The sequence below is a fragment of the Nicotiana sylvestris genome, chromosome 10, assembly GCF_000393655.2.
Source record: "Nicotiana sylvestris chromosome 10, ASM39365v2, whole genome shotgun sequence".
In the NCBI taxonomy this organism is placed as follows: Eukaryota; Viridiplantae; Streptophyta; class Magnoliopsida; order Solanales; family Solanaceae; genus Nicotiana; species Nicotiana sylvestris.
The window spans coordinates 138617715-138688662 of record NC_091066.1 but is presented as its reverse complement, the minus strand read 5'-3'; the positions used below and the strand labels follow the sequence as shown (position 1 = coordinate 138688662).

Genomic DNA, 70948 nt, shown 5'->3' with positions numbered 1-70948 from the left:
GAAGTTTTCAGAGTGAATGGGCATAGGGTCAAGCACTACTTGGGAAAAATTGATGACAGCCACGTGGTGACTCTTCTTCATCTCAAATGATTTGATGGTAACCTGCGTCGTGCTGCGATATTAAATCAGGAGCTTTTTGGGAGACAACCCATGTGTTTTTCTTTGATTTTCATTGTAGTGTAGCATTTATTTTTGGACTGACTGGTTGTGAGATGCTGTAGGATTGTGTTGATGCAGTGCAGGAAAAAGTTGGAAAATGACCACTCTCTGAAGTTGTCAACACGGACCGCACTCATTTTGTGCGACCGCAAAGACCCTTGTGCGAGGCAAGAAATCAATGCAGACCGCACTGATGATTTGACAAAAGTGGGGGTTCTCTGAAGTTTACCACCGCGGCCACATTGCATTTTGTGCGATCCGCGGTGGTCCACTGCGGCCACATCACATTTTGTGCGGTCCGCAAGGGTCAATTTGTCAGTGACTTGTGGTTTCGAGCACCGCGGACCGCGGTGCCATTTTGTGTGGTCCGCGGTGGGTAGGTAAGCTGGGCCCCAGGACCTTTTTCTATAAATAGGACCTGAGGCCCTCCTTTTGAACTTTTCGATCCCTTTACTCTCAAAGCCTAAATAAATCATTGTTAATCTCTCTATTGCACGTAATCAACCACTAAGGCTTATTCATCATCTCAGCATCTTACTTTTGGTACTTTAATCCCTTTTCAATTGTTTAATTTTATTATTTTCAGTAAATTTTTGTTTCCCTTGTTTCTTCTTCTTTCCCTACTCGTTTTTATTTCAATATTGTAGCTTATGTTAGTTAATTTTTGTTTAAAAGTAGGTTTAGGTAGTTAAAACACTGAACCAACACTTAGGGAGTCATCAATAGGTGTAAAATTGGACTAAAATTGAACAAATCATGAACCCTAGGTTGGTGTTACTATTGGGCATTCAGTGCGGACCGCAGTGGATTTTATGCAGTCAACGGTGCCCTATGCGGTCCGCAATGGCATTTTGTGCGGACTACAATGGTGAAAGTCCTAAAAGCTGACATTTGAGGACCGTGGCCGCATTGCATTTTGTGCGGTCTACGGTGCCTCAATGTGGACAGCATTGGCATTTTGTGCGGTCCACAGTGTATAGTTTCAGAGAATGGGTAGTCTGAACCCCACCTCTGTGCGGACCGCAATGGATTTTGTGCGGTACGCAATAGCCTCTTTATGGCCACACTGCATTTTGTGCGGTCCGCACTCTACAATTTTCATACTATCTGCAACAGTTTTTCTGTAACTGTGAACTTCATTGTTTTGCTGGATACTAACAATGTCTGAATGAATGTTGTTTGCAGACAATGGTGAGATTAAGAGGAAAAGGTGGTAAACAAACAGGAAGAGGAGAGTCCTCCCGGGGTGGGAAACAAAAGATGATAAAGTTGACCCCACAAGTCAGATAAAACATTAAGAACACAAGGAAAATCATTAAAGTTGCAGATAGGGCCATTGACCAGTCGGAGAGTGAGTATGAGCCTTCCCGGGATATATCATCAGACTCCGTGCCAGAGTACATTCCTAACTGGCCGGAGAGAAACAGGTTTAGAGATACACCCCCACCTTCCCCCACTACCCAAGCTTCAGTGCACGTATCTTCTAAGTCGTCTGAGGGCTCAGCTGCCGGTAGTGGAAATGAGTACTCCACCTCTCCTACAGCTTCATTATTCGGAGAGGATGCAGTAGCAGAAGAAGGGGAAGAAGCAGAAGGGGGTGAGCCCCAAGTTGGTAGGATAGAGCGGACAAGGAATCCGAAGGCATGGGAGGACCGGTTCGTCAGGGAGATCGCCTACCACAAATTCAGAGAGTTATGGCCATAAAAGAGGTTAATACTTGAGAGAAAAATTATCACCCGTGATCTTTTGCCTCACAATCCCAATGTGCTGAGGCAATTCAGAGAAATAGCTGGATGAGACTACTTCATAGGGCTGGTGGATGATGCCAATGAGCACTTGGTAAAAGAATTTTACACAAACGTGGCCCACATCAAAAAGGGTACCACGGTCACCAAAGTGCAAAATCTGAAAGTAAAGTTTGATGGTAAGACCATCAATGACTATTTGGGCTTCACGGAGGAGGATGAGTCCCTGTACTTGGACAAAATGAAGTTGGGAGAAGAAGCTCGTCCGTGGTTGGAAGAGTACTTGGCAATCCCAGGTACCACCCCCGAGTGGTTGACTGCGGGGGTGAAGATATTAAGGAGGACATTGAACTTCGAGGCGAAGGGGTGGGAGACATTTGTGTGTAGCAGGCTAGATCCTACCACCCATGACTCACTCCCAATTCACCGGGAGATCTTATTAGCATCCATCATAGCGGGGTACCCGATCAATGTTTGGAATGTGATGTCCCGCGTAATTACACGGGTAGTGAATGAGGGTGACAGGTCTTACCCATTCCCCAACTTCCTAACCATGTACCTGAAGGACTAAAATGTGGAGAAGCGCAAATTTGACGTGAAAGTGAAGGCAAAGGCATCTTTCTCGTGGTATAGCATACATGGTGATGACAACCTTAAGGGAAAGCACTTCAAGGGAAAATCTACTACTTCAACTGGCCAGTCTGAAGAGCCAGTAGTGGTTGTGACTACTCCACAGCCTCCCTCCACTTTAGCAGATATGGCCCCAGGTCCATCCACTTCAACAGATCCAAAGATACCCTCCACCACTACCTATCCATTGATTGCTCACCGTTTGAGCCAGGCCCTCACCAGCATCAACAACTAGATGCAGATAGCTACTTCTAAGCTGTCTGTATTATCTACTACTGTGGCAGCTCAGCCAGCACCTCCTCCTCCACAGGTCCCACAATCCATTGAGGACACTCTCAAGGATCTTCTGGACAACCAGAAGAAGATCCTTGAGAACCAGAAATTTTTCACAGACGCTATTGATTCACACAGAAAGGCTCCCAAGGAGCTTGCTAGGGAGGCTAAAAAGATGAGGAAGACTCGGGCTTCCTAAGAGTCCGTGAAGGAGTTACGGGTCAAGGTAGAGAGATTGAAGGTAGATTACCTGCCTTTGGATTTGCTACTACATGACCCTATGCCACCAGCCCATCCCCATCCAGAGCATTCTGAGATGCCTCCTAAGAGGAAGAGGGTGATCCCCCAGTCCGATGATGTAGTTATCCAGTTAGCAGACCCACCAGAGACTTCCTCCAGTCAACCACAGGATGCAGCCCAGGAGCCTGTCCATGTCCAGGCCCAAATCCCAGCAGCAGAGCCACAGGTCATAGGGAGCCAGTCTCAGATTCCCGAGCATACAGAGGACCCAGGGACCACTCAGGATCCCATCCTGACGGACGACCTATAAGGAGTTTTTGTATCCTCTTTCCTCTATTTTTGGTGCTTATTTTGCTTAGTTGGCATTGAGGACAATGCCAGCTTTCATTTGAGAGGGTAGATCCTACTTGGATTTGGATGATTGTATATATGAATGATTTCTTTCTTTCTTTTTTATCTTTGGTATGTATATAATTTCAGCATTTCATTACATATTTTGCACTTTTTACCCTGGGCATGTATATAAAAGTTATGTTCCATTATATATATATTCATCTCCCCTATTGTATATTCGATTAAATCCCCTCTTATACATATTCATTTTACTTTCCGCATTTTCCCTTTTCTTAGCTTCTTATTTTATGTTTGTAGCTTCTTGTTTTGAGTTTTTGCAATAAGCATTTGGTTTTCTTAATGTCACGGTTCTTTCCAAAGGTGGAATTTGTGTGAACCGGATGGCTCTTCCCGAAGATGGATGGCATGACAACCTTCTTAAGGGTTTGAGTCTATTTTTCTTTTCTTTTTTTGCTTTTTACTAGTTAGTGGTAAGGGTGCCTCAAGCAAAGCTTCACTTGGGCCTAGCACATTTGCCTTTGATCCTATGGTCAAAAACAAATAGTTATGTATAGGATGGTGAAAGTTATGACCTTGAGACTTTTGTATTGGCCGATAATCATCAAGTGGTTTTTCGAGACCATTGTGTGCTCAAATCTTATCTAAGGTTGTTGTGGGCCCTGACTCTGTGTCTTTAGCGATCTCATAGCTTGTGTGATAAGAAATTGAATTGCAAGTCCAAGTATCGAGTCATTGGTCTAGAACTTGCCCTGAATGTTTGTCGAGGCGAAATCCTAAGTGTAATTTGACTTGAGACATAATTATAGGCTCTCATTGATCCGAATGATAGCTTGAACACTTCCATAGCCTACCAATGATAAATTCCTAGTCAACCCTTTTGAGCCTTAAACCTTTTTCCTTCAAGAACCATGATACAAGTTTTTACCCGTTCTAAAAGATACCCTCTCTTGGCACCCGATATTCCCTTAGAACATGGCAAAAGTATAAGTTTGGGGGGGGGGACGAAGATTGCAACAAAGTGGTAAAAAGGTACAAAATGAAGAAAAGGAAAGGCAATGAAAAAGAAAGAAAAGCAAAAACACAAAAAGAGTGTTCAATGTAGAAATGAGTGAAGGGATTCAATAAAAGCAAAGAATGAAAGGTATGGAAAGTTGAGAAAGAAGAAAAGATTTGAAATGAACAAGAAAAAGTGACAGTGTGTCTCTCTAACCCTTAAAAATAAGTGAAATGACTCAAAAAGTCGAGTGAATGTGTGCCAAAATGAAGCAAAAAAAGTGCTAAAGGGAAGATGGAACCTACTTAGACCAAACAATTCCTACCCTGGTACATGCTGTAGACATCAGTCCTTGAACTAGTACAAGGTCACCTGCAATTTGTCCAAGTACCTCTGCATCCATTCTTCTTTTACTTCGGACGTTATTTTGACTTGATTTACGATGAGGAGGGAGTCACATTTGGTTTTGATCACTTTGGCCCCGAGGCTCTTAGCCAGTTCTAGACCTTCAATCATGGCTTCATACTCGGCTTCATTGTTAGTCAATTTTGCAGTTTTAATAGACTGTCTAATTACGCTTCCCGCTGGTGGTTTGCAAAATGATACCAAGCCCGGAGCCCTTCGCGTTGGAGGCATCATCCATGAATAGAGTCTGGATTCCCGAATTAGCCCCTGAGGTGAGCAATAATTCCTTTTCAATTCCGGGTATTAAGGCTGGTGTAAAGTCAGCCACGAAGTCTACCAAAATCTGATATTTTATGGCAATTCAGGGTCGGCACTCGATATCATACCCGCTAATCTCCACGACCCATTTAGCCAACCGACCCGAGAGCTCGAGCTTATGCATGATAATCTTCAACGGGGTAAGAGGTTATGACATATATGGGGTGGCATTGAAAGTACGATTTTAGCTTTCTGGAAGTGCTTAGAAAATCGAGCGCTAATTTTTCTAGGTGAGGATACCTCGTTTCGGCATTGTCTAGGGTTTTACTAACATAGTAAATAGGAAATTACACACCTTCTTCCCACTGGACTAAGATACCACTTATCGATACCTCGAAAACCGCCAAGTAGAGGTACAACTATTTGTCTACCTTCAGAGTGTGTAGCAAATAAGGGCTCGATAGGTAATGTTTGAGATCTTCCAAAGCTTGATGGCATTCCAGAGTCCAAGAAAAATTATTCTTTTTTTTCAACAGTGAGAAGAATCGATGGCTCTTGTCCGATAACCTCGAGATAAACCGGCCCAATGCGGCTATATGCCCAGTCAGTCTTTGAACCACCTAGATGTTGTCCATTACGGTGATGTCCTTTATGGCATTTATTTTGTCAGGGCTGATCTCTATCCCCTGATTAGATACCATGAACCCAAGGAATTTACCCGATCCGACCGCAAATGTGCACTTCACCTGATTTAGCTTCATGTTGTATTTCCTTAGTATGTCGAAGGTTTCATGAAAATGTTTCAAATGGTCCTCTACTCGCAGGGACTTGACCAACATATCGTCAATATAAACTTTCATTAATTTCCCTATTCGTTCTTCGAACATCCGAATTACTAGGCATTGGTAGGTGGCACTGACATTCTTTAATCCAAATGGCAGTACGTTATAGCAGTAGGTGCCCAATGTGGTTATGAAAGAAGTATTTTCTTGATCGTCCCGGTCCATCTGAATTTGGTTGTACCCGATATAGGCATCGATAAAATTAAGTATCTCGTGCCCGACCTTTGCATCGATCATTCGATCGATGTTGAGCAAAGGGAAAGAATCCTTTAGGAATGCTTTTTTAGGTTTTTATAATCCACACACATCCTTAGTTTATTTTTTTAGGCACTACCAATACGTTAGCTAACCAATCCAGGTATTTAAATTTTTGGATGGATCCTATTTTTAGAAGTTTGGATACCTCATCGTTGATGAACGCGTGTTTGATCTCAAACTGTGGTCTCCTCTTCTGCTTAACCAGATGGAACTTCGGGTCCAAACTCGGATTATGAGTGATAACCTCCGGTGGAATCCCTGTCATGCCAAGATGGGACCAAGCAAAACAATCGGCGTTAGCTTTAAGAAAATCAATAAGTTTTTCCCGATCTCGGGGTTTAACCCAATGCCTAGGTATATCTTTTGATCCACTAGATTCTCGATTAATATGACTTGCTCCAACTCTTCAACTATTGATTTGGTGGCGTCGGTGTCATCAGGAGTTGTGAATGATCTGGGGACGTTGTACTCGTCCTCATTGTCTACTCCTTGTTCTTCTTGTTTCTCCAGTTCGGATTGCTATTTAATCTCTTATTTTTTGGTCGGTTCTGTGCTCCTTGATGTTGAAACCACGGGCACCGAGATCACTTCATCGATAGCAAACATTTCTCTTGCGGACGGCTGTTCTCCGTAGAGCGTTTTGACTCCCCCAAAACCCCTCGGGAAATTTTAGCGCTTGGTGTAAGGTTGAAGGTACTGCCATCATGTTGTAGACCCATGGCCTTCCGAATAGAGAGTTGTCCCAGCAGTGTTTACTGGCAAAGTTATCTCTCCTTTCGTGGTCTCACATGCCATGTTGAATACTTTCAATACCGGGACTACTGGTACGATTTGATCCTGTAACCCCAATCACTCTCGATCATTGATCTGATGATGTTGGCCGAGATACCTGGATCAATAAACACATGTTTAACTCGAGATTTATTAATAAGTATGGATATTACCAGTACATCATTGTGAGCTTGTACGATGCCCTTGACATCTTTATCGCTCAACGAAATGACTCCATCCAGAACAAAATTTCGAGTGCGTTTTTCCCTTATAATAGACACTTTAGTTCGTTTTGTCATTTCCCCTGGGGGGACTTCGACTCCCCCAATGATTATGTTGATCACGTGCTGAGGCTCCTCTTTTTCGACCTGTTTATTGGCGTCCCTATTTTTGAAGTGGTTTTTGGCTCGTTCACTTAGGAATTCCCGAAGGTGCCCATTGTTGAACAATCGAGCAACTTCTTATCTTAGCTGTCGACAATCTTCGATCCTATGACCGTGAGTGCCGTGATACTTACACATCAAGTTAGGATCTCTCTAGGCTGGGTCGGACTGCAACTGTTGTGCCACTTGGTCTCTTTGATGCGCCCTATGGCCGACACGATGCTTGCAATGTCTATGTTGAATTTATATTTCGATAACCTTGGTGCCTTCCTACTCCCGAGTGACCTATCAAATCCATTCTTACTCATCAGGACCTGACCACTAGGCCCTCGATCGCTTCTCTTCTCGTTCCTTGCTGGGTGATGCCCGGATCCATTTCCCCTTCAATCTGCTCTATATGGTTGATATCGATCTCGGACCGGTCATGGCTCTTGATCAATGGATCTCTTAGATCTATCATCGGCCCTGATAGGGTAAATAGATCCAGAAGGGGCCCCGAGTTGGTCGCCCTCGACCTTGATCTTCGACTGGTACCTGTTGTAGACATCGGCCTAGGTTACCACCGGGTACTCCACCAAATTTTATTTTAGTTGTTGAGAGGCCAAGAAACTTCGGGGGTTGAGCCCCTGAATGAATGCCTGAATAGCCCAATCATCTGCAACCGGTGGTACGTCCATCCATTCTATTTGGAATCTTGACATGAGCTCCCTCATCTTCTCGTTATCCCTTTGTTTGACCTTGAAAATATTCGATTTTCTAGTCTCGATCTTGATGGCCCTGGCATAGTCATTTACGAAAGCATATGCAAGCATAGCAAACGAGTCAATGGAATTTGCGGGCAAGTTGTGATACCATATCATCGCTCCCTTGGATAAAGTTTCCCCAGAACTTTTCAACAACACCGACTCGATCTCATCGTCTTACAAATCATTCCCTTTGATTGCACATGTATAGGAGGTCATATGCACATTTGGATTCGTGGTCCCATTATATTTGGGGATGTCAGGCATACAAAACCTCTTTGGGATCGGTTTTGGTTCCGCGCTCCGAGGAAAGGGCTTTTAGATAAAAAAATTTGGAGTCCAGTTCCTTCAATATAGGGACTGCTCCCAGGATTTAATCGACCCTGGAGTTGTTTGTTTCTACCATATTGTCATTAGCCTCAATCTTTTTCTCGCATGACTCTACCCATTTTGTCAATGCTTCAAGAATATTTGTTACCTCGGAATTTACCCCGGGCTCAGCTTCCCTCGGTCTCTCGGTAATTTGTTCATCTCTTCGAGTGCTTTTTGGGGATTGTTCGGGCTCTACCTTGTTGAGGGCATGGCTTTGATTCTACAGATATGCTATTGCCGTTTGTTAAGCCTGAAACATTTCGAAAATCATCCATAGGCTCACCAAATCACCTTCACCTTTGGGCGCTTCTCGAGCTGTTGGTCGGGGTCCCCCTTGAACATTGTTTCGGGATCAGTTGGCAAATTAATGTTGATGGCCACCTGTGAGCTAGCATCGACCGATTCGGCGGCTGGGACATCGTAGGGATCGGTAGGAAGCACATCGTAACTGGGCACCAGATAATTAATTTTGTCGTGATGGCCTGACTCAACGTCAATGAACAAGTGATCAGACTGAAAGTTTGACATTTTTAGGCTGACCTGAATTAAGATTTCAAAGAGCAAGCATAAAACAGGGTGTGTTATGTAGACTCGTACTAAATCACCACTATTATTCTTAGCCCCACAGTGGGTGCCAAACTGTTTACCCTAAAATTAGGTAACAGTTAGATTTGTATGTAGTTTAAAGAATACGTGGTTTAATTCAATACGAATAATTAAGAGTAACAGATAAATGAATTAAAGACGAAACAAATAATCAAACCAATTGCAGTGTTATGACCAAATTTGATCTTAGAATGAATAGTGACCTCGTCCTCGATTGGACCCTCCGTTCAAACCCAATCGTGAATGAAGAACAAAAGAAGTGAGCAATGTCTTTAACAGTAGCTAGACGACAGAAATAAACTTTTATTGCTTTGAATTGCATGTTACAATGTGTCAGATAAAAAAAAAGTTCCTTTTATATAGTAGGAGAATTTTAGTCCTAGTATAAGTCTAAAAGAGGTAAAAATCTCCTTCTCCCGGTAATTGTTGATCCATAGTCGATTTTGGACGAGATTCACGCTTTAATATCCCATTGAGGGCGATAATTACGGCTCCCCATCCATCGTGCATAATCGTCCACCATGTCTACCGAGGTCTAGAAGTTATACTCGGTTCGAGGTGCATCGCTTCACCATGTTCGATGTCGGATATATCGTCCATTCTTCCTAGGTCTTGATACAAAGGGTGTCTGGCCTCGATCACATTCTCGCGGATTTGTGCTCCCCCTTCGTCTCTCATTGGGGAATCGAGATAGACATTACCCCCGATTTTACCCGTATACAAAGATATATAAAGTTGTATCGATGAAGTTCTAACATAGTAGGAATTCAACTTGGTGGTATAATTAGTTGATCATTATTTAGGTTCTATTTGGGTTGATGTTGAGACTTGAGGGATAAAATACCTGGCCGTGGGAGGTTCTATGCATAATCAGTAGCGAACCCTAGATTTTGAATAAGGGGGGTTAAGTTAACGACAATAATAACAAGTAGTATATGCGATTTCGAGTATGACAAACATGATTTGGTAGTTGTTTTATTTTCTTTTTGTTCATAACGCCTAGCTCGAAATAAAGTCATTTTAAGGTTGGTGATCAACTCTTTTAAAAAAGTTGGGCATATATGAAAAACATATAAAAGCCTATTCATTTCTTTTTTTTTTAACGTTTTATCAATTTAACTTAACACATTTAACAAATTTTCAAACTTTAAAAAAAAAATCAATTTATCCACTTTAAAAACTTACTAGGTTTTATATATATAAGAAATTATAGAACTTTTTGTATTTTATAATAAGAAGTAGTTATTTGCAAACAGACGACAATAAAAAAAGATAAACAAATTGCGAATAAATACCAATAATTAAAGAAATATAGCTAGACACTAAAACAAAACAATCAATAAAACAAATAATTTCAACATAAACTAAATTAAGTTAAACTAGCAAGTCATAAGTAATTTCAATAAATGTACTTGCATGTGTAAGTGATTTATAACAACTGATAACCAAAATAAATTTGTTGAAAGGTTTGATTTTTCGAAATAGAATAACTTTAGAATGATTTTCACGGAATTCAAGTAAAGAAACATGTTGTAAAAGAAGAAGTAAAGAAACTTAAAGTGAAATAGGAAATATGACAAATAGAAGACTAATAAATTTAGAAGACGTTGTGGTTGATTTGACATACAAAGCCCAATTTAATTTGGGAAGCTGGTTGCACATCCTCTGTTCCCAAACGAAAAATTAAAGTTGGGAGAGGCATTAGTTATAATCGAACACAAGACCTCACATAAAATTTGAACCACCCCAACAGGGAAATGATTCAAATAATTCTTCTATACAAGAATTTTGCTGTTTTTAAATACAATTACTAATATATATCGTATAACTTTTTATACGTGGAATATATGTGGAATTTTTTATATAATTTACAGGCAAATTTGGCCCTTTTCTCTTGTAGGAAAGGTTCACATACGTTAAGGACAAATTTAGCTCATTTTTATAATGGCATAGGTAAATCTAATCTCAAGTCTCCACTATATCAAGGAAGGGCAAATCTGGCCCATTTCACAAAGTTGAAAAATAAATATGGCCATTCCCCTGCAATCTATAATTTGATATGTGTCTGTGAGAAAGAATACGGTCATTAAATTGAATCAACCACGAACGAGAATGCCAATTTTAAATCAATATCCAATTGTCCACTGCATTTAGGATTTCTTGGAGAGAAGCATTTAGTATGAGAAAGTTGATAAAAAATGATTAGCAGCTAATGTGCCCTTCATATTGGACCTTCACTTTCTAAAAGATACATCAATATTCAAAGCCATGTTGGATTGCATCTTGACTGAAAGGGATTCACCACTAGGCACTAGCTGTGCTTTCTATCTGATAACCCGTTAATTCTTGAAAAAGAAAAAGAAAAACAGAAAAAATTGCATGATCTTTTCCTAAGAGCCCGTTTGGCATTGATAATTTTTTCACTTTTTTTGTCGAAATTAGTGTTTGGTCATAACATTTCAATTTTTACTTGAATATGAATTTTGGAATTTTTCAAAAATTTGAAAAACTTCAACAAGCTATTTTTCAAATTTTTCACTCACCAAAATTGAAAAACAATCCAAAATTATATTTGTGTGGGTCAAAATTAGGTCGAGTTTAGTGAATACAAACGGATGAGCTGAGTCTGAGGTCGAAACCAAACACGGTCCAGTGGCGAGGAGTCGCCCAGAGAAAGAGAGGCCAGTGCCAAGGTCGAGTAGAGAACAAACAACAGCAACGGTTAGAATATTCTTAGGATTATGAATAAGAATATTCCAATAAATATTTCCCTAATTGTACTTTTTTAGGGTTTTCTAGGTATACCCCTTATAAATAGGAAGAGAGAGAACAAAAGGGGGCTCTCGAGACTTTTATGGGAATACATCTTGTAAAGGGTTGACTATCAAGAATATACAAAAAGCTTGTCTTGTCTCCTCCGTTTGATTCCATTACTAAACATTCCTCTTTTATTCACAAGATCCAAGAACACTTTGCTCATTTTCATAGTCTGTTGTCATACGCTATAGTTAGAAGAAGGAATCATTCATCTCATTCAATATTTGGGTGGCAAATTCCTTCTTATTACATATAATGCCATTTGTCACATTTATTGCATGTTTTCATTCTCATATTTATTGATAGTCATTGCACATTAACTTGACATCCATTGGCTTGAACACGGTCTCGTACCATCAGAATTATTGGACTTCATATTTGGGATTTATTACATTTAACTAGGATTCACCCTTTATCTACTTATTAAATTGGTTTAACAAAATGAGCCTAAAACTTTTTGGTCAAATAATATTCATGTTCAAACACAATTCTAATTTTCAAATATTATTTCACATTAAAAAAAAATCACTTTTTTTCCGAAATTTTACAATTCTTATGTCCAAACGCTCACTTATTATTTTTTTTACGTGGAGTCCTTAATCTAAGGGATCACTAAAAGTTGACTTGAGGTTTAATAAAATTCCGCTTAGCAAAATATATTCCTCAAGATATTTGTAAACTATGTTTTTTTTTAAATTCTTTTACCACCACAATATAATTTTCTCTTATATAAAGAAGATTGAACAGTTTATATATAATTAAAAAAAAATTATTTTGACTCTATTTGCACGGCATAATTTTTGGATAAAGGGAGGTCAATTGAACCACGGCCACATGCACAACACATGATTCGAGCTCCTTCCATTAAAATTTTCATGGAAAATAAGAATAACAAATGGTTTCTAAGGCTCGAAATGTTCTCTATGTCTATAATAAAGTGTTGTAATTAATTTGGAAACATATACGTGAGAAATAAGGAACTGAATGTACTACAAATATGTATAAGAAAATAGGAGCTGTTGTTCGTTAATTGATGGTGAAAATGGGGAGATTGAAGGAGAATTGTGCAAAATATTTCGAGAACAGAGCTAAATCAAGAATTTTGCGATTGAGAGTAAATCAGAATAATTCACCATTCCTTGTTTACAGGAATTCGATTACCTATTTTCGTTAATAGTGCTTAAGACATGAGTGTGAAAAAAGGAAGCTAAGATATTTTCAACGTTACCGTTGTGTTGTTTAGTAATTAATCCAAATAGCTGTCTACCTAATCTTTTATAATATAATATATATATAATTTATGTTCTAGAAAAAAGTAAATATTGAATCTAGCCGGCTACTTGTGTAAGGGATGGAAGGTGTTAAAGTGAATATTAAAGAGATATTAAAGTCGATCCCAAATATAATAAATTAAAATTGACGTTTAATATTTGTAAATACTGAAGTTCAGTATTTAAAATATTGGTGAAGTATGTTAGAAAAGTATTTCAAGTGAAATGGCAATAGTTTTCACTAACTAATCTTTAGTTTTATTCTTCAATTGACATTTAGTCGGAAAATTTGTTTTATTTCAACAATATATTGTCCAAATGTCTACATATTTTAGTTCTTGAGAGGTAAATCTGATTGAGAATTGAATTTAGAATTTTTAACGCCTGACAGGTAAAAGATGAAGGGGTTAATTGACAAGTATCATTATTAACTACTAGCCATTTTCTCCAATCTAAAAAAAATAAATTGGTGGTTCTGTTTATCTCTTTATTGAATTTTGATAATTCTTTTGAAGAGGAAAGTAAATAATAATGAATACTTTTTTTGGTCCATTTTAATTGATTTTTTTGTTGTTTTCACACATATTAAAGCATTTATCTTTTAGAATTAATTAACAATGAAATTGACTATATTAACCTTATTTTGTTCATTGAAAATATAACAAATATTCGTAGGTTCTTTATTCCAAGAACAAGTTTGAAAACAAATATTAATTACTTTTTAATATCTGAAAAAATTAATTATTATAAAAAAAAGAATTAAAAAAAGAATTAAAGTTATTATACAATAAAAGAAATCTTGAGCAGATTAATCTGACAGTGAGAATTGAGTCTGAAAATTTGAGCTGAGTGGAGGGAAAGAGGAAGACTTTCATCGTTTACGAGGTCTTGGCCTCTTTCACTTATATAGCCTTTCTTTACTGACTCTTCTCCCATGCCAAAGCAGATTCACATTGAATTCCTCTATGTAATAAAAAAAGAAATCAATAACATTTCTTTTTCTTGTTTTCCAACTGACTTTTGGTACCTAAGCTTCGCAATAATATTGTGATTATGTTTTTATTGAGTCGAGGATCTATCAAAAAACGTTCATTCTATCTTCACAAAGTGTATATAAAATTTATTTTTATACAATATTTTTTCGAGACTCCACTTATAAAAATACACACTGAATTTATTGTTAATATTGCTCCTAAGCTTTGTAATCTATTAAAGATATATTGTTTCAAGATCTTTTATTCCAAAAGTTAAAGGCAGAATAGCCTAGGAGACACTTGTACTTATTCCAGTTTGTCATCCCGGTCCCTACACTCCATAAAGTTTTATCTAGACACTTCAACTTAATCAAAACAAGACTTTTAAATACCTCCGGAATCGTGTAATGCTCACTTACTTGACGTGAATAACAAATCAGCATGCATATCAGATTTTGTGCCAAAATAATATTATTTAACAAAATTTTAATTTCATAAACAAAAAGTAAAATAAAAAACGCAAAAAATTAAAATTAAAATTAATAAAATCCCTCCTCCCTTCTTCAAACCCACCCACTCAACCTTCTTAAAACAATAACCCACCTGCCATGGCTCCTCCACTATGAGTACCACTACTTCCTTCACTCCTCTTTTAAAGAAAGTTATCTATCCATGAAAAATACATGAGCAGAGAATTAAGTCTTTTGAATTTTGACTTATTCCTCTACCCCAATTTGGAAGGGGTGTGAAAAAAAAATTGAAAGCTAAAACCATCGGAAATGGAGGAGTCATAGAGAATGGGATGATGACATGATGGAAGAAAAAATACATACCAAGGAGAAAATCTAATGAAAGAAGGGATGAAGAAAAAGGAGAAGGAAGGGAATCTAAAGAAGAAGACGAGGAGAAGAGGCGGGGGGGGGGGGAGGCAGAACGAAGGGGGAGGGATACGAAGAAGAAGAGGAGGGGGTGCAGAATGAAGGGGGAGTCATTGCTTATATTTTTATTTTTTTAGTAAAGAAAAATTATCAGCTCACGCACCTAATGTGCATGTAAATCACTCATGTTGTCCACCTCAGCCATATCAATGCCACATAAGCTCGGTCAACGGTCAGAAGGGTTTAAAGTCTTGTTTTGATTAAGTTGAAGTGTCTTGATGAAACTTTATGGAGTGTAGGGACCGGGATGACAAATTGGAACAAGTACAAGTGTCTCCCATGCTATTATGCCAAAATTAAATTCAAGATTTCTAATTAAAAGCGATAGGATCCTATTTATCCTATTACAACTCTCGGTCAATAACATTTCTTGAATCTTTTCAAAGAAATAGCAAACAAAATTGAAATTAAAAAATAATCAGATTTACGATTGGCCGTTTAAAAATAGCCCAGTTTCAAAAGTAATCGAAATTTAGCCACTTTTCATGTAAAGATAAATTTGAGCGAAAACACTGTTCAAAACCCGAAAAATACGCCAGTATATTCTACTGGAGTTCCAGCAAAAGTATGCTTAAACTCCTGCATATTATACTGGAGTTTTAGGATAAGTATGTTCGAACTCTAGCATAATATGATGAAGCTCCAACATAAGTACACTAGAACTCCAGCATAATATACTGGAGTTCAAGCAAGTATAATTGTCTAGTATAATATACTGGAGTTTGGAGCACTAGTGCTCCAGTCTAAGCAAAATATATCGGTCCAGCATAATATGCTGGAGTTCATACACAGGTGTACCGAACTCCAGTATATCATGCTGGACCGATCTCTGTTGCAGTAAAATAGTGGCTATATTTTATTGACTTCATAAATGCTGCCTATTTTTAAATGACCAGTCCGAAAACTGACTATACCGTGCTATTTTTACAAAATTTCCTCCAAGATCTCTCTTTTGAAAAATCCAAGCCCCTTGTGGTCTCCTTTCCTAAATGACCAAACAATTCATCATTTCTTTTTTCTGTTTTTTGTCTTCTTCTAAATTATCTTCACGTGACCCTCTCTCTTTTCTTTCTTCCTCGAGACCCCCATACACTCCACTTCTCTACTAACCAAAAAAAAAAGTCCAACATCCTATGCACACTGATAATATTACTAGTTAAAGAATCTGAACCCAAATCTAGATCATAAATTCAAGGCTCCTTCTTTTTCCCCCCAAGATTCAATCTTTTCTTCTTTGCTATTCTTCATTTGAATGACTTCAGTACCTAGTAGGAGTTCATCAACATAATGTCATTTTTACCATTTTTGTCTATCTTGTTTTTTCTTGTTAGCAATAAGACAGCTGCAGCTCATATCTGCTCAAAACCATCAACTGAAGCTGAAATCTTATGTCCACCTTTTACTTCTTTTCCTCCTTTTCCTTTTTCTTCATCTCCTGGTTGTGGTCACCCTTCTTTTCAAATCCAATGTTCACCTTCACATGCTCTCATTTCAGTCAATAACTTCAATTTCTCTTTGCTCCATTTTGAGCTTAATTCCTCCACTCTTCTCCTTTCTCCACAAGAATCTGAGTTCAAGAATTGTTCTTTTTCAAGATCCATTTCAATCTCTGGTTCTCCATTTAAGGTCTCTGATTCTTCTTGTTCTAGGCTGTCTGTTTTAAAACCTTGTCCACCTCCAAATCTCCCAAATTGCAGCCACTGTCCAATGCAATGTAAGCTAATCAAGAACCCACTTTCACTACTACATGAATGTGGTTCAAGACACCATTTTGACTCTGATGAAAGATGCCAAAGTGATATTCTTGGATTTCTTGATGATTTCTTGAAAATGGGTATTGAAGTAGAATATGATGAGGATCAAGATTCTTACTTTTCTAGCTGCAAAACTTGTAGAGCTAATAATGGTGCTTGTGGATTCAACTCTTCACACCCCAAGAAACCATTTTTATGTTTTCCTTTATCTCAAGTTAGGTATTCACCTCCTTTAATTAGACAAAAAAGTGCTAATCATGTAGTTATGTTATCAATGCTCTTTCTACTTGTGTGTTTTTTAGTTGTTTTCTCAATTGGAACCTTCATTTTTCGTTCAAGAAAAAAGGGTTCAGGTTCAGAAGAAGATCCTACAATAATTTACCTTAGAAGGCATAGGTCTGCTAGTTTACTTCCACCAGTTTTCCCTTACGAAGAACTTGAAAACTCAACAAATCACTTTGATCCTAAGAGGAAATTAGGGGATGGTGGATTTGGTTCTGTGTATTTAGGGAATCTTGAAGATGGTAGGCTTGTTGCTGTTAAGCATTTGCATAAGCATTCTCCAGCTGGGGCTAAAGCTTTTTCAACAAAGTCATTCTGTAATGAAATCTTGATTTTGTCATCAATTAACCACCCAAATTTAGTCAAACTTCATGGCTATTGTAGTGATCCAAGAGGGCTACTTTTGGTTTATGACTATGTTCCAAATGGTACACTTGCTGACCATCTTCATGGAAACAAGAATTTGTACAAAAAGGGTTGTTTAACTTGGAGTTTAAGAGTTGATATTGCACTGCAAATAGCTATGGCAATTGAGTACTTGCATTTCTCTGTTGTTCCACCTATAGTACATAGAGATATTACTTCAACCAACATTTTTGTTGAAAAAGATATGAGGGTTAAAGTTGGTGATTTTGGGCTTTCAAGACTCTTAGTATGCACTGATGCAACAGTTGCTTCTGGTGATTCTACTGGTGAAGTTTGGACTGGTCCACAAGGAACTCCTGGTTATTTGGATCCTGATTATCACAAGTCATTTAGATTGAATGAAAAGAGTGATATATATAGTTTTGGGGTTGTGTTGTTGGAATTAATAACAGGGATGAAAGCTGTGGACCAAAAGAGGGAGAAGAGGGAAATGGCATTGGCTGATATGGTAGTTTCAAGAATCCAAATGGGGTTGTTGCAGCAAGTTGTGGACCCTGTTTTGGTGGTGGATGGAGAAGCAACGGAAGGGGTTGGTGCGGTGGCGGAGCTCGCGTTCCGGTGCGTAGCGGCCGATAAGGATGATCGGCCTGATTCAAGGGATGTGGTGGCAGAGTTGAGACGGATAAGGGGAAGGGCAAGAGGAGTTGGAAGTGGTGGTGGTGGTGGTATATTGAGGACTTCAAATTCTAGTAACATGGTGGTTCCTGATGGACTAGGTTTAATCAACTAAGTCTGCATGTTTTGGTTGACAGAGTTAATCGTTACTTATATTGATACACTTGGTCTATATTTGATAGTATAGTCGCAATCTGCCCGACTATTGCACTAATGGGAGGTAGTCGATATCTATAATAGAAGAGTCAAGCTGTGCATGATATTTGTGTTAATGAGAGGTACCAATTATCTCATTGAATAATCAGTTGTGCACAAGTTACTTGGAAAAAAAAAATGCAAATGTGAATTACACATGTGGGGTGGGGGTGGGGGTTTGGACTGAAAAGGTGTCAGGTGAAGTTTTGTTTGATTGTGGTAAAATGGAATGTGAATCGATCCCACTTTCTTTAGTGTTTGTTTCTTACATACACAACCCCTCGTGAATTTACTTTTTGCTTTTTGACTTTACCTTGATCATAATTGAGAATGTTATTACTCCCAAAGCTCAAACAAGATCTTGAATACTGTTTTGGACAATAAATTTGTGCATTATCAGATAATGCTAGGTTGATTCTAATTCTGAGAAAATAATGATAGCCCTTTTTCTCAATAGAGATCTTCTCATATCTAAAAATACACTACAATTTTTTTAACCATTAGTTTTGGTTCAAATGTACAGAAGGAACTTAGTCTATCAGACACTTTGACATGCAAAAAAGCTAACTTAGCTAACTTGAAAATACTTATATTAAACTATCAAGAAGGTAGAGTGTACCAAGCATCTCACTTTCGCGCAAGGTTCGGAGAAGAATCGCACCCTAAGGGGTATAATGTAAACAACCTACCTAAAACAATCATTTCTACTATATAGGAAAAGCTATAGTATTGGATGCTCTTTTCATACCAAAACTGCAATACTGACACTATTTTCATGTCCTTTTCAACTAAAAATTGGAGCCATCTAAGTTTTAAATATTTGGGAAACATGGTTTTGACTTTTTCTGTTTACAAGTATGAGCAGGTGTGGGGAGAAAAGCAAGTTATTCAGGCAAAAAGGAACAAGAAGTAATGTAAGGTCACCTCGTGAGTTAAAAGAGTACAAGATTATTGGCCAACATTATGGCACAGAACTACCATACCATGTGCCATGTTAAGTCTTGTATACACCGATAATGTAAAAAAAAATCACTTTGTAATAATTTCAGCTGAAATAACATGTTATTGTTTTGTTTTTCAAGTAACAATATCAAACTTGTTTTGAAAAATTAATGTTGTGAGTTAACTCAATTGATGATGTGAAACATACAATACACAAAACTTAAACTTCAGTCCATTTATTTAAGATTTCAGAACTTACATCTTAACCTGCACAGAGTGTCTCCAGCTTCCAACGATAAAATTGGCTCAGGGGACACTGCTTTATTTATAAATACAACAGGGAGAAAATTTACATTTTAGCACTACTCAAATTCTAGAAAAGAGGAATACAAGTGAAATATCACTAATATTGATAGCTATCTTCCTCTGCTGGATTGATTAATTGAAGTATGCCGCTTCCAATGCCTGAGCTTTTTTGCCTGCATCTATTGCTTCCTGCTTTCTTGACATTGAATAACTTTTTTCCTGCACCAAGAAGCAACAATAATACAAGATAATCCAATTTACTGCCTCTGATAATAGAGTTCTCAATCTATATAGTACATGGGACTTGAAAGTGGTCAGGTGTACTGAGACTTCAGGTCTAATTTTTAGACTCTAATATACTGGTATAGGTCTGTGCCTGATCCTTTGACATCACAAGGTGGAATTTTATAGAAAAAGAAGTCCTCCAAAGGAAATTGCACCTCTCAGATTCGCAATTAAGACTGCAGCTATATCCCCATTTAATTTCATTTCATACATCATACACCTCTCGGCTGTTTTCATTCGAGCCGTGGAAACAAACTCTTACATAAATGCAGGGTAAAGCTGCTTACAATAGACCCTTGTGGTCCAGACCTTCCCCGAACCCCGCGCATAGCGGGAGGCTTAGTGCACTGAGCTGCCATCTTTTTTAAACTTAGGGGCGTCAAATGCGCGCTTGACTGATTTTGGGTGGGTCAAAATAGTCGATGTCAATAAATGGGAGGGTCTTTGACCCGCTCAAAAGTTACTTGGGCTGCAATGAAGTGGTTCAAGGTGGGCTAAAATTTGGGTCATAGTCTAACCCGTCCAACTCTTACAACAACAACATCCCACGTGTAGGGCCGTCCAACTCTTACCAAGCTTTAATTAATATGTGTTATTTTCTTATGAATTATTTAATTACAAAATAAGATTGTTTTCTTTTTTTTATGGTCATATATAACATACCAAACAAAAAAGATTATTTTAAAGATATTTTGGCAAAGTAAATCAGCCCAACTTTAGATAGGGTAAGTTCAACAAATAGGCAGGTCAATGACCGGCCAACCTTGGTGGGTCATATTTTTCTAGGCCAATTTTGACACCTTTAGATACACTGCAGGACTTCTAACTATTTTTCCAATGAGACTAATCATGACTAGTGCTTGCAAATGGGCGGGTTGGATCAAATATGGGTTAGGAAAAAACCCAAGCCGCCCATCTTTTGAACGTATAAACTCACGGATAATATGGGTATTCATATTTTGTACCCATATTTTTTACAAGACTAAAATTATTATCGTGCAAAATGGTGTCTAGACAGATAATGTCTTGTCACACGAATTTTATAACCAAGAGGAACAACTACATGCTTACATCTAGAATGCCATATTTTTTTTACCAAATTAAACTAGGACCAAATACATAAAAGAGAAAACGGTAAACAATAACAGAACATAGGAACATCACTTAATGCATTTATAATCACAACTTCATTCATCAATAACAAAATGTGGGCATCTGTATGCATTTATAACAAGTTTCACTTGAACCAAAAGGTCCAAAACCAAGGTTATCCAAAATACTAGCAAAGTATAATCACAACTTCATTCATTTTTAAACAGTCTTACATAACCAAAATAATTACACTTTTCCTAAACTGAATCAACAAATACATAATTGGATTTGCTTTAATTCCTTGATGCAACTTCTGAATAAAAAGTCCTCAAAATTGAGACACATTCCACAGAATATATCAACAACAGTGTGCATTCTAGTCATCATCATTCGCATACTTTCTCTCCCCTGGTATTTTCACACAGCAATGCAAAGTACAATGTAAAGTAAAGAGATTGTTTTCTTGACAAACAATAGGAAAGTATTTAGACCAATAAATAAAGTGCCAAAGTGAGTGTTCGTAAGTATGAAATATATTTGGACCTAGATCTCAAGTTTGTAATGTACATGGATTCACGTCTTGACAAAGGGGCACGCATATTGGAGATGCCACCAGAAGCCCAAACATGAAAGCAGATAATATGATCGCATCCTAAAAATGATTCAAATTAAAATCACCCCTGCAAACAAACAGAAACAAGATCATGATAACTTTAAAGTTAAGCAGAACTTAGGAGGAAAGATTTCGTATCACACAGAATACGACAAGTAACCTGATAATTCGCAGTAGATGCATCATAAGCAAATAGTTTAGATTAAATCAATGAAAAAAAAACAATAAGGATGCACCATCCTACACTCTTCTTTCACCAATTCTAAATTTATCAAACACAAAGGCCAAATCTTTCCAACTATCTTTACCACTTTCAGGTCCAAACATAGAGTGAGTACAAAGAATATTAAAATGGGTAAGGCAAAACTTGTAAAAAAAAATTATCGGGGAATTCTCTAACAAACAAAACATTAATAAACAATGTGTTTCTTTTAAGTTTTTGAATTGGAAGTGATTTGAACACAAATTCGTAGAATAACATCCGCAGGTTGCTCACAAGGTCATGTGGATCTTGAAAAAATGAAACACCTAAAGAATGTTCAATGTGTGTTTAATTAATTTTTCCAGATCCACATGACCTTCTGAGCAACACCTTGATGTTATTTTACGTTGTGCTTCAATTATTTTCCCAGAACCTGTGCTCAAATCACTCCCAATTCAATTGCTTAAAATAAATACATTATTTGTTGATGTTTTGTCTGTTAAAAAATTCCCATATAATATTTTTTTAACAAGTTTTGTCTACCTATTTTGATATTCTTTGGACTCATCCTATGTTTGGACCAGAAAGTGGCAAAAATAGTTGGAAAGATTTAGCCTTTGTATTAGATAAAGTTAAAATTGAGCAGGGTGTAAGATGGTGCATCCTTATTGCTTTTTTTTCTTTCTTGATCTAATCTGAACTATTTGCTTATGACACATTTGCTGCGAATAATCAGGTTACTTGTCGTATTCTATGTGATTTGTAATCTTTCCTACCAGGTTCTGCTTAACTTTGAAGTTATCATGAGCTTGTTTCTGTTTGTTTGCTGGGGTGATTTTAATTTGAATCATTTTTATTATGGTGTCATATTATCTGCTTTCATGTTTGGGCTTCTGGTGGCATCTCCAATGTTTGCGCCCTTTGCCAAGAGGTGAATCTATGGACATTAAAAGTTTGAAATCTAGGTCCAAACATATTTCATACTTAAAAACATTCACTTTGGTACTTTATTCACTAGTCTATCTTTCCTAATGTTTGTAAGAAAATAATCTCTTTACTTAACCTCTTCCTTTGTATTGCTGTGTGAATGTACCGGTGGAGAGAAAGAAGAGCAAATGATGATGACTGGAATGCGCACTGTTACTGACGCATCAAACTTTTGTGCCATTAGAAACTTATCAGGACATTAAATGCTGATTGTTGACGCATGGGACATTTTTATAGCTGGAATATGTGTATGTAGATACTTATAATTGCATATGTACATGAAAGAACACTCTTTGTTGGTACAATATTCCATTTACCTTCATATTATTACATAAAATTACTGCCGAATTTGGAGAAACTAAAGTCAAACTAAACTGTAATTCCTCATCATCAATTTGTCTTGTTGAGGCATGTCAGAAAAGATTAAAGGTTTTATGTGAGGCAATTGACACTACTTGGATTAGGAGTGACAAAACCTAAGAGATGGCAAGGAAAAAGTGCAGTTGTTCCTGAACAATCTATTCAGCTGAAGCCAAAATTATGGAGCAGCGAGCTAAGACATACCAGGAGGCGCCATAAGAACGGGGTTCCTTCCCTCTTCTTTAGCAGCTTCTCTATCGCCTGAATAGCTGTGAGTTCCAAAATCGCAACTTAAGCATAAGTGACTACGACACTTTTAAGTGAATATCAAAAGGTACTAATCCCAAAAAAAAAAAAAGGAAAAAATAAAAACAAAAGTTGAGGTTCACTGAAATGGTATACCTTTTGTAGCTTGACCACTGTTTAACAACATAGTGATCCAAACTTCATTGAAAACATCAAGCTGTTCGTCTGATGCTCCAATAATCTGTCACAAAGTCGTATTTACTTATCATACATGAAAAAAATAGAGATAATGCTAAATAAACTATAGAATTTCCCCCCTGTCATCCCAAACTACCTTGTAGTTAATAGCATCAAATGTCTCGTCAAGAAATTCTAACGCGCGTTCATTTTCACCCTTGCCATATTCAAATAGAGCTTCTGCAAGCTAAAATAATATATAAGGAAAGAATTAAAAAGTTAAAGTGAATGAAACAGTTTCTATCTATCATATATCAATCAAGCAACTAATACATGCATCAATATTTCAAACTTGTGATAGACCGAGTCACTTTAAAAGGCCGAGTCATAAAAATAGTACTAAAATCAATTGGAAAAACCTTCTGAAAATAAAAAGTCTATGCTATTGAAAGAGAAAAGAAACTGCGAGGTATGAGTATATTTTCTCCAAAAAACTATTCAGAAGTTGGTAAATACAAAAAAGAAAAAGAAAAAAGAAAGGGACAAACCAGCATTGCTCGCTGCATATGTTGTTGTTTTTTCTTGGTCACGTTGGAAATTCTACAGGAAAAAGAACAAACTTTCAAAGTGAGTGGTTGGATAGCCTGGTCTATGAATGAAAAGAATGGCTAAATTTGTTCTGACCTGGATTTCAAACCCTCGAGTAACTCTTCCGCTTTAGAAACTTCGCCTGTACAAGATAGGGCCCACACCACCAATACATCCAGGTGCCATTCAAGATGCCAGAAAGCCTAATATAGAAGTTTTTCTTTTTAGTTTTATATTTGGTAAGGGGGTAAGGGAGGGATTGCTCAAAAGCACGTAGTGATGCGTAACTTAAATCACTAAAGGTCATTGCAGAAAAGCATAAATATATGAAATTTGTTCCTACATTTCTTCATAAAGTCTTTGACTAGTTAAAGGTGCTAGCTTGTTTAGCTGATTTTTCACTTCTAATATAGGAAAGATCTACATAACTCCAACTAAAGTGCATACACATGCAATTATGGTGTAACCTAAAAAGAGAAATTAATATGCTTCTGCACCTGAACTCACTTTATTTGTGAGACAATCAGCTAGGATCTTCAAACGATCCCCAAAGACATTAATCCCACCTCGTACATATACCCGGAGTAGCAAACCAACAGCATTCAAGTACACCTGCATGTTTCCAAGAACACTGCAACTCTCAGCAAGTATTATTGAAAGAAGTTGTTTGACTACAAACCACTAACTTACTTCAGCTGGAGAGGCATCACTTCTTTCCAACTCTTTCCAGATGTTCTGGTCATACACATCTCTTACTTTTTCCATGGGAGAATGACCTTCCAAATAACAAAGCGCGACGTGCCACCAATTGTGTGTATACCTGCAATATCCTAATGGTTAGCTTTTAAAAATTATAAAATTCAAAGCTGAACTAGTATCGGATTCTGCGCATACATAAAAGATGACAAAGAACTCCAGGTTCTTGAGCACTTCTCCATAAATTGTACTGCTTCTTTAAAACGACACTTGTACTGATAAACATGACAGAGCTGCAAGGAGATTGTCATGAGAAAAGTAAAAATATCATTGAATGAATAAATGAATTTCCTCCAGCCGCCAACATATTTGCATGTATTTAGACGATTTCTTCAGCCAATCCAACTAATATTAGCCGTTTCACTAGCAGATATCAGCTAGAAAGGAAAGAGTAACTCACAGCATGATGTGTCCAGGCATCTTCACTATCAATCTCAAAGCCTTTGTTTGCAGCTTCTTCTGCATCTGTGTATCGACCAAGTTCTAATAGGGAAAAAGCGAGCATGCCATAAATGTAACTTTCTTGTTTATTTACTGATAGGACCTGTAGACAAAATTCAAGAAACATGAATTCATTTATATGGAAATGACTACAATAGTCACTCCTATTAAATCTCTGGATATTATGTCAGGCACAAGTTATTTATTTCTTTTATATTGCCTAGGAAATTAAGGAAGACATCAAGGCGATATTCAATTATGAACCTGCTCAACAAGTTTCAGAGACAAATCAGGGCAACCCATGTAGAAACAAAGCACTTGAGCCCTTTTAAGAGAGACCAGATCTCTTGGGAAATCCTTAAGCAGCTGCAAATAGGTAATGAATTATCATTATCAATCAAGAGATTTTGCCAAAGATCATAAATGATGACACTGCCTATTATCCATCCGACCATGCCTGTCTGCTTTTTGATTAGTCCATCTTATTATCCTTATGGTTTTAAAGTAATATTTTCGCTAATTACGCCACAGACCAACCAAAGCAGATATGACACATTATTTTCAGATTCAACGAAGACCGAATGTGAATTCATCAGAGCATAACTTTTCAAGATTAAATTGAATTAGGACTTACATAACGAAAAGAGTTGTCAAAAGAAAATAAAGAATGGATAGAATAATTTGACACACTATGTTTTATTGAACATACTAGCAAATTGTAACTATTACAACTATCGATAATCAAAAGCTGATAAGACCCCATAAATAAATATCAGCAGAAATGAATAAAACTTAAAAATAACCAAATCTATGAAAAAGAAGAACACTTCAAACAAGCAGCAAAAAAAGAAACAAAAAAAGAACCCACCTTAAAGTGTAGTTCAACAGCAACATCATCATCTCTATTTGGTGAAATCAAACAATTGATTGCATCAAAAACTACCTTCTCATACAAGCTAGCTTGTTCCTAAACAACAAACATTAACAAGACATAAGTAAAACTAAACTCCCAAAAATACAAAAAGATAAATGAAAATTACCAAAATATGCGAAAAACAAAAGTTAATAAAACTGTACAAGATAAGACTTAGCAGCTTCAAGAAGAGGCATAGCACGTGAAGAATCAGCAGAGGAAAGATAATGAGCAGCTAAAATATTAGCCAAAACACAATTTGGGTCTTGTTTTGGTGCTTCTAATATTACTGACCTCTCTCTTCCATAACTAAGTACCTGAGCTCAAGAAATCAAAGTTCAAATACAGTAAGAAGTTATACACTTCACATTAACTCAATATCAACAAAAAAATCTAATCTTTTTTGCTGAAACTGATAAAAATTAAAGAGATATGAAAAGGGTATGTACCTGATGATAATAAGAATTAATGGAAGATATGCAAGAATCAGAATTGGTCTTTACTTCATAACCCCATTTATCTACTTTTAATCCTTCCATTTTTTGAGGGTTTTTTTCTTTCAAACTTGGTCTGCAGCTGGTTCATGAAAATGGGGAAAACTTTTTTTGCCTTTGGGAAAGTTACAAGGAGGAGAGATATATATAGTAAACTTTAAGCGGAAAAAAGAAAAAGAAAAAACAAAAGGTTACTCCGTCCGCCAACAACAACAATAATAATTACCCAATCTTAAATAAGTTAGTATTAAGTACATAAATCTCATTTCTTTCTTTAAACTTAACTCATATCATATCATAGTCTTATTAAAATAATACAAAAGCTTTTTAATCAGTCTCAAATATTTATATTACTCCATCCATGTCTATTTATGTATCTTTTCTTATTTAAAAATAATTTATCTTTAATATTTTTACTATACCTTAATTAATTATTTTAAAATCATGCAATATTTATATTTTATTTTAGACTATAAATTTTAAAAGTCTTTTTTTAAAAACTTCATGCGTGGTCAAACGTTTACATCATTACATAATTATTTAAAAATAATTTAATTTTAGTTTTATCCATTTATATCCTCGCAAAAGTTGATGCAACTCATTTTCGTTCACAAATTTCAAAAATTAATTTTAATATAAATTGCATATCTCATCAAACATAGTAAGTTGTTGATAAAGTTATTATCATGTGATCAGGAGGTCACGAATTCGAATCGTCTTGTAAAAATATAGGATAAAGTTGCGTAATAGACCCGTATGCTGTGACACTTCCGCAAATAATGCATTATCTTTCTTGACTAGGATAGCAGATAGCTTTTGATCTTTTGTTTCTTGAGTGACAGCTGCATATAACGCCTTTATTCTTTGGATCCAAACATTTATTAGTATTTATCATATGATGAATATATCTTATCCAAACTAATTTGATAATAAAAAGTAGAGTAGCAATTGTTTGTTATTAAGTATGGGTTTGGGTTCGGTCTAATTCAACTGTTTTGGTCCACCCCATGTATTTGTCTTAAAAAATTCATTGAATATATATAAATTATTAATTTAGAATCCAGTAACTTGAAAGTACTAGAACCTCGAACCCATCTGATGGTAAGGCATTGTCTTAAGAGAGCATTCAAAAATGCATATTAGTACAATTTAACTGTTTAAGCATATTTATATTGAGTTCAATTTCAAAACACTGAGTTATGTTGAATTATTTATGTATATATAATTTTATTTATACTATTTTAAAAACGTATAATTGAATTCACTAAGAAAGAAAGTAACAAAGACTTATTAAACCATGTCATCAAAAATTATAGAAATTCGAACTAGTAATAAAAGTAAATTGAAATTATGACCTCTAAACTCCTGTTTATTGAATTGACATATTGAATCATTTAATTAACGTTGGGATGACTCAAAAGTGGATATAAATAATTCCCGTTCCATCTAAAATGATTGGTAGTTCTACTTACTACATTTGTATATGACACGATGCTTGTACTAAACATTTCAAAAAGCTAAATATTACTAGGCGTTTGGACATAAGAATCGTAAAATTTCGAAAAAAGTAAAAAAAAAAAAAAAAAAATAAGTGAAAATGGTATTTGAAAATAAGAGTTGTGTTTGGACATGAATATAATTTTGGGTTGTTTTTGAATTTTTGCGAGTGATCTTAGTGAAAATTTTGAAAAACAACTTTTTGGAGTTTTTCAAATTTTTGAAAAATTCCAAAATTCATTTTCAAGTGAAAATTAAAATTTTTATGGTCAAACACTTATTTCGAAAAAAATAAAAAAAAATCGGAGAAAGTGAAAAAGTTTCATTGCCAAACAGGCTCTTAGTGTCACATAATCTAACTAGGGAAATTTTCATAAAGCACTATCTTTTAGTAGTAATTAGCCATATATAGATACCATTTGCTATATTACGGATTATAGATACATTTTATGTGGTTATAAGTTGTATTTGATGTATTTAAGCTATTGTATTCATGAATACAGTAGTAAAAATAGGCATGAATCAGGGAAGTCCAGCTAATCAGTTGTTGTATTCGAGTGTATTCGACTGTATTCATGGAGTGAAACATGGGATTATAGCTGGATAAATTATTGTATTCGACTGTATTCACGGCGTGAAATAGGGGATTACACTGTTTTTAGAATGGGAAGTGAATCAATTAACATAATAGACTCCTAATATAACTCAACAAACTCAATTATAACACAAATTTTGTATTTTCAGTTATAAAAAAGATTCTCAACTGAAAAATATCCCATAAACATAGCAATTTTCAGAGAAATTATATAATACATCTGAATACATAAATTATATTAATTAAAAAAAACTTATGAATACATTCATGGCATATAGCGAGACAGTGAATACGATGAAATACATAGAATACAGTGGGATACATTGAACTACAATGAAAAAAAAACAGAGAATACAATAAAATACATGGAATACAACGAGATACATTGAATTACAATTAAAAAAAAGACAATGAATACAATGAAATACATGAAAATACAGCGTAATACGTTGAAATTAAATTGAAATATATTAAAAGAAATGTTCTTCTTCATCGCGAAAGATAAAGTTATTGCGTTGATGTCACGTAGAATTGCTCTGGATTGATGAAGTTGATTTGAAACTGAATCAGGGGAAGGCAAATCAGATGGACTACCAAGAGAAGTATATGTCAAGACCTCAACAAAATGTGCAGCAACCATTAGAAAATTCACTCAAATGCACGACTCACTGTATATATGTCTCGGCTTTGGGCAAAAGGAAGAGTTTAGTCTTGATGAGGGCACAATACGACACTTGCAGGTGTATGTATCTGATTAAAACTGATGCAGAATGGTGCTCTAGGACTTCAATAAATTTGTAGAAAAGAATTGATTTTTCCACGGCAATTCATATGCTGAAGTGTTCATATTCCACAGAATTTGCATAAGATCTGGAATTGACACATTCTGTCATTGGCACTAAAACAGCCGTCGCAAGCGGCGAAGATAAATCCACAAATCCTCCTTCCTCATGCTTCTGCTTCACTACCCTAAGAGTCATATGTGAAAATTGCTCATCAAAATTTCCACCCTTTTGATTCTCCTTAATATGAACCTTTATCGGCGGCAAATTCATAGAAGACATAGACCCAAACTGTTTAGAATCTTTCATACTTGCATATAATATCACCAATAAAGTGTTTGGTTACCTTTTGAATCTTTCATACTTTGCACAAATCCGGTGGAAGGAGGAGGAGATCGGAAATTTTAATGGGATGTGGGAAGAGAATGAGATGTATCAAAGTAGAGAGAGAAAGAAAATAATGTAACTGATTAGTGTATTTAGTGGCTTAGGGCTAGGAGGTAACCAAAATTAAATATTTTGCTATAAACCTTAAAAGGTATCTATAGAATATAATTTTTTTAAATGGTATTTATTTAAAATAAATAAGGTGTTAACATTTGCTATATGAGGTAAAACTTCCATCTAACTACCCTATATAGCCCCTCAAAATTTTAGTAGCCCATATTTTTGGCCATTGACACAAAATAGCCATCCGACCCAAATATATTACATCTAATAGCCCAAAATGTCCATTTTGTATACTTTTTGTATAGTGATAGTCTATTTTGTATATTTTTTTGTATAGTGATTGCCTATTTGGTATATATTTTGTATAGTGACAGTCTATTTTGTATATATTTTGTATAGTGACAGTCTATTTTGTATATTTTTTTGTATAGTGATTGCCTATTTGGTATATATTTTGTATAGTGACAGTCTATTTTGTATATAATTTGTATAGTGACAATCTATTTTGTATATAATTTGTATAGTGACAGTCTATTGTATGGTGACATTCTATTTAGTATATTTTTGTATAGTGACAATCAATTTTGTATATATTTTGTATAGTGACGGTCTATTTAGTATACTTTTGGTATAATGACAGTCTATTTTTGTATATATTTTATATAGTGACAATCTATTGTATATAAATTGTATAGTGATAGTCTATTTTGTATAATTTTTGTATACTGACTGTCTATTTTGTATATATATTTTGTAATATACCAATATTCAAAAGAAATGCTCTCCGGTCTAATATATAATCTAAAATGACTTTTAAATGTTAGCCTCATATACAATTTTTTATGAAAAAGCTGGTCCAAAAAAGAGATTGATAAACTATTCATGTTTGATATGTACGAGTTGCAACAGAGGATTGGGAGAGTAATTGATACTTGGAGGCCAAATGGGAGCCAACACTCTGAAACAGATTACAAAGAGAAAATGACAATGATCAGAAAAGACACTGCTGACTTATGATGAAATGGAAGGTTTCAATGAATTGAATACAAGATTTATCAAATCTCAGCCGTTGTAGTATTAATATTAATGGTCCCCAGGCTCCAGCTTCGACCTCACCACAAATTATGAAATCGAAATCAAAACCCAGTCAATGTAACCCACTGTGTGCTAGATCTCGTTGGCTTTAGATCTGGACGCAAACTCAAACACCAGTGACTCTCCATTAAATCCGTCTACTCTTTCTTCCCGTTTTATTTATTGCTTTTGGGGCTTTTTTGATATTATGAAAATCTAGATCTAAAAGATGGTTTGCTTGCTATTTGCAATTCCGGCGACCGTGAATTTCCCGGTGAAGCTTTCCGGCTAAACCATTTTGGGCCGAAAATGCATATTGCAATTTGTGGCTGGCGGCTGATATTAATTTCTAGCAGATGGCCATAAATGAAGTTTGTTCTAATCTTAACTATAACATGATATGATCTTCCTTTTTCTTTAACAAGCTAGGATAGGAAATATCTCACTTCCATCAGAAATTAATGAAATGGAACAACTTTGTCTTTTGTCAATTGGAACAAGAGCTAAAATTCAACGAGGGGCCCTAATTTTCAAGATAATAAGCTATTCACGTGTCGAAGATCTCATAATTATTTGGTTGCAATTGTATGGCTCAAATAGTAATATTATGGCTTTCATCGAGTAGCTTTTATTTTTTATTGTATTTCAAATGATCTCTCATCCTTGTGTTGGTTTTGATTAGAGCCGTCAAAATGGACTTGGCCCATGAGCCCAACCCTGCCTGCAACTTGGGTAGGGTTGGATTGAATTTTTTTTAGCCCATTTAAAACTGAGGCTTATATGCCCGGCCCAAATCAACCCGCTGGCCCTTTAAGCTTGACCGAGGTTGGGCCTGGGCCGGCCCGTGGGCCAAAAATTAATTAAATTCAAATTTAAATATTTTTAAAAAGTAAAAACTAAAAAAATATTAACTATAATCCTCATTTTCCAACCTTAGATTGCTCATTTACTCTTTCATATCAACTATAATTTATATTTTTGACATGCATATAGTATGACAAGATTAGTTTTTCTTTTGCTTAATTAACAACGAGTTAGGAAAGTTTTAAGTGGTCAATAATAATTTTTTATTACTTTAAGTGGCCAATAATCAGTTTGGTTACTTTAATATGTTATTAATTATTAAATTGCTTTTCAGTATAGAAAAATGTCAAGTTTTAATATCCAAAGTAAATTGACAAAACTAGCAAATTTCATGAATTTTAAAATTTTATGGACTATAATAATGAAAACAACAAATAATGTTAAACCTAAATTAAAAACCTTAACATATAAACTTATTGAAGCAATTTCCGAACCTAAGGAAAGTGAAAGAAAAGTACTAAAAAAATATTTATGTAATGTTAAAAAAAGAAGAGCTAGAGATATAGAGAATTTGTATTTCAATTACGAGATTCCTTGTCAAATATCAAGATTCTTGTACACTCTAGATAAACAGAAGACGTTCATATGATTAAGAAATTATGTCACAAAAAAATATCTAGAGATTTGAAAAAATATTTTTTTCTAAAAAAATTGAAGGTAGCCTGCGGCCCTCTTAGGACGGGGCTGGACTAGCCATTTTAAGGCCCATATAGATGGAGGGTCGGTCCGCCCTAGCCCACCAAATTTAAAAGCCCATGAGACTTGGGATGGGCTAACCCGTTTTGAGAGCTCTAGTTTTGATTTCAATGATTAAGCAAGCTATCAAATCAGAAATTCTTTGTCGGTGACATAGGAACAAAATTTGGTTACCATTTACCAACATTAGTCCAACCTAGTGTAGAAGACTACTGGAACTCAATAGCTCAATTTTACGGTCCTAGGAGTAGGATATAGCGATGACCACAGCAGAAGCAGAGCTAAGATGCTTCACCAGACAATCTTTATTACCCAGAAAGAAAATGATCAAATAAATCTAACACCATGCTTTAGTTTGCATTAGCAGCTTCTCTTTTGGCCAATGTAACTTTAGGATTTCAACAAGTTTCTCACATCTTTAACAGCTTTATCTGCCAAGAATCTATCAGCCCATTTAGCCAAGCCAGGGGTCTTTGTTAAATCAAATATTTCCACTCCTAACATTATCTTTATTGCCTTTATCCAACCCAAAGCAATGTCTATGTAACCAATATTTTCTCCACCAAAGAAAGTTTTCTCCTTACTACACTTAACAAATGCCTCTTCTAAAGGCACCAATGCTTCTTTTAATTTCTCTTTCACTTCTGCCTTTGCCTCCTCTCCTAGTGCTTTTCCAAGATCCGACATCAAAGTTAACCACTGCAAGTTAGTATTCATTAACTTGTGTTAGTCTATATGAAATAATCCAAGCATGGGCATGTAACGCCCAGACTTTAGACAGAGTCTCACATCGGCGAGAGAGATGTTGGGTATATAAGTTAACAAGCCTTAGATTCTCGTGATGCGTTTTAAACCATGAGGGTCTAGGCCCAGAGCGGACAATATTACTAGCGGACTGGGCTGTTACAGAATAGATGCCCGAAGGGGGTGTCATCCAACACCACTTCATCACAAAACTTTGCTAAATATACAATAAATTAAACAATGTGCAAAGCAAATTAGTAGTGGTAATATGATACCATTTGACAATTCATTGCTTCTTAGTCCATTGGTCAAGCGCGTCATGTGCCCTTTATAGAGGTCAGGGGTTCAAACTGTAAGAATTTGAAAGACCAAATTTTTTAGGAGATTCCCTTTTTTTTTTCTGTGTGTCAACCATTCTGAAACTTTGGTATTAATACCAACATAGCAACATGTCCACTACCTATTGTCTATTGAATACAAACAAATTAATGTACTATGTATAACTTTATACAATATTTATATACACAACTATGTCTTATTATATTTACATAATAGCATGCCTACTATCTAGTGGTTTCCGGATGGGAACAACTATATTTTGTTTCCAATTTGACAGCTATTGGAAGACCAATCAGATGTTGGGCCTGGGTCCTCAATTGTTGGGCCATTTCCATGCTTCTGGACCATTTCCATGTTGGGCTGCACAAATGAGGTTCTAACACCCCCTCTCAAGTTGGAGGGGAGTGTAGCGAGGCCCAACTTGCCAAGAACCAAATTATGAGATGGGCCGGATAGGGGTTTGGTGAATATATCAGCTAATTGAGAGGATGATGGGACAAAGGACAGAGAAATCAAACCAGAGAGAAATTGTTGCCTCACAAAATGGCAATCAAGGTCAACGTGCTTTGTTCGCTCATGGAATACAGGGTTCCGAGCGATGTGAATTGCAGCTTGTGAATCAGAATGAACAGAAATCGGAAGAGACGGTGGTGTATCGAGATCTGTCAAGAGTCGAGTTAGCCAAGTGACTTCAGCAACTACCCGCCTCATAGATCGATACTCTGCTTCGGCGGATGAGAGCGATACTGAAGCTTGCTTCTTGGATTTCCATGAAATTGGAGATCCACCGAGAGTGACAAAATACCCACTTATAGACCGTCGTGTATCAACACAAGATCCCCAATCCGCATCGCAAAATGCAAGTAGTGTGAGGGAGGGAGCAGAGGACATGAAAATACCCTGTCCAGGGTTGGATCTGAGATATCTAACCACCCGTAGGGCATCATTAAAGTGAGGCACTCGGGGTTGTTGCATGAATTGACTGAGGTGTTGTACTGGATAGGACAGGTCTGGTCTTGTGTGAGTGAGATAATTCAATTTGCCTAGGAGTCGGCGATAGACAGTTGGATCAGAAAGAAGGTCACCAGATTCAGCACTAAGCTTGCATGAAGGGTCCAATGGAGATGTGGCAGAGGGCAAACGACTACAATCAAATTCTTCAAGAACTTCCAAGGTGAATTTCCGTTGACTGATGATTAAACCTTGTGGCTCGCGAAGAGTCTCCAGACCCAAAAAATAGTGTAAGTCACCTAAGTCCTTGATCTGAAATTCCTGGTGAAGAAATTGTTTCAATTGATGAAGTTTTTCCTTGTTATTTCCTGTAAGTAGGATGTCATCTACGTAAACTGCGACAATTGAAATTGAATCCAGTGATTTCTTGTAAAAGAGTGAGTAGTCATTAAGAGATGAATGAAACCCTTTGAAACTTAATAGTGCTGTTAGCCTGGCATACCATTGGCGCGAGGCTTGCCTCAGACCATAAAGTGATTTGCGAAGTAAACACACATGGTTGGGATTAGTTGGAATTTTGCCTGCTGGAAACTTCATATATACCTCTTCCTGTAATTCACCATGTAAGAATGCGTTGTTTACATCTAGCTGTGAGATTCCCCATCCTTTCTTGACTGCAATAGCTAGAAGACATCGTATGGTAGTCATTTTTACCACTGGGGAAAATGTCTCATTAAAGTCAATCCATTCTCTTTGAATGTCACCTCGAATAACCAGCCTAGCCTTCAACCTCTCTACACTTCCATCTACATTATGTTTTACTTTATAAATCCATTTGCAAGGAAGAGCCTTTTTTCCATGTGGTAATTCCACAATTTCCCAAGTTTGGTTGGCTTCTAGTGCTTTAAACTCAGTGTCCATTGCTTGTTGCCAACCAGGATGCATATTAGCTTGGGAAAAACTGGTAGGTTCAACTATGTTTGAAATAGAGTTAATAAGATGTTGATTGATAGTGGAAAGTCCAGCAAAGGAAAAAATGGTAGGATTAACAGGTTGATTGAAACATGAATCAGTTAAAGTAGTCAAGTAAACATTATTGCAAACATAATCATGTAAATAGGCTGGTCTAGTATGAGGTCTGTCTGATCTTCTCAAAATTAGTGGAGATGTATCCTGTTGTGAATGATCCAACTCTGATGCATGATGAATTGGAGATTCTGATCTTTGGTTTGAAGTAGGACTAGGAGGAGAAATGAGAGTAGAAGAATGAACTGGATTAGGAGCATTACAAATAGGATGAATGGAATTAAAAGGTCCATTGATGGCATCAGAACTACTGTCAACCAAATCAGTAACTGGAAAAAATCCAGGGAACATAGGATGAGAACTGGATGGTAGAGAAAATGGATAAATAGATTCATGGAATTGCACGTCTCTAGAAACAAAGATCTTCTTAGTATTAAAATCTAGCAGTTTGTAACCTTTCTTACCATAAGGATACCCAATAAACACACAAACCTTAGCCCTTGCTCCTAACTTGTCCCTGTTGTGAGAAAGAGTTGAGGCATAACACAAACAACCAAAGGATCTAAGGAAATCATAATTAGGAGCTTGACCAAACAAAATCTCATAAGGTGTTTTGTTCCTGATGACTTTTGAAGGAAATCTATTGATCAAAAAAGTGGCAGTGAGTAAGCATTCTCCCCAATATGAAATAGGAAGTTTAGATTGGTGCAATAGAGCCCTGGATGTTTCTAAAAGGTGTCTATGCTTCCTCTCAACAACTCCATTTTGTTGAGGGGTAGCAGTGCATGAAGTTTGGTGTATGATCCCTTGAGAAACTAAATATTCAGAGGTTGTTAAACTTGTACCCAATTCTAGTGCATTGTCTGATCTAATAATTTTAACTTTGGTGGAAAATTGTCTTTCTACCATCACCAGGAAGTCCTTTAATACTGAAAAAGCGTTACTTTTTGTGCTTAACAGAAAAGTCCAAGTTCCCCTACTATAATCATCAACGATGCTAAGAAAATATCTATATCCATTATAGGTAGTTGTCTTATATGGCCCCCATGTATCAATATGAATTAGTTCAAAAATATGTTTGCTGGTGATATTGCTTGAATGAAAAGGAATTCTTGTTTGTCTAGCTAAAGGACAGATATCGATAGTGAACATTAGATATAGAAGGGAAAACAAATGGCATATTAATGTTTTTCATTGCAGAAAATGGCATATGACCTAATCTAAGATGCCATAGCCTTACATTGGAATTAACCTTTTCAGGAAAAGAAACTGAAGAAAGGGAAATAGCATGACTAGATTGTCTTGCTTTAGGTAATGAAACTACATTGTTGTCAGATGACTTCTTAAGCTTATGGCTTGAAGAATCTAGCAGATAGATGCCCCCTTTTGCTTCACCAAGACCCTGAGGGATCCTCATTGAAAGGCCCTGTATCATGCATGTAGTAGCAGAGAAGATTAGAAGACAGTTGTATTGTTTGCAAATTTTTTGAACTGAAAGTAGATTGTATTGAAAGAAGACACATATAAGACATCTTTTAGAGTCAAATTGCCTGGAATAGATACATCTCCAATGTGAGTCACTTTTATTCTATATGAATTAAGAAGATTTATCATTAAAGGTTTTGGAAGAGGTTTGAATGTGGAAAAAATTGTAGGGTCTGAAGACATATGTTCAGAAGCTCCTGAATCCAATATCCAAGAGGTGATTTTGAAATTGGAAGATGTAGAAGGTGAACCATTAAATGCTTTACCTGCACAGTTGGCAACATTTGCAACAACATCTGAGTTAGAAGACACTGTCTGACCACCCTTCACCTGTTGAAGAAGTTGAACCAGCTGAGAAACTTGGCTTTGTGTGAGTTGTTGACTTCCATTGCTTCCATTAACAATGCTCTGCTCTCTTACTTCACTGTCAAAATATGCTGCATTGCTCTTAACAGGTGCCTGGAACCTTTTTGACCTTGTGAACTTGAAGTCTGCTGGAAATCCAATGATCCTGTAGCATTTATCCACTGAATGCCCAGGTTTTTTACAGTAAGAGCAACTCAAATTGTTCTTCTTTCCCTGGAAATCAGAGTTTCCAAATTTCTGACTTGGATGACTTTGATTTGCAGCCATGAAGGATGAAGAATCTCCAGGGAATTGAGAGTTTACATAAACTTCCCTTTGCTTCTCATCTTGCATCAACAGGGAATATGCATGTCCCACAGTTGGAAGGGGTGTCAACATCAAGATACTACTCTTCACTGAGGCATAGGTGTCATTCAACCCCATGAGAAACTTAATTAACCTCTCATCCTGGAGTGATTTGGACATTTTCATCTTACCTCCACAACTACACTCACATGAGCAGTTGACATGCGTATTCAAGGTATCTAACTCATCCCATAGCCTCTTAATCTTAGTGAAATACCCTGCTATGTTGCTTGACCCCTGAACCAAATCACTCAACTCTTTCTGTAAATGATACATTTTTGCACCATTTGATTGACCAAATCTATCTTCCAAATCATCCCACAGATGTTTGGCTGTTTTGGAATAGATGACACTTTCACCAATCTCTCTGGAAAGGGAGTTCAACAACCAAGATATGACCATGTCATTACACCTATTCCATAACTTGAAGTCAGGTGTTTCTGAGCTTGGTGCAAGGCAAGCTCCATCTATGAACCCCACCTTGTTTTTGGCAGAAAGAGCAATGAGAATGGACCTGCGCCACCCTCCATAGCTTTTACCATCAAAGTTTGTGTTTACTAAGTTCATTCCGGGTGAATCTGAGGGGTGAAGGAAGTAAGGATGACTTGAGTCCTTCATTCCACCTCCATTATTTGCAGAGGTGGTGACATTTGCTGAACTGACCTCAGCTGTTTCAAGAATAGAACCCATTGAAGAACAAGATATTGAAGATAAGAGTGAACAGAAAAAAAAACTAAAGGATCGATACTTTAGAGCTACTGCTCTGATACCATGTAAGAATTTGAAAGACCAAAATTTTTAGGAGATTCCCTTTTTTTTTTTTTTGTGTCAACCATTCTGAAACTTTGGTATTAATACCAACATAGCAACATGTCCACTACCTATTGTCTATTGAATACAAACAAATTAATGTACTATGTATAACTTTATACAATATTTATATACACAACTATGTCTTATTATATTTACATAATAGCATGCCTACTATCTAGTGGTTTCCGGATGGGAACAACTATATTTTGTTTCCAATTTGACAGCTATTGGAAGACCAATCAGATGTTGGGCCTGGGTCCTCAATTGTTGGGCCATTTCCATGCTTCTGGACCATTTCCATGTTGGGCTGCACAGATGAGGTTCTAACACAATCCTTAACCTGTATATGTGTGTTTTCAAATTTTCAGCTTTTGTTAAAAGAAAGATATTATTATGCAGAATCGACCCTAAACCTCTTCTAGGATAAGATTCAACTAAATCAATGGGCAAAAGGCCCTTCATAAAAACTAAAGTGATAATGACATCGTTATAGTGTATTACAAAATGTTGACACTACTTAAGAAAAAAAATTGGCGTATGTCACTGAATTAAAGTACAGAAAGATTTATTTTTGATAAAAAAAACAACAGTAGATGAAACAAATACCTTGTCATCAACGTACGCAGCCCAAAATCTGGCAACAGCACGGTCGTGTGGATGGAGGGGCCATTAGTCCATGTCTCATCGATGTATTGGACGATGACTAGGGACTCAGAGATAGGCTTGTCGTCGTGGATTAGGACTGGGATTTTCTTATGAACAGGGTTGGATTTAAGAAGAAGCTCACTTTTGTAGGACATGTCCTCTTGAATAAACTCATAGTCCTCAGACTTAATATTGAGGGCAATTTGAACTCGATTTGCATATGGACTTGCCTGTGTACCTAGAACCTTCACTGTACTTGCTGCCATGACTAAATTATTCTTGATAGTTTACTTGGTGGCTGCAAATGTTAATGAAACATACAGCTAATCAAAGACTTATATGCACGAGCAACATTGCGATTCACGTTGATGGTGGTGTTTTCAATGTTAAATAATAGTAGTTAACTTGGCATATAATGATAACTTAGTGTAGTGGTAATGCTAACTGATCTTTTAACTTGGCATATACTAATAACTTAGCATACGTAGAATATTAAGATGAACTGGTTTCAGAAAATACTAAGAGGACTTTGAAATGGTCACACAACATTGCAGGCATATGGCATATGGAATACATGTATATAGAAGCAAACTTATAATTAGAGATATATCCGGAGGCGAATGGAGCTTTTCTATAGAAACAAATATTATATTCTGAACCCACAGATAATCATAGTTCAATGAGCCTGATTGAGTTGATCTGCAATTGATCTACCTAGCATGGTGATAGTTTAAGCATAATTTACTTGCATGTTGCAGAAGATGAGACATTCATTACATTATTTCATTCAAGTCTTTCTAGGAATATTACATAGACCACAATTTTTTAGGTGCTTTTCTATTCTCTGCCTCTTAATCTATTAAGTACTCGCAAAAGTAAATATGTGGTCCAATTGGAAGAATAGATCCTAGTAAAGCTATTAGATAGTGTAATTTTAGTTCTTAAATGAGAAAAGCTATAAAAAGGACAGCCCGGTGGTACTAAGCTCCCGCTATGCGCGGGACCTAGGGAAGGACCGGACCACAAGGGTCTACTGTACGCAGTCTTACCCTAAGGCTATTTCCACCGCTCAAACCCGTGACCTCCTGGTCACATGGTTGTGACTTTACCAGTTGCGCCAAGGCTCCACTTCAAATGAGAAAAGCTATATGCAACATATATGTATAATGTAGATCAAAATCTTGGAATCCAAACAAGGATAGTTTGTTTAGCTCATTAATAAGAACAAACTTCTTTTATTCTTAATTCTTTTAAATAAGATATAGACCAAATTCTCCATTCCTATTGAGGGGCCTAAGACATACTTTCCTTAATAAGCACAAACAAAGAAATCAGCAAAATTATTTGTTTGAAGTAGCTTTCTTCATCTCCTGATACTTCATATAAATTTCCACAAGTTTCTCAGGTTCTGAAGTAAAATCCTTTACTGCTTTGTCTGAGCAAAATCACTATCATACCATTCAACTAGGCTAGGCATCTTGGTTTCGTCTAGTATCTTCTTTTTAGCCATTATCTCTTCTGTCTTCAATCCAACACAGTAAACTCCCAATATCAATGTCAAGGTAAACAATGTAATCAAGGTAAGGCCCTCATATAGATTTATGGTCTCATCAATCATAGATCTGTAGTTTTTTGTGTTGTCGAGTCCTCGGTGATTCTTATATGTTGCCAAAGAGGACTCAACTTTCCAGACAGTTAACTCGATTCTTGGCATTATCAGCCAATTATCAACAGATGACAAGGTTTTACTTTCTCTTTAGTTTGTGATTGCGATTGGATGTTAGCAACTTTGCGTATTCACAGAATTGTCAAAAAGTTAAAGCACAATGGTTTTACACACTTGATCTTTCAAGCCAAGTAAACAAGCCTCTTTATTGACCATCAAGAGTTAGGGGGGGGGGGGGGGGGGTTGGAGAGAAATGAAAGGCAAGAAGCAGCAGAAAGATGCTGTTTTATACTGCAAAGATTGTCTATAAGGTGGATTCAACAGGCAATCCTTATTCCTTATTAAACCAGCAAGAAACAAGAAATGAAGAACACCATGCCTTAGTTTGCGTTAGCAGCGTCTCTTCTGGCCAGACGTAACCTGGCGATTTCAAAAAGTTTCTCTGGTCCCAGAATGGCATCCTTAACAGTTTTCTCTGCCAAGAACCTATCAGCCCATCCAACCAAGCCAGGGGTCTTCGCTACATCGAATATTTCCACTCCTAAAATCAACCTTATTGTCTTTATCCATCCCAAAATGCAACCCAAAGCAATGTCTAAATAACCAATATTGTCTCCACCAAAGAAAGCTTTCCCTTTGCTACACTTAACAAATGCTTCTTCTAAAGGCATCAGTGCTTCTTTTAGTTTCTCTTTCACTTCTTCCTTTGCTTCATCTCCTTGTGCTTTTCCGAGCTCCGACATCAAAGGAAACCACTGAAAGTTATTCATTAACTTTTGTTAGCTTCAATGAAACGATTCTCAACCAATGCAACAGTAAATGAAACCAATACCTTTTCATCAATGTAGGCAGCCCAAAACCTGGCAATGGCGCGGTCATGGGGATTGGAAGGGAGAATGGAGGGGCCATTAGTCCACGTCTCGTCGATGTATTGGACGATGACTAGGGACTCAGAGATAGGCTTGTCGCCGTGAATGAGGACTGGGATTTTCTTATGAACAGGATTGGATTTAAGGAGAAGTTCACTTTTATTGGACATATCCTCTTGAATAAACTCATAGGCCACAGACTTAACATTGAGAGCAATTAGAACTCTAATCACAACTGGACTTGCCTGTATACCTAGAACCTTAACATTACTTGCTGCCATGACTAAATGTTCTTGATAATTACTTATTTACTTGAAGCTAACAGGCAACAGCTAATCAAGTATTTACATGCTTTGGCAACATAGAAATTCACGCTGAGGTTGGTTTAACTAATGCTAAATACTTGTTTAACTTGGCATATTCGAATAACTTAGCATAAGTACTAATATGGCTTTTTTTATTGTTTTGCAAACAAGGAAGCAATTGATTTGGACTGGTTAGTACTAAGATGACTTTGACATGATCACACTGCATTGCTTGCCTATGGCATATGGTTTCATCAGATATAACATACAACGATGCGATTTTAACTACAAGAAATATCATCTTTCATCTTGTTGAATATAAAGAGACATAGCTAAAATCTACGTTGCTCGGATATAGGTTCAGCCATGAGTGCGAATAGAGAGGGCAGATCTGCAGCATTTATTTATAATGTGGATCAACATGTAGGAATGTCAAACAAGGAGTGTTTGTTCCATTCGTTAATATGATCAAACTTCTTTTATTCTCACATATTTTAAACAAGATCTAGGACCAAATCCTCCCTTCCTATAGAGGGGCCTAAGATACCCTTTACTTGATAGGCACAGGCAAAGAAATCAGCAACATTATTAATTTGAAGTAGCTTTCTTCAAATTATAATACTTCCGATAGACTTCTGCAAGTTTCTCAGGCTCTGGAATGAAATCCTTTACAACTTTGTCTGAGCAAAATCTCTCATCCCATTTTGCTAAGCTAGGTATCTTGGTTTCATCTAGTATCTTCATTTCATGGATTATCTCTTGTGCCTTCACCCATCCTAGTAAACTTCCAAGAACGATGTCAAGGTAACCGATGCTATCGCCACCAAAGAAAGGTTTACCTTTGCTGATCTTGATAAAAGCTTCCTCCAGCATCAAATTCCCTTCAGGTATTTTCTCCAGCACTGCTGCCTTCGCTTCCTTTCCTTCCGCTTTCCTAAACTCCAGCGCCATTGGAAACCACTGGAACCATAATCTTAGAGTTTAATTGAGAATTCCAGTACACAAACTGATTATCAAGAAACGGAAAGGAGGAAATCAAGAACAAACTTTGATGAACTTAACTATTAGTCCAAACAACTTTTCGAGTATGGTAAAGTTCAGTTACTTTAATATGACAAGAAATAGTTCAGTGTCGTTACTGTTATAGTTAGTAAAAGTCAGTGATTATTATTAGTGAAATATCATAGAGTTTAAATACAAGTCCAAACAAAAAGTTTTTAAATTTAGGATGTGATATCTATTAAGTATAAAATAAGTCTTACCTTTTCATCAATATAGGCTGCCCAAAACCGTGCTATAGCACGATCATAGGGATCAGAAGGAAGAATGGATGGACCATCCGGCCAAGCTTCATCGATGTACTGAAGGATGACAAGGGACTCACAGATAGGCTTTTCATTATGGAATAAGACTGGGATTTTCTTGTAAACGGGGTTGGATTTGAGGAGCAGCTCACTTTTGGGTAACAAAGTTTCTTGTATAAACACAGGATCAATAGACTTTATTTTGAGGGCTATTTCAACCCGGTTCACGAAAGGGCTTGCCCATACTCCTAGTAGCTTTACGTTACCTGCTGTCATGGCTAGCTTCCTCAACAACTAATATTGAAGGAATGACTAATGAGCAGAATACATCACTCTTATAACAGATATCAGTCAGCATTTGATGCCTTTTGCACATAAGTGCTTTCCAGTAAATTATGCCGGTCTGTCCTTGCTACCAAATAAACAATGTAGGTTGGCACAACATGTGGTACAAGGTTTTCATATTGATGTAAAATATCAAGAACATTTTTGGCATCTTCTTCTTTGTAAAAGGGATCTTATAGGCCATAAACTCAAAACTTCGTCAGCTTTCTATATTGCTGCCTCTTTCGATTCCTCAGCCTTCGTATGATATACTATGCAAGATAGGAAACCACTAGTCACCAAGGAAAGAGAGAAGGAATCGAGGGTACCAAACTTCAAGTTAAAAGTCTTATTGGACTAGTGACATTGCTTGGATCATACACGTTATGCTTCTCGTGGTCTCAACATCTCCACAACCTGATACATAAAGATACTGAAAATGGCTACGATATTCAATACTACACTCTAGATTTTTCATGGAATCAGAAACGTCCATTAGATAATCCAAATAATATCTCAAATTGATTTAGATAACGGTCATGGATGCTGCCAAAATGTGAGGAGGGTGTGTGGTTTGTTTAACTTTTCAGTCTGTTAAGTTAGTTCTTGTTGGAGAAATAGAGTACTACATTTTACAGATGTAAAATATCATAGGTGCATTTCCAAAAGTTTCTCAGGTCTGGATTGATATCCTCTAAAACATGGTATGAGCAAAATTCCTCATACCATTCTACTAGGCTAGGCGTCTTGGTTTTGTCTAGTATCTTCATTTCAGCCATTACGTCTTCTGCTTTCACCCAACACAGGAAACTCCCTAGAATAATGCCAAGGTAACAAATGCTATCTCCACATAAGAAAGGTTTACCTTTGCTGATCTTGATAAAAACTTCCTCCAGCAGCAAATCCTCTTCACTTAGTTTCTCTAGCAGTGATCCCCTTTGCTTCCTTTCCTTCAAAGGAAAATTCCAATATAAACAATGATTTCAAGAAGATGAAAGGGGAAAACAAAAGGAAACTTCGATAGACGCTAGCTTATGTACTAGTCCAAACAACATGTCCTTGCCTTTTCATCTATTTATGGGATCAGAGGGAGTAATGGAGGGACCATTCTTCAGTATTTGATGATTCTTGATCATAAGAGCTATCTTGCAAAATATGCCAGATTGTCCTTGTTGCCAAATAAACAATGTAGTTGAGAACAACATATGGTACTAGGTTTTTAATTTGACTTAGAATACCATGAAGATTTTGGCATCTTTTTCTTTGTAAAGGCATCTTATAGACCATAAAACTCAAAAACTACATCCTTCCGTAACATCAGTTTAGTTTTTCTTTCATCCTTTTTTTTTTTTGGTTTCCTTCTCCTACACATCCAGCATAATGCTACCATGAAGTTAGTATTTTAGTACTTTTTGTTTTAATCTTATCCTATGATAATCAAATATTTATGTTATTGCTATGGTTTGGTGTTTGTACTTTGTAAATATAAAATTACCAAGATATTGTTCTGGGGCTTGATCAAGTTGTTCTACACGTCAGTTCTAAAAGATTAAAACACAATCTTATTCAGTCCATTCATAGGAGTAACAATCATTTCCAATTTGTCGAATTAGATCTTGTAAAGCCTTTTGAATTGGCTATGTTATTCAAGTACATTCATAGAAGCAGGATCAAGTTTCTACACATACTACTCCATTAAAAGTACCCTTAGTTTGAGTTTAAGGCAGCTTTTAGTTTCTCAAACTTCTTGAAACCTTCTGCAAGTTTCTCAGATTCTGGTATGAAATCCTTTACTGCTTTGTTTGCACAAAATCTTTCAGTCCATGCCACTAATTGAGGAATCTTGTTTTCATCAAATATTTTTGTGGAAGTTAAATTCTCTTCAGCTTTAAGCCATCCCAATAAACTGCCAAGAACAATGTCTAGGTAACCAATGCTATCTCCACCAAAGAAAGATTTGGCTTTGCTACAACTGATAAAAGCTTCCTCTAGCAGCAATGTCCCTTCGACCACTTTGTCTCTCGCCGCTGCCTTTGCTTCTTCTCCCTCTGCCTTCCTATACTCTGCTGTTAAAGGAAACCACTGCATACAAATTTCTTGATCATTTAGATGACAAGCAGACGTGGACCCAAGATTTGAAGATCGCCGGTGTACTTTTGGATTCAACCAAAAACTGCTTTGTATATAGGGTACCACTGCTAATATATCACTATTTTTTAAAAACATATACATGTATACATGGAATTTTTGCCGAACTTTACGGGTGCCAATGACCCCTCTTGCTATAGCATAGGTCCACCTCTGATGACAAGATAATTATCAACATGAATAGGAAAAAACTATACATCTGAACTCAAAAAGGACCTGCTTGCAACTTCACATCAAAATCTTTTGTAGCTTCAGCAGGAAAGTTATGAAGATAAAAACCTCTACTTGGACTCAAATAGCAAAAACAAAAAAGAAAAATGAGCAAAATAGGCTGTTTTTATAATGAATACTTACTTTTTCATCAATATAGGCTGCCCAAAACCGGGCAATGGCACATTCATAAGGATCAGAAGGAAGAATGGAGGGACTATTAGGCCAGGCTTCATCGATATATTGCACGATGAGGAGAGACTCACAGATAGGCTTTTCCGCATGGAAGAGAACTGGGACTTTCTTACTAACAGGGTTTGATTTGAGGAGAAGCTCACTTTTCTTGAACGGATCCTCTTCAATGAATTCATGGTCGATGGACTTCAAGCTTAGAGCCATTTGAACCCGATTCACAAAAGGACATCCGTTTCTTCCCAGAAGCTTTACATTGCTGGTTGCCATAGCCAACTAATGAACTAGGAAGTAAAGCAATTTAACACAGAATTAGGCACCCTTTTATGATGGTCTAATGGTCATGGACAGTTTTGGAGTTAAATATGCCCCCTTAGACCTCTTCAGATAAACAATGCAGGAATCAACAAGATTCTCTTTGCCGGCGAAAACAATATTAAGCATCTATGGCGAACAAATTAATCATAAAGACGGCAAGCTGTATCGCTATATGTGTCATGAATCTAGTTCTTTTTCATTTTTGGCCTATAGTTTTTCATAATTTTAGTGAATCACAAGATGAGTGGAATCTGAATCTTCAATTATAGTCGGATAATAAGCTAGTAATACTATAATCTGAATCTTCAATTATAGTCGGACATTATACACGTATATAAGAGAAAAAATGAAATCACTTTTTACCATCACCACAAGAGTTAATTCCTTCTCCTAACTTAATCTTCCCTGCTGCTTAAGGCACCCTATCAAGATTTTTTCCATACATTCCAGCTCTGTTATTGTTAGCCAATTTCTGAATTCAGTTCGATATACAACATTTTCAGTTTCAAAAAACTGAAACAAACATCAAATAGGCACCAGTTAGAATTAATCAACACACACTAGTTCTTGGCTTCAAGCACTCATTTCTGAATAGTTAATTTATTACATATTTTAGGCTCCTTCAAATATCAAAATGTTGTTCTCATAATATATCCTCTTAGCTAGAGATTGAAAATAGTTACCAAGACTTGAAAGTCTAAATACATCTTGTAAGAAGAAGACGGTACGGATTTAGCTAGATGCTTGGGCTCTAATTTTGGCCATAATGACCTTAGCAGCTTCAGCAAGCTTATCAGTTGCAGGCATGACATCTTTGACAGCACTATCTGCACAAAATTCTTCAGCCCATTTGTATAAACCTGGAGTCTTGGCTTCATCAAGCAGTTTTACATTGTTCAACTTCTCAGTCACCCTGATCCAACCCAAAAAGCAGCCAAGTGCAATGTCCAAGTATCCGATTTTGTCCCCACCAAAGAACTTCTTGCCTTTGCTGCAATTCTTGAAGGCATCTTCCAATAACACCAGCCCCTCGACTACCGGCTCCATTGCTGCCTTTTTCGCATCCTCCCCTTGGGCGGCTGCAATGCCACGCATTGCTGGAAACCACTGCAGCATCAATTAAAATGTAAGTCCTACTCATGGCGGAGCCCGGAATTCTATTAACGAAGGGCATTCAGTTGAACTCCGCCCCTTCAACACATGTTGTTCTGCCTCTGAATACTACTGCAACTGATAAGGAAAACATGAACCCCACAAAGAATCAAATATTTAGCCTATCTAAATGAAATGCAAAACACTACTGCAAGTGCTCTTTGTTTTTGTTCTTTTGCAGCAACGTACTCGAATGTGGTACGCAAACCACTAACGAACCGTCAGATGCAACTAGTTTTTACTGCATTCTCTCATTATATTGTGGTTACTAGTTTAGTTTAACAGTTTCAAAAGAGCTATAATAAGATTATTAGTACAATAAAACTGTGATCCATAAAAAGGTGTACAATTTTTTCTTTTCCTCTTTTCACATTTTTTTATCTCCATTATGGCAAAAGGACTGAAAGCAAACAACTTAATAAGTCTAGGAGAATAGCTTAGATCTTGTATCTCATCAGTCTTCACCAAATTATTTTGTATAGAGAAATATTTTTGTAATAAAATCATGTTCTAGTGTTTGGAATTTCTTTTCTTTAAGAAAGTCATTTATGCACAGAGACATTTTCCTTTACAAAATGCTAACTAATACTTGGTTCAATCAACAGAGAGAGAGTATTTTCAAGTTTTAATACCTAAAAATATCTCCTAATACCCTATCCTTCGCCCTTGTACAATTATCACACACGTTTTCCATTATAAAATATTTCATATGAATAATACTTTCCTCCTTCTGAACTACACCTAAGAGAAAATCTGACAGGCTAAAATGGATATACAACCTACCAGTCCACAAAATATTTACTACATTATTTGGAAGTCATTATCATGTTAATTGTCCAAGAGTCGTGATTAACAACCTAGCAGTCACAAAATACTTGCATTATAGATGTTATTATCGTGTTAATTGTTCAAGAGTCACAACTATTACACACACATAAAGATGGAAAATTTACCACACGGAAAATGACAAGCTGAGACACTAAACGTCCAGAGCTAGTGATATTATACGCTTTAAGCCTAGGTCTGTACGGCTTTAATACGCATAACTAAGATCTGAGGCTAACTTCCTTACATCCAACACATCTCTCCTATGTTTTGGCCGATTGCGATTGGCCTAGGGTGTTACATGAGTGCGTATTAATTAGAGCAAATAATAAGAAGTTAAAGTTAAATAATTTTCCGGTAACCAACCACCATAAAAACAACCACATAATGGAAATTTTCCCCTGTAAAATGACATGACATTCATCATACCAAACACACCCGAAAACAAAGATCAAAGTATAAATATGAAGCAGAGAAAATTGAGCACACCTTATCGTCGATATAAGTGGCCCAAAATCGGGCAATAGCACGATCATAAGGATCAGAGGGGAGAATAGAGGGACCAGAATTCCAAACTTGATCAATATACTGAACAATAATGAGAGATTCAGAAATGGGATTTCCGTCATGAATTAGAACTGGGATTTTCTTGTAAACTGGGTTTGATTTAAGAAGAAGTTCACTTTTAGAACCAAACTGTTCCTCCAAAAAATCATAGGCCACAGATTTGATGTTAAGAGCAATACGGGGCCTCATAACATATGGACTAGGCCATGCTCCTAATATTTTCACATCATTTCCAGCCATGATATATCAAAGCAAAATATGAGAAATGGTGGTGGTGGGAGTAATAGGTAATGGTAGATGAGTCTTTAAAATATGGTGTGAACAGGGGCAGAGCTAAATTTTAGTCTTTAAAATATGGTGTGAACAGGGGCAGAGCTAAATTTTAGTCTTTAATAGGTAATGGTAGATGAGTTTGCCGAAGTTAAGTGCAATATTGTTTCTCTTTGTTTGACCATGCAAAATTGTCGACGCTACTTTACTACTTTTCGCACTAGGAAGTAGGAACTAAAGAGTCTATTTTCTAGTATTTTGCCAGCATTATTTGAATTTTAACTAAAAACAACTTAAAAATTAATTTGACCAATTCAAACACCCTCTTAATAATGATAAAAATGTTAACTGACTTTCTCGTTTAAAGTTGTATTCTTCGTGATCAATAGAGAGAAAATTATTTTTAGTAAGTGATTTTCTTTTTATTTGTCAAAGTTTTGATAAGTATAGTTACCAGATACTTGAAATCAAAGGTGGATGTAGTGTAAAGGTATGTTTAACACTTTAACTGTACCAGTATTTTTTTATACCTAATATAAATAATACGTATCTAAAAAGTGGATAATTTTTTTTTAAAAAACTTACGTTATAAACCTAATTTTAAAAGTATAATAGGTTCATTGATTAAAAAATGTAAAGTAAACCCATTAAATTAAAATTTTAAATTTGCCTAGATATACCAATCTAGGAATCACAGATATATAAGAAAAAGATATTATTTGTCGCAATTTATGTGATACTCTTTTCTTTTTAGTCAGTCCCCAATAAAATCATTATCTTTCTTTTGGAAATAATTTATCTTTAGAATTCTTTTATCCTTAATGAATTAATTTATAATCATACAAATATTTATACTTTATTTTAAACTATATTTAAAAGTTTTTATTTTCTTAAATTCGTATCGAATCAAATACCGCAACGTCAATTGGGAGGGAGGGAATACAAGCAAGTGGAGGATTGTAGAAAAATGGAGGTTGTTAAGCTTCATGGCTAAGAACTGACCACGTTAAAACTTTTTCCCCACTGTGCGTGTGATGTTTTTCTAGAAGAAGTGGGGCCTGAATAAAGTTAACAGTTTGTAATTCTATATTTAAAACTATATTGGAATTAATACATTTAACAATTTTCTGAAGAATAATTCATTCCAGTCACATTTAACACACACACATTCGCAGATCGTTTTAAATTTAAATGCTTGTACATAAGTTAATTCTTCTAATTTGAATTTGGATCACCTCAGACGCGGCCCATTTTATTTAGATTGGGCCATCCAATACCAACTTTTGCTTGAGTTATGGCATCTTCAAATGCAGTCAAAATAGTACAGATTAGCCAGCTTTCGAACTGGTAATTGAAAAATAATTAGTATTTATAAAGTTGTTAAAAAATAACCACTATTTTACCGTAACACGAAAAGTTATAGCATAATATAATGGAGATTGGAGTACTTGTGTATGAACTTCCAGCATATTATGTTGGAACTCCAACTTACGGAAAGTTCCAGCATAATATACCGGAGATTGGAGCACCTGTGTATGGACTTCCAACATATTATGTTGGAACTCCAGCACATTATGGATTTCCAGCATGATATGCTGGGAGTTCACATGTAAAAAACTCGAACTCCAACATATTATGCTGGAATATTTTCGGATTTTGTTCAGATTTATCTTTTACATGAAAAGTGGCTAAATAATTGTGACTATTTTTCAATTACCGCTTGTAAATCTGGCTATTTTTGAATTTCACCCTCAAATACAATCTGCAAGCTAATAGTATAATTTTAATTAAATAAAATCCTAATCCTATTTCTGAATAAATTCATACAAGATTTGGAGCCTTATGCAGATGAAACGAGTAGGAAATATATAATGAGATGATTGAAAAATGTAGCTTTATATGTATGGTTTGGCAATTTTGAGAAATGCACATGGATCATTTATTAATATCCCTATCAAATTCTTTATTGCATTTCAATCTCGTGAAATCACAACAAATCTTCTTAAGGGTCCTTTACATTTTCTTCCTTGTTTCTCTCTGCTTAATGAAAGAGTATCAAATGATAAAAGACCACTAAATTTGATTAAGAGCTCAATTAATTATATTCCTAAACCATGGGAGTTTAATCTATTAAAGACAAACGATTTAATTAATATTAAATTTATTTAAACGCCATAAATAATTTTTTGAAAAGTACTTTAACAATAAAACATTTAAGATTGAGCACTTACTTTCAAGGATCATTATTTCTAAGTTACTCAATTTTTATCTTTCTAAGTTACTCAAGGATCATTAATTCCAACTCTTAGCAGAATGTCATTTATTCCTTACTCGATCAATCTTTCCGATCAATGAACCCTGAGAATATGCCTACAAAATACAAAGAAAATAATATTAAGTCAGCATTTGTACTTAATTGATATAAGAAACTAGAAATAAATAATTGATATAGAAATAGAGTCATCCGAGCCGATTGAGGAGTCAAGAAATGAGGAACAAGGTGCTTACGTTCTGAAATTCTTCTTGCTAGAAAGTCAAAATTATATACCTCATGCAAAGGCTAAGAAGTGCAGAATATTACATTATTTTCTTGGGGCAGTTAGATTTGTTCCACGACCCTTGGAGCATAGTAGAAAACTTGAAGCAAAACTTGGGGATCAATTCATAAGCTCCACGTGGAGGCAAAAAGTGATTTGCGTCATGCCGCGACGTTAAATCAAGCGCTTGTTAGGAGACAACCTAATTTTACTGATTTCTTTTATTTTTATTTTTATTTTTTATTATTGTATTATTTTTATAGTATTTTTTATTTTTATTTTTAGGAGCATTGGAAGCAAGGCTATTAGAAAAAAGCAAAAGCAAGTGAGATGATTAGAACTAAGTGTGGGATGCCCACATAAAGAACCAAAGTCGTGGGAGAAGTCTGAATACCCTTGAACTGCCAAGGAGTTTCTTTTACCCTCTTGTATTTATGGATGTGCATTTACCCTAATATTGGTTTGACAATGAGTTGTGTATTTTTGAGTAGTATTATGAGTAGCTAAACTTTTTTCTAGGGGTTTTGATAGAATTAATTAGTGGGTGAATTATTGACCATGCTTATATATAATTAGCCGTTTTTATAATCTATTTGTTCAACTATGTTTTGCTTGTTGTTTATTGAATGTCCATCGATTAACTGTGCCTATTTATCATGTGTTGCTTGAAAAAGAATACTTGATTAGGTTGTTATTGAACAATGTCACTCTGAGTAAGTTAAGAGATTAATTACTTGGATTTAAAAGTGGGATCAGAGATAACGAAGCTTTGGCATGATCCTTATGAGTAGCTTGAATTGCTAACTAAGATTAGTTAGAGAATAATTCTAGAAAATTACTGCTTTTTATCGAGAAATAATTGTGGTAACAGGAGAACTCACGATCAATGGAGAATAAATCGGCGTAATTATATCGAACATGTTAAGCATTCATCCTAATAATTGGGGAAATCATAATCTTCAATTCACATAGCTTTCTTTAGTTAATAATCTTATTACATTATTATTTTTTTAATTAACTAGTTTAAAACAAAAATCTTAATCTTTATAACTCAAAAAATGTTTGAACGTATTTTCTTAGTGATATTAAATAGCTATAGTTAAGCATTAGTTCTTTGTGGAATTCGACCTTATACTTATAAGCCAGGTTATATTTGCAGCGACCACTTATCCTTGTTAGATCTTGAGTTGGCGTGATCAATAGACCTACCTTAATGTAGTAATCATATTGGATAATTTAGAGTTGCAATTTGGTTATTGGACCAGAGACATAGTTTATACGACGACGAACATGCGTTTAATGTTAAGTAATATAGCATTGATCAGATTATTAATACTAAAATATAGCCAGAGATCTCTTTGTTATTTTGTATTATTTGTTTAAACATATGAGATAATGATACCATTAGTATTGGCAAGAATATGATCGTCTGACAAAGTGACCATCATTTTAGTTTGATTTTACTTTGTTTCTAGGATCTTGATGTCCGGTTGGAGAGGAAGTACATCGATATTTCACATATAATAACCCAAGAAACCTTGATTTGTGCTAATAAGTATTAATAATCGAATCGTTAGTTGTGTTTGGTATGTCGTAAAATAACTTTTTGATGATATTTTCTTGCAAGAATTACAGTGTAGTGTTTGGTTATCTTAAATTTCTGAAAATATTTATTTCAGTGAAGATACACATTACATGGAAGAAAACCACATACATATATAATGATGATGCCATTTATGAGCGACGTTTTTTTTCCTTTACAAATAATTTGAAATATCGATTAACAAGCAAAATATTGTTGTTAACTGTTAATTATTCAAAGTGAACACATCCTATCTTCCAATTTTTTTTCTTTGTTTCTAATCTGATATTCGATATTTGCTTTGGAATTCGACTAACCTAAATTGTTGCGAAAAAAATCCACTTTCGAAAAAAGCGTTCCCTGCCAAATTAATACGAACCCCATAGCTTATCTCCTACCTTCTACTCTAAATAAATAACCGTCAAGTACCTTTATGCTTTAACAAAATACGGTCAATAATCAAACAGATTAATTTTCAAGGCTCGGGCGGATCCATTGCATTAGTTACGAGTTCCCGAGAATTCAGTAACTTTTGTCTAGATTCAGTATTTGTATTGAAAAATTCATTATATGTATAAGAATATTTAGCTTAGAACTCAGTCCGTTAATCCAGTTACAATAACAACAACAACAACAACCCAGTAAAATTCCACTACTGGGGTCTGGAGAGGGTAGTGTATACGCAGACTTTATCCTAGTAGAGAGGCTGTTTCCGAAAGACCCTCGGCTCAAGAAAACAAAAGACAAAAGGAGACAATATTAGTATCAGCAAAGAAATCATATGAAAAACAGGAACAACATGAAATTCAAAAGAAAGATACAAAGCAAAAGCGATAGCTAGTAAATAGTTCCTGCGCTGAAAAGTGAAATAGTAAGACACAATATTGCCACTAACTATCTTAGACAAAAACCCTACCAGACTGGTCTCGCAATGGTACAAAGTAAGGAAAGACTCAAACCACCTCCTAACCTACAACCCTAATACTCGACCTCCACATCTCCCTATCCCGTGTCATGTCCTCGGAAATCTGAAGCCTCGCCATATCCTGCCTGATCACCTCTCCCCAATACTTCTGAGGTCGTCCTCTACCTCTTCTCGTGCCCTCCACAACCATCTGCTCATATCTCCTTACTGACGCATCTGGGCTTCTCCTCTGAACATGCCCGAACTATCTGAGTTTCGCTTCCCGCATCTTGTCATCAATGGGAGCCACATGCACCTTTTCCCAAATATTATCATTCCTAATCTTATCCATCCTAGTGTGCCCGGACATCCACCTCGGCATCCTCATCTCTGCTACTTTCATCTTCTGGATATGTGAGTTCTTTATAGGCTAACACTTAGCCCCATACATCGTGGCTGGTCTAACAACCGCTTTAGAGAACTTACCTTTAAGTAACGGTGACACTCTCTTATCACACAAGACTCCAGATGCTAACCTCCACTTCATCCATCCTACACCAATACGATATGTAACATCCTCATCGATCTCCCTTCCCCCCTGGATAACCGACCCAAGGTACTTGAAGCCGCCTCTACTTGGGATGACCTGTGATTTAAGCCTCACATCCACTTCCACTTCCCCTAACTTAGTGCAGAACTTACACTCCAGGTATTCCGTCTTCGTCCTGCTCAGCTGAAACCCTTAGACTCAAGAGCCTGTCTCCAAACCTCCAGCATATCGTTAACACCGGTTCGCGACTCATCAATCAGAACTATGTCATCGGCGAATAACATGCACCATGGCACCTCCCTTTGAATATGGTGTGTTAATGCATCCAGCACCAGGGCGAACAAAAATGGACTGAGGGCAGAATCTTGGTATAATCCCATTTCAACCGGAAAATGATCAGAATCGCCTCCTACTGTCCTAACTCAAGTCTTTGCCCCAACATACATATCCTTAATTGCCATAATGTAAGGAATCGACACACCTTTTGCCTCTAAGCATCTCCAGAGAACTTCTCTAGGAACCTTGAATATTAATTTAAAATTTCTGTAAGAATCGATAAACTTAAAATTCTGGATCCGATTCGGTTATAAGGTACAAATCTCTGTTAAACATTTTACTGCATTGTCAAAAGATTAGAATAAATGCTTGTATCCAAATTGTCATTGATTGGTTAACTTGAAAATTAAAGTTCTTTTCCTTTTGTGACAATTCCTTGGTACTTTCTAATAGGAAGACCAGAGTTTTCTACTCAATTTATAAAGTGTAATTGTTCTTAAAACTTCACTTTTGTTTCTAGGGTCAGAAAAGTTCATCCCATTCAACGACTATATAAGCAAAAAAATTTAAAAAGATAATAAAATAAATGTCGATTGGTACTATAGTGATAAATGGCTGTCAAGAAAATGACCATTTAGTGGCCGAAGTGTGAACCCACTATACCACTTTTTAAATTGTAGGCAAGTACAACCAGTATGTTTTTTTTTTTCTTTTTCATTCGATATTCGTATTAAAATTTAATTAATTTAAATTTACACTGCGTAGAAGTATAAGCAATCAATGCAAATGTACACATCTGTAAGGTCGTAATATCAATGAAAAATGAACATTCAATCCAACTTTTAGAAAATTTTAACTTTTTCTTTTCTTTTTTTTCTGGATAACAATAAAATATCTATTTTTGTCCTTTATCATTACTTCCCTTTTCAACTACTACCTATCCACTGAGATTTCGTAGAGAGGGTAATAGTCAAGCTAAAGTCTTGAATTATTGCTCAAACGTGGGTGCCAATTTCCAACACTACTTTTACCAACTTGAAGCCTTTCTGGTACAGATAATTCATCATACCTTAAAGTTAAAAGAGTTTGAAAAAAAATTCAACTCCTTCCGGAAAATCATTTAGTATATTTTATTAATGGAAGCTTTTTCGTTCCAAGGGAGAAAACTATTTTCACCAAAAGAATAAAAATAATTTCCCTCACTTATAGACATAAATCGATTTTCTTATAATAATTTTACCTTTTAACTTCATATTATTTGTTCCAACTAATATTTAGACATTATTAGTAATACTCCAAAATTCAAGAGAACCGTTTCTGATTTACTATTATTATTATTGATCTTTAATATATACAATATTTTTTCTGAAAAATATTTTTTTGATCAAACACTACAACAACAACAACGACAACCCAATGAAATCCCATTAGTGGAGTCTGGGGAGGCAGTGTGTATGCAGACCTTACTCCAACCCGAGGGATAGAAAAGTTGTTTCCAAAAGACCCTCGGTTCAAGAAGACGAAAAGAGGCAATATATCAGTACCATCAATAGAAACCATTGAATAAATAACAGTACTATCAGAACCAGAAAATAGATGAAAAGTAAAACAATAACCAGTATATAAAGCCCGGCACTAGGAGGAACAAAAGAGAAATCACCAACCAAACACTAAATTTTTTTATTTTTTTTAAAATTCCTTGAATAATGACATCTTTTGTAACAAAGTTATTTTTCCTTTTTTATATATCTTGTTACTTATTTCTCCATCATGATAAGAATAAGGAGTAATACCAGATTTGCTGCTGCATGTTTGTTCTTGTCCTCTCTGCTTCATCTTTCCAGAAATGAATAACCAACTTAATCTGCTGTTCTCATTCATTTGTCTCCTTCTGTATAGCTTCTTCAATCCATCTTCTTCACTCCCTTTATGCACAGACTTGAGTAAGTTTTTTCAAGATTTTTATGGGGGCAGTTCAATCACTATCAAAATGTCATTTTTACATAAGTTTTTGTTTTCTTTTGCTGATTATATATTGTATATATGTAGGAGCACCTGCTATTCCACAGAAGCCTTTGGCCTTTTGTCCATATAATGGAAGAGTCTGTTGTGACTCTTCAAAAGATCTGCAATTGCAGAAGCTTTTTGAGGGTATGAATATAACTGATGATACAGCATGTAGTTCTGCTGTGAAGTCAATACTCTGCTCAGTAAGTTTCCTAATTTCATTCTTATACATTTGAGTGGATATTGAAGTTGCAGTTTTTCAAACTTCTTCCTTAATTTTTCTTGATGGGGTTAGCTAAATTTATTTTTTAGCTGAGGGTCTATCGGAAATAGTCTCTACCTGTAGAGGTAGGTCCGCGTACACGGCCATTCCCAGACACCACTCGTAGGATTATGCTGGGATTGTTGATGTTGTAGTTGCTGGATAGCTAATTTGCTTTTTTGCCAAATTCTTGAAGAAAGAATATGAATTTTGAGAACTTGCATAAGAATAGTTTCAACATCTAATGAATAAACTTTGCTTTAAAGCTAATAAAAAAGATTTCCAACATTTGCAGACATGTGATCAGTTCTCAGCAGAGTTGTTTAAGGTGAAATCAAGGCCAAGACCAGTCCCTGTTCTTTGCAATTCAACTGCTACATCAGAGAATAGCTTTTGTTCATCTGTTTGGGATTCTTGCCAAAACATACCAATAACAAATTCTCCTTTTGCACCATCCTTGAAAACCAAAGCAGGAGAGAGCCAAAACTCAAACTCCTCCTTGTTAACAGACTTCTGGCAATCGAAAAACGATTTTTGTGAAGCATTTGGTGGAAATTCTGATAAAGATTCATTATGTTTCAGTGGAGAACAGGTTTTACTCGAGAAAAATGAAACTTTACAGCCTCCCAATGGTATGTGTTTAGAGAAGATTGCTGATGGAGCTTACCTCAATATGGTTCCTCATCCTGATGGATCGAACCGCGCATTTTTCTCCAATCAGCCTGGAAAAATTTGGTTAGCAACAATACCAGAACAAGACTCAGAAGAAGCAATGGAACTTGATGAATCAAGTCCATTTGCTGATTTAACAGATGATGTTTATTTAGATGCAAGATTTGGGATGATGGGAATGGCTTTTCATCCAAACTTTGACAAGAATGGAAGGTTCTTTGCATCATTTAACTGTGACAAAGCTAAGTCTCCTAGATGTGCTGGAAGATGTGCTTGTAATTCAGATGTTGGTTGTGACCCTTCAAAGATAAACTCAGATGATAATAAGCAGCCATGTCAATATCATACTGTTGTTGCAGAGTTCAGTGTTAATGGGATTGCACCAAATCCATCCAAGGTAAGTTTTCACTCTCAATATGTTCTAAAACAGCAGCTGTATCAATGATGGAGTTAAGCTAAACCTTTAAATTTGGAGGGGAGTTAAATTTTATACAGCTGAGCTTCTATACACCTGACATATAAAGAATTTTTATACTATCAGAATATTGGATTCAATAGTAAGAACTTAAAAGTTGAACCTATCAAATGTAACTCCTGGATCTGCTTCTGCTGATGGTGTTAAAATTCTTTACTCTTATCAGTTTATAGAAATTAAACTCAACATTACAATTCTACCTTGAAATAGAATTTTCTCCAATCCCATTTCAAAGGTTTCTTTGATGTGTCTCTAGGCACTGTGTTTTGACTTTGTTAATTGACATTTCATAACTTTTGTAGGCGGAGAAGGCGAAACCATCAGAAGTGAGAAGAATATTTACAATGGGGCTCCCATTTACAGCTAATCATGGAGGACAAATACTCATTGGCCCTGAAGATGGATATCTCTACATTATGATGGGAGATGGTGGTAGCAAGGGTGATTCTTTCAATTTTGCTCAAAATAAGAAGTCCTTGCTAGGAAAAATTATGAGGGTTGATGTCGATAACATACCAAGTGAGCATTTCGATTTATTACAAAAATTGACACTAAAACTAAAAGCCTAATTGGCCTGTCTTGAACTTTCTTCAGTTATGTCATGAGATACTGGGGGATTTTTTTTTCATCAGGTCAAGAAGAAATATCAGACCTTGGACATTGGGGTAACTATTCAGTTCCTCGAGATAATCCTTATTCACAAGACAAGGATTTGCAGCCTGAAATTTGGGCTCTAGGATTGAGAGATCCTTGGCGCTGTAGCTTCGATTCAGAAAGGCCTTCTTACTTCATCTGCGCGGATGTTGGCCAGGTAAAATGATAGTCTCACTTTTGTTAAAATTCATTTCTACAGACCTCTGCACCATGCTGACTTGTAACTTGATGATGAGTTTCTAACAATCATTTGAATCATGCAGGATCAATATGAAGAAGTTGACATCATCACGAGAGGGGGAAACTATGGATGGAGCATGTACGAAGGTCCTTTCCGCTTTAAAAATGCTTCAGCTGATGATTCTATGGATCCCATCTTCCCAGTATTAGGATACAACCATTCTGATATAAATAAAGAGGTTGGATCTGCAGCTATCTCAGGTGGCTATGTTTATCGCTCCAAGACTGATCCCTGCATATATGGAAGGTAAATATGAACACCCATTTAGATATATAATTGAAGCAACTTCAAATTTTGCAAACCAAACTTAACAGAAGGATGGTTAAATTTGCAGTTACCTATATGGAGATTTGTATGCTAAGAATTTCTGGGCAGCTCAAGAAAATCCATACAATAGTGGGAACTTTACAACAAGAGGCATACCATTTAGTTGTGCTCATGATTCCCCTCTCAACTGCAGCTCAGTACCCAATAGTCCATTGCCTGCTTTAGGTTACATATTCTCATTTGGACAGGATAACAGAAAGGATACCTATATTTTAACAAGCACCGGCGTATACAGAGTGGTTCGTCCAAGCCGCTGCAACTACACTTGCTCGAAGGAGACAGTGAGGGCTGCTGAGAGCCCAGGTCCCTCTGCACCTTCAGATGGTCACATTGCTAAACCAGATTTCTGCTTGGTCCTTGTTCTTTACTGCCTGCTGCATTTGACTAGCTTTATCTTGTAGAAATTTCACTGTGACTATGACATCAGTTATAATACACAAGCTACAGTTTGTGGCGGAGCAACTGTATATCTTGTTGCAGAAGAGAACTCAATTGTAAGATTAAAACCATGACCAACCCTAAAAGCATTATGATCGTCCTCTCTCTTAAATACCGAACACTTCGACCACAGAAGACACGGCATATCAAATAATGTAGACAGCAATACAAGGCCTGAGGAAAGGCAGTCTGGTGCATTAAACTCCCGCCAAGGGAAAGGCTGAACCACAATGGGTTTATTATATGTTGTTTTACCTTGTTTTTTGCAAGAGCCTGTTCACAACTTGAACCCATGATCTACAAGGTTTTAATTAAATAAAAACATTAAGAAAAAGAATAAAACAGCAAAGCTACCTTAGCTTCGGCGGAAGTGTGAGATACAAGAAAAAAAGAACGGAACAGGTACTTGATTAATACTGCTTTGGCTTTAAATTCGAAGTTTGCAATGCGTGATTTACATATTTACCTCTCCTGAAACTGATGCCACACGTCTATGGCCTAGCTTGCAAACCGTGAGTCAATTAAAACTTCCATACATATCAAGACAGCCATTGATTATCATATAACCTCCTCCAACAGTTTTAACCAGGTTAAACAATCATGCATTCCTTGAACTACTACTTCCATCTATCGAAACAACAGCCTCTCCAGAATCTTATCCTAGTCTTCCGGTGTTCTTTTTACATCTATTCCAAGCTTAGAAAAGCACAATCAACTGGGATCTTTATTCAATACACAGATGGATGTCAATCTTTGATGGTATGTTGTAATTTACTGCATCGCAGTAGAACTCCACGCCCACAACACCTGATTCACGAAGAAAGATGAATGTTAGATCACTCACTACCACTTCTGCAGCTATGGAAATCGAATATAGGTTAAAATAATGCTGCTCCTTGGAACTTCTGACTTTACATTCTCAACGCCCAAGAAACCCCCCACCGCTACCCCTCCACCCCCACCCCCACCCCCACCCCCACCCCACCCAAAACAAGAAAAAAACCCACAAAAAAAGGATACCACAGCCACGTACAAGTCCACTCTCCACTCTAACTTTGTACCCTTATAAAAGAAGTCCATTCCAAAGTTATCCGCTTTCCACTTCAAATCACCGGAGGAAACTGAAACAGGAAGTCCATTCTAGAGTTATCTGTTTTCCATACTAAACTACTGGAGGAACTGACAGTCAATTCAATTTGCAACTTTTACCTAGCTTTCATGCTTCTTTCCCTATCCAAGCAGGAATTTCTTAAAGCTGACCATCAGTCCTCCTTTCACCTCCCTGCATCGCATGCTACAGATCTAAGTGAATTGGGGGGGGGGGGAGAAGCAAAAGTGCAGTACAGCGCTAAATTGCAGCATGCATTCAAAAATTGTATTCAGTTTTAGTTCCTTGAAGAAATAGAAATGACTAACAATACGCAATTACCAAGTATAATGAACTCAGCTGTTTCAAATAATCATCTGATGATTTCAAAGAGTAACAACTTGAATTGGCTTGACCGCACAAAAAGACTTAGCATCATGAGGAGCAAGGCACCTGATTTATTATGGCTAGTTTCAAAATCAGCTACAGGATCACCACTAACACAATGCAGAAAGCTTCTCAAAATGCTCGAAATGCTAATTCAGACTTAAAAAGCTACATTTCTCTCAGGCTCTAGGTTCCTCAAATGAAAAAGTCTGAGAGTGCTTAGCTTCATGAAGCTTTGACACCCGTGAATCTACTAGCAAAGGAGATCAAAGGTCCGAGATTTAATGTAACATGGCCTAATAATAACAGAAAATTGCTGGAATTTTTCAAAACCTGCAGCCTCTATGTTTTCTTCCTCCGGATTGACACAATTCTGACAATAAGCAAAACCTTTGAAGCAGCTATAAGCAAGATCCCTCTGGCCATCCAAGGACTCTGTTCTTGAGCATGTCGGTGTTCATGCTCTTAGCTCAATTAACCAAACCTACAGCAAAGCTGCTAGAGACCTTCTTATCTGATACATGCAAGCCATCAAAGAAAGCCATGAAGCTGTCAAATTTTTGGGACTGCTCGGACATTTGAAGAACATGGCATATTTCTGGGCAGCTAAGTACCATCATTCTTTTCCACAATTTGAAGTCTCTCGAGGCACTAGTTCCTGGATGCTTCAATGACTAGTGATTTTCCCATATGCTGGTACCAAATTTTGACCAACAGTCAGCCAATCTATATATTGCTGTAGCTCAAGAGACCTGAAACAACAAATTTGAAGCTGATTTATCCCCGAAAAAGAAAAAGACTACGTGCTGAAGTATTTGGTACGCTAACTAAAGAAGAATATCTAGCAGTAAGCTAGTCAAACTTTAGCATAATTCTTATGGAAGCTTATTCTTCTATGGTGTGGAAGATTTACCAAGGTTCTTGGATGATGACTACAATTTCAGGTTCCTGCTTTCTGTAGCAGCACAAATACAGCTGAAACTCTTTTATCAGAAGATTTAAATCACAGAGAACTATCATGTATTCCTGTTATCAGTCTTGTCTGAGACACACTTTTCTAATGCTTCATCACAAAGCTCAAGCGCCAAATCAAAGTTCCCTAATTCATAGTTCATATCCGCAAAGATGGAGTAAAGTTCTTTATCTGCCAACAAACCTTCCCTTCTCATCTCTTCAAACATTTCTTTGGCCTCAGAATACTTTTTCCTCTTTAAAAAACCTTTGATGAGTGCATGATAAGTATCTACCGTGGGAGTAAATCCCTTCTTGATCATTTCCTTGTGCAAAAACCAAGCCTCTTTCATATTTCTAGCTTTGCAATGTCCTCGTATCAATATGTTAAAGGTATTGGCATCTGGTACAACTCCTTGGCCCAGCATCCCCTTATAAATTTCTGACGTCATACGCATATTATTTCGAACGCAGTACTGCTTCAGAAGAGAATTGTAGGTGGTAGCATTTGGTATTATGCCCTTCTCCAACATCCACTTCAACAGTTTATCACCCTCTTCTAGCATCCCTGACATACAAAAACCATTCATCAGAACATTGAATGTAACTATTGTTGGTTGAAGTCCTCTGAGCAACATTTGACGTAGTAGTCCATGAGCCTCGCCCATCTCTCCAGATTTGCAATATGCATCCATTAGAGTAGTATAAGTAAAAGTATCAGGGTGGATCCCTGCAGCTTCCATATCTTTCATTAACTTTACTGCTTGCTCTACATCTCCAGCTTTACAAAGACCATTAACAAGTGAGTTGTATGTGTAGATATTCAGTTCAAGACCCTTTCCACACATCTCATGGAGAAGTTCGTGTGCTGTATCAAGTTCCCCTAGTTTACAGAGCCCATCTACCAGTGCAGTGTAAGTCACAATATTTGGCGCCAACTGCATCTGAACCATTTTGTTGTGAAGAGAAAAGGCTGCCCTTATCTCCCCTGCCTTGCAATAACCATCAATAAGCGCAGTATAAATGAATTCATCAGGTTCTAATCCCCGGCCAAGCATATCATTTAAGAGCGTATTTGCTTCACCAATTTTTCCAGTTTGACACAGACCAGAAATAAGGACAGTATATGTTACCAAATCAGGAGTAATGTTAAAACACTGCATCTCATTGAACAGTCTGTATGCAGCACTTATGTTCCCAGTTTTGCAGAAGCCATCTATAAGAGTTGTGTAAACAACATTATCTGGAGCGACTCCCTGGGAAGTCATCTCCCTCAGGATTTTCTCGGCGTCAAGCACTTTGCCAGTCTTAGACAAAAGAAGAATTATACTGTTAAAAGTAAAAGCATTTGGCTTCAATCCTTTTACTTGCATTTCTTTGATGATCTTCAAGACTTGTTCAAGCTGTCCAGTAGCACAGTATCCATTAATCACGGTGCTGTAACTTACAATTTCAGGCATACAGCCCCTCAGCTCCATTTGCAGGAGTAAGTTATGAGCTTCTTTAACTTTTCCTATCTGACAAAGAGAATGGATCATTATATTATGAGATTCATTATCCCAGCAAACACCCACTTCCGAAAATTCATTAAATACCTTAAGCATCATTTTGTGCCCCTCAATATCATGTGAGAGACGAGAAAGAAATAAGTTACATGAAGAGACAGATAAAACCAAGCCATAGTGCAACATCTTATCAAAAAGTTTTCTTGCACAATCTAGAATTCCCAACTCAACAAGCACTTGGAAGAAAATATCAAAAACATATGGATTAGAACCCCAATCCTTATAAGTGTATATTAATTTTTCAAGAAACTGAGAGAAGAAAACTGTCACATCTACACTGGGTCTTGTCCAGAAATCATGGATAAGCCTACGTGCTGTCCTTGCATCTTTTTGAGCAGCGGCAATATGCACGACAATACAACGGACTTCAATTGACGGGTCCTTCCGTTGACACCACCAGTCAAAGAAATCCAGAACTAGTTTGTAATCATTCTTCACATTCATGAGAACCCAAATGATGTGGTCAGGTCTGATTTTTGATTCAAAGGGCTTTAAAACACGGTGAATGTGCTCAGAGTAACGTTGCTTAATAGAAGTTGCTACGTGATGCACGAGTTCAGAGTCTCTAATGGAGGCTTTTTTAGGCGAATAATCTGGAAAGGGTCTCGCAGCAGTTAAAGGAAGGAAAGAAAGCTTTTCAACCGCACAATTAGTTGAAAAGCAAGAGAATGAGGTGTGTTTTATCACAGAACCCAAGTATTGATGATAAGATAAGAGTTGACAATGGTACGAAAAAACAAAAATAGAACACCTCCTCATCTCTTTCAAAGAGAGCCATTAAAGCTTGCAAATGCCATGGCTCTCCTCCATGTACAAGACCAATTCAGAGAAACTTCATCTCTTTGTCACCTGTAAAACAAACAGGAAAATCACATAAGACATTGATCAACAACAACAACAATCCAGTGTAATCCCACAAGTGGGGTCTGGATGTAAGACATTGATCATGTAATATTTTTACTTAAAAGGCAATTTCTGGCAAATACAATATCTGGAGAAGAAGGGAACTGAATAAAGACAAAAAATTAACCTATCTGATAACGCTGCTAATGCTTCACCCATAATAAATATCCAGAAATAAAACAGCAAAGTTAAACATTCAAGTCACCATTCTGTCGCACCAAATTGATGTAGAAGATGTGAGTTCTTTCTTTTAAAGGAGAGATGATATATTCACATCTAGAACAGAGTTTACAAGATAAACTACAGTTCCCAACTGAGGCTAAACACCAGCCGAGAAACAAATGAAAAGTGTGAAACAAACAACACGTAAGTAAACTGACTCATAATTCTTCAATCTATAAGTCGAGCATTGTGCATAGATTTGTTGTGCCAATCCAACACAAACTCTTTTTTTTAATTATTTTTACTGTTTTCAGATTATTCTTTTCAATAGAATTTCTTTTTATTACATTACAAACATCTGAAATGCTCTGAACGTAGCTTGTGCTGTGAGTGCAAGTTAGAAGTTGTTATTATTAAGCATTTACCTGTTATCTTTAATGATACTTAATATGGTGCTTCCCAGCTTTCTCTCTTTAATGTCTACATCTGCAAGAAACTAAGGGCTAAGGAAAATATAATACTCGGCATTAATACTACTGTGTCTGTCTTCAGGTACAAAACATTTCATTATTAATACAATACAGCATTACTAATACAGCATTTGGTTTTAGCCTTTTAGGTAAAGAGAACTCTGCACAAAAATACTTGCATAAGTTATAGCAGGGGCGTATCTAGGGGGTTCTATGGGGCACGTGAACCCATGATCCCCTCCCTAAATCATGTATAGTAATGTTATATTTTATTTAAAATGCTAAATATATGTGTGCACCCAAGCTCAACATATCATATGATGCGATGATTATTGGATGCACCTCTCTGAGTGGATTATGAGCTCAAATCTCATGTCAATCTTATTTTATTTATTTAGAACTAGGCGCCCACGGGAGATGGACATGTCTGGTGTCACTTTTTGCATATTAATTAAGTACTTCTTCTTTTTCTTTCTTTCTCTGTTTGATTTATTCTTTTAGAATTTCACGCATTGAAATTCCTATTATTCTTTGGTTACAATAAAATTTTATATGATTAAACAAAATGTGCATATTAAAACTAGTAGTAGTGAATGATCTAGCATATAGTCAATGGATTCAAATGATCCCAACATTTTCGATAGGGAGTAAAGAATACTTATATAGATGTAAGAAAATTACTATATTAATATTAAATTTGAACTTATAATTCCAAAAGTGTAATGGATGCAATAGTAGAACTAAAGGTTAAATCCCTAAAATTTATATTCTGGATCCACCGCTTCGTAATAGTGCACCCATCCTCCTAAATTCCTGGATCCGCCTCTGAGTTATACGAGATTAACTTTGTTACTTATACATACTATGTGGAATAAGAATATGTGTATTCAGCATCCCAAGATAAAGCTATTTCTTATTTTGGTATCACAAACTCTGTATAACAATCCATGTATTATCGTTCATCCATAAAAATCCACATATTATTACTCACAACAAGACTATAATCCTTGCATAACTAGTAGTTATAAGATGACCCCTAAAAGTTAGTGCAAATCAATAGCAACACAATATACAAAGTTTTCATTTTTTTGTGAACTTATGAGCCTACTTTCAAGTGAAAATACTCAAATAATTGGATACTATAATTTTTTTTTTGTAAGGGACAAAAGTAGGCAATGGAAATTGATACTATTAATTGTCATATAATAAACTAACAGAAGTTTGGCTATAATCAAAGGGGAAGCAATGAAAATGAAAATTAACTTGAAAACATATAAAATTAAGTAATGAAAAATCGAATTCCAAGCGTACTTTATTAGGGTAAAGTAGAAAATAGTGGAGATAGCGAGCAGAGAGGAACATACCACCCGATTTTTCGCCGGAGAAGAAAGCAAGTTTCCCTGTTGGGTTTGTAATGGACTCTGGGCCTCTCAAAATCCATTTTCAAAACTGATGGGCCGGACATATATTGAAGTTAAGAACTTTATGGGCTTCCATTTTTAAATGTAGAGGGCCATATCCAAAAGGCTCGAAACAGTAAATATTTCACCTCGTAACCAGTTTTGCCCGCTATTTAAGCTATATCCAGTGTCTCCAATTTTTTTAACTGGTAGCCAATATTAAACGAAAATACTTTATTAATAAAATCGAGTTTTTGAAATTTGTGAACCAGAAAATCTTGAAATCTATCGGTTGATGCTGTTTTGGGATCTTCACCTAACTAGTTTTGGTTTGGTCAATTGAAATTTAGGATTCCGTGAAATTATTATGTGTTTATAGATTTGGTAGAAGATTATACCTTAAATTTGGGTGAATTTGATCAAAATTTCAGCTGCAGCTTAAAGGAAGAAGGCAAACAAACTGAAGCTGCCAGATTTTGCCAAGTTCATGCATATACGGTTGGACTTTAGCCGTATGTGCTTAACTTCATACAAAAATGCATAAGCTTCAGCCATATGTACGAAAGGCCTGAATTTTAGCCATATATGCTTGACCTTTTATGCAAAAGATATTTGAATTTTAGTCATATATGCCTGACCTTTATGCTAAAATACATGAACTTTAGTTATATGTGCCTAAATTTGCAACTTAGGATGCAAATTTTTTATTACCATATGTCTAAAATTGTTTCGAAATGGTTAGACTAGCAAAATTTTAAGAACTTAGGATATGGCTTAAATAGCGGTCCAAATATCGGCTATATGTGCACTTACGCCTTTGAAACACGTGTATGGGTGCTTAGCAAGCGAATAAATAAGATTTTAATAGCATATTTGGTCAAACTTCTCCAAAGCTAAAAAAAGTGTTTTTGTTTCAAAGTTAAAGTGTTTGGCCAAGCTTTTAGGTGGAAAATGTGTTTTTGAGTAGAAGCAGAAACAATTTAGGACAAGCAGAAAAAAGTAGTTTCTTTCCAAAATCACTTTTTTAAAAAATACTTTTGAGAAAATACACTTAGAAGTAATTTTTAAAAGTTTGATCAAATACTAATTATTACTCAGAAGTGCTTTTCAAATTAATTAGCCAAACACAAGTTGTTTCTCACCAAAATACTTTTAAAAAAAAACACTTCTTAAATAAGTTGATTTTTGCATCTTGGACAAACGTGCTATAAAATTGAAATACGTGGCACTCAATCCCGTACTAAAAAGGCCCATTGTTTTTCTTCTTTTATTTTTGTTTGTTAATTTCAGAGTAGTAACTTCCTTATTTACGAATTTATGTTTTGCTTACAACTTGTGCAACATTATTTACAGCCTAATTTGATTGACTCTAACATGTTTCCCTCCCTGTTAATGTCCATAAAGTCTATTTATTATTTATTCACTCATTTGGATACTGTTACAGTATTAAGAACATGATTATCATTTTATTTAATGTAATTTTGTTGTGGGAGAAGCGGTTTGAATCCTTGATCTTCACTTGGCAAGTGACAAGAGACACTGGCTGCGTATCTCGATTCAAATCTCCTTGTCAAAGAAGTCTACAATTCCAACATACAAAAGCATTAGTCTTTCTCTTTTTACCATTTGATGATGGACTATAATTACGTATTTTAGTCGATTATTACACTTTAATTTACTACATTTTAGTTGAGTTTACGCTTTAATCGCTGGTGTTTTGTACTAATTATGTATTTTATGCTTTGTAGGAGTGATTCCGAGATATATAGATGTTATGAAATGAATTCAAGTGATTTGGAGTTTTGAAGTCTGAGTAAAAGCCCAAGGAATTAAGCAGGGATCGTGTTTGGGGATCAACGGATGATAGAGCAACGAAACGAAGAATCGAGTAGGCATATTGCGCACTGTCTAGTAAAATGCACATACTTTTCGCTCAGAACTCCATTTGGGCTCCACAATATATGATTGGAAAGATAACTTAAAGGGCTACAATCTTCATGTTTTACATTTTTCTAAATTCCAAACGGAACAAGGTGAAAAATGCGGTTGAAACCGCGACTACGTACCTAGACGCGAACTGAGGCAGTGCACTGGGAAAATACCGCGCCCGGACCGCGACCGCGAGCGTCTGGACCTGAAAAATTGTTCTTTTTCGCGTAGGAGAAGGTATAATTGTTTGGTCCCGACCCTACTTGGTATATATACATGGAAAAGGGGTATTTTAAGAGGTTGGACATACTTTTGATACAGATTCGACCTAAGGAGTCAGAGACACAATAAGAGCAAGGCGGGGAATTCTTCTACGAGTTTTTCCTTCCTCTTCCTATTTTTCATTGTTGGTTATGACTTTTAGTAGTGTAGTTTTACATACTATTATGAATAGCTAATTTGTTATCTAGGGTTTTGATAGAACCTTTTGTAGGATAAATTCTTGTTATGTTTTTATATAATTGAGCCGTTGGATTTCTCTACTTGTTCAACTACGTGTTTATTGTTGTTGATTGAATGGCCATCGATTGACTGTGCCTATTTATTATATTTTGCTTGAGAAGGGATACATATTTAGGTGATTGTTGAACAACGTCACTCCTAACGTATGTGAGAAATCAATACGGCAGGTTTAAAGGCAGGTTTAGAAATAACAAAGTCTTAACGTGGTCATAATGAGCGGTTAGATAAAGCCAACTAGCGTAGTTCGAGAGAATATGTCTAGTAAATTATTGTAGTTGCTCGAGAGAGAACTACGACAGCTAAAGTGCTCACGATCAGTAGAGAATACATTAGCAAAAATTATAGAGAACATAGCTAGAAGGATTCCGACAATTGAGGAAATCATAACTCTAGACCTCCTTAATTTAGTTTCCAACCCTTTGTCTCGTTAGTTGATAATTTTACCGTTTTCTAGTATTTGCTAATTAATTAGTTAGAAATATAAATCTCAATCTTTATAATTTAGAAAATTGTTCAAACTTGTCTTTTTAGTGATATTAAATAGATATAGCTAAGCCTTAGTTTTCTGTGGGATTCGACTCAAGACTTTTATACCGGATTATATTTGCAGCGACCGCATATCCTTTTTAGCACTAGAGTTGGGCGTGATCACCATTCAGAAACATTACAACTATTTATGGATTGTAATTCTAGTCTAGTTTTTCAAACTTCACGTTCATCACTTAGGTGTAGATTTTTCTGTAAAATTGCACGGGGCGCCCTATTTGGTCGCCCCCATTTAATCTATACCTATTTTTTTAAAAGTTTTAACATGTATCCACTTTTTAAACAACTTCAGCCCAATTTCTCCTCCTCATTCTCCTCATTCTTCTTCTTCTTCTTCTTCTTCTTCTTCTTCTTCTTCTTCTTCTTCTTCTTCTTCTTTTTTCTTCTGCTGTTGTTGGTGCTGCTATGAAACTTCAGTTCATGGGATGATTGCCATAAGTATGTTTATCAGATTATTTAAAAATAAATTATAGATAATTACGTAAGTTAATAGACAATAATTTGTGAATATTTCCACGTACAGGAAGTTTAAGGTCACACTTAGTGATTCTTTTCATGATAATTCTGTTCTT

The 70948-nt window shown here is 36.1% G+C and overlaps 7 protein-coding genes and 1 pseudogene across 15 annotated transcripts; 2 read left to right on the top strand and 6 right to left on the bottom strand.

Annotated features, from left to right (window-relative positions):
- The first annotated feature begins 16081 nt into the window (after nucleotides 1–16081).
- On the top strand, nucleotides 16082–18564 carry LOC104220801 (LEAF RUST 10 DISEASE-RESISTANCE LOCUS RECEPTOR-LIKE PROTEIN KINASE-like 1.5). Its single transcript, XM_009771741.2, has one exon. It carries the CDS (start codon nucleotides 16321–16323, stop codon nucleotides 18223–18225), a length of 1905 nt encoding a protein of 634 aa, XP_009770043.1. The 5' UTR covers nucleotides 16082–16320; the 3' UTR covers nucleotides 18226–18564.
- An 893-nt stretch (nucleotides 18565–19457) lies between these two features.
- Nucleotides 19458–26842, bottom strand: LOC104220802 (uncharacterized). Its single transcript, XM_009771742.2, has 14 exons — nucleotides 26663–26842; nucleotides 26378–26530; nucleotides 26169–26267; nucleotides 25565–25666; nucleotides 25260–25403; nucleotides 24998–25092; nucleotides 24794–24923; nucleotides 24611–24715; nucleotides 24200–24306; nucleotides 24064–24115; nucleotides 23673–23762; nucleotides 23495–23579; nucleotides 23297–23361; nucleotides 19458–19772 (listed from the first exon to the last, which is right to left on the bottom strand). The coding sequence occupies exons 1-14, from the start codon at nucleotides 26750–26752 to the stop codon at nucleotides 19686–19688; spliced, it is 1404 nt and encodes a 467-aa protein (XP_009770044.1). The 5' UTR covers nucleotides 26753–26842; the 3' UTR covers nucleotides 19458–19685.
- A 6213-nt stretch (nucleotides 26843–33055) lies between these two features.
- Nucleotides 33056–39645, bottom strand: LOC104220811 (glutathione S-transferase U17-like; annotated as a pseudogene).
- Nucleotides 39646–41425: 1780 nt separating this feature from the next.
- LOC104220803 (probable glutathione S-transferase GSTU6) lies at nucleotides 41426–43799 on the bottom strand. Its single transcript, XM_009771744.2, has 4 exons — nucleotides 43482–43799; nucleotides 42842–43179; nucleotides 41878–42217; nucleotides 41426–41800 (listed from the first exon to the last, which is right to left on the bottom strand). The coding sequence occupies exons 1-4, from the start codon at nucleotides 43797–43799 to the stop codon at nucleotides 41426–41428; spliced, it is 1371 nt and encodes a 456-aa protein (XP_009770046.2).
- A 1692-nt stretch (nucleotides 43800–45491) lies between these two features.
- LOC104220804 (glutathione S-transferase U17-like) lies at nucleotides 45492–46668 on the bottom strand. Its single transcript, XM_009771745.2, has 2 exons — nucleotides 46350–46668; nucleotides 45492–45929 (listed from the first exon to the last, which is right to left on the bottom strand). Exons 1-2 carry the CDS (start codon nucleotides 46665–46667, stop codon nucleotides 45555–45557), a joined length of 693 nt encoding a protein of 230 aa, XP_009770047.1. The 5' UTR covers nucleotide 46668; the 3' UTR covers nucleotides 45492–45554.
- A 611-nt stretch (nucleotides 46669–47279) lies between these two features.
- On the bottom strand, nucleotides 47280–49699 carry LOC104220805 (glutathione S-transferase U17-like). Its single transcript, XM_009771746.2, has 2 exons — nucleotides 49182–49699; nucleotides 47280–47822 (listed from the first exon to the last, which is right to left on the bottom strand). The coding sequence occupies exons 1-2, from the start codon at nucleotides 49497–49499 to the stop codon at nucleotides 47448–47450; spliced, it is 693 nt and encodes a 230-aa protein (XP_009770048.1). The 5' UTR covers nucleotides 49500–49699; the 3' UTR covers nucleotides 47280–47447.
- A 7443-nt stretch (nucleotides 49700–57142) lies between these two features.
- LOC104220807 (HIPL1 protein-like) lies at nucleotides 57143–60483 on the top strand. Its single transcript, XM_009771747.2, has 7 exons — nucleotides 57143–57321; nucleotides 57428–57588; nucleotides 57943–58716; nucleotides 59097–59313; nucleotides 59427–59605; nucleotides 59712–59935; nucleotides 60024–60483. Exons 1-7 carry the CDS (start codon nucleotides 57225–57227, stop codon nucleotides 60415–60417), a joined length of 2046 nt encoding a protein of 681 aa, XP_009770049.1. The 5' UTR covers nucleotides 57143–57224; the 3' UTR covers nucleotides 60418–60483.
- LOC104220808 (pentatricopeptide repeat-containing protein At1g05670, mitochondrial) lies at nucleotides 59380–67922 on the bottom strand. Of its 9 annotated transcripts, none has more exons than XM_009771749.2 (8): nucleotides 67344–67922; nucleotides 62842–65293; nucleotides 61884–62680; nucleotides 61664–61736; nucleotides 61488–61575; nucleotides 60921–61261; nucleotides 60028–60751; nucleotides 59380–59920 (listed from the first exon to the last, which is right to left on the bottom strand). In XM_009771749.2, exon 2 carries the CDS (start codon nucleotides 65201–65203, stop codon nucleotides 62945–62947), a length of 2259 nt encoding a protein of 752 aa, XP_009770051.1. In that variant the 5' UTR covers nucleotides 65204–65293; nucleotides 67344–67922; the 3' UTR covers nucleotides 59380–59920; nucleotides 60028–60751; nucleotides 60921–61261; nucleotides 61488–61575; nucleotides 61664–61736; nucleotides 61884–62680; nucleotides 62842–62944. The 9 variants fall into 9 exon arrangements, with proteins under 9 accessions (XP_009770051.1, XP_070016136.1, XP_009770050.1 ...); XM_070160035.1 differs by lacking the exon at nucleotides 61488–61575 and having other exon boundaries at nucleotides 60028–60628; nucleotides 60710–60751; XM_009771748.2 differs by lacking the exon at nucleotides 61488–61575.
- Nucleotides 67923–70948: the final 3026 nt, after the last annotated feature.

Coding starts and splice junctions, on each gene's coding strand:
- LOC104220802 (XM_009771742.2), bottom strand. CDS start 26,752: ATGGAAGGATTAAAAGTAGATAAATGGGGTTATGAAGTAAAGACCAAT. Junction 25,404..25,564: donor CTCTGAAACTTGTTGAGCAG/GTTCATAATTGA, acceptor TTTTGTCTACAG/GTCCTATCAGTAAATAAACA. Junction 24,924..24,997: donor AGTTCTTTGTCATCTTTTAT/GTATGCGCAGAA, acceptor AGGATATTGCAG/GTATACACACAATTGGTGGC.
- LOC104220803 (XM_009771744.2), bottom strand. CDS start 43,799: ATGACAGCAGGTAACGTAAAGCTACTAGGAGTATGGGCAAGCCCTTTC. Junction 43,180..43,481: donor CAGCCTATATTGATGAAAAG/GTAAGACTTATT, acceptor TTATGGTTCCAG/TGGTTTCCAATGGCGCTGGA. Junction 41,801..41,877: donor CTGCCTACATTGATGAAAAG/GTATTGGTTTCA, acceptor AATAACTTTCAG/TGGTTTCCTTTGATGTCGGA.
- LOC104220801 (XM_009771741.2), top strand. CDS start 16,321: ATGTCATTTTTACCATTTTTGTCTATCTTGTTTTTTCTTGTTAGCAAT.
- LOC104220807 (XM_009771747.2), top strand. CDS start 57,225: ATGAATAACCAACTTAATCTGCTGTTCTCATTCATTTGTCTCCTTCTG. Junction 57,322..57,427: donor CCCTTTATGCACAGACTTGA/GTAAGTTTTTTC, acceptor GTATATATGTAG/GAGCACCTGCTATTCCACAG. Junction 59,606..59,711: donor TCTGCGCGGATGTTGGCCAG/GTAAAATGATAG, acceptor TGAATCATGCAG/GATCAATATGAAGAAGTTGA.
- LOC104220804 (XM_009771745.2), bottom strand. CDS start 46,667: ATGGCAACCAGCAATGTAAAGCTTCTGGGAAGAAACGGATGTCCTTTT. Junction 45,930..46,349: donor CAGCCTATATTGATGAAAAA/GTAAGTATTCAT, acceptor ATTTGTATGCAG/TGGTTTCCTTTAACAGCAGA.
- LOC104220808 (XM_009771749.2), bottom strand. CDS start 65,203: ATGAGGAGGTGTTCTATTTTTGTTTTTTCGTACCATTGTCAACTCTTA.
- LOC104220805 (XM_009771746.2), bottom strand. CDS start 49,499: ATGGCTGGAAATGATGTGAAAATATTAGGAGCATGGCCTAGTCCATAT. Junction 47,823..49,181: donor CCACTTATATCGACGATAAG/GTGTGCTCAATT, acceptor TTGATGCTGCAG/TGGTTTCCAGCAATGCGTGG.